The following is a 60,948-nucleotide window of genomic DNA, read 5'->3' as shown; positions in this document are numbered from 1 at the left end:
CAAGCCATGAGGTCGAAGGAATTATCCATAGAGTTCAGAGACAGGATTGTGCCGAGGGAAGTGTACCAAAACATTTCTGCAGCGTTGAAGGTCCTCAAGAACACAGTGGCCTCCATCATTAAATGGAAGAAGTTTGGAACCACCAAGACTCTTCTTTGAGCTTTCCACACGGCCAAATTGAGCAATTAGGGGAAAAGGGCCAATGGTCACTGACCGAGCTCCAGAGTTCTTCTGGTGAGATGGGAGAACCTTCCAGAAGGACAACCATCTCTGCGGCACTCCACCAATCAGGCCTTTATGGTAGAGTGACCAGACGGAAGCCACTCCTCAGTAAAAGGCAGGCTGCCCCCAGGTGGTAGGGTAGGTAGCAACACATCTGCCAAGTTCCTTGGTGTCCACATCACTAACAAACTATCATGGTCCAGACACACCAAGACAGTTGTGAAGAGGGCATGACAATGCCTATTTCTCCCCCAGGAGACTGAAAATATTTGTCATGGGTCCCCAGATCCTCAAACTTCTACAGCTGCACCGTCGAGATCATCCTGGCTACCCGGACTTTTGCATTTGCATTGACCCCTTCCCCAGCTGCTGCTACTTGCTGTTTGTCTTTGCAGAGTCACTTTACCCCTAACAACATGTACATATTACCTTAACATTAACCTGTACCCCCGCACATTTCCTCGGTACCCCCTGTATATAGTCTCATTACTAACCTGTACCCCCGCACATTGCCTCGGTACCCCCTGTATATAGTCTCATTACTAACCTGTACCCCCGCACATTGCCTCGGTACCCCCTGTATATAGTCTCATTACTAACCTGTACCCCCGCACATTTCCTCGGTACCCCCTGTATATAGTCTCATTACTAACCTGTACCCCCGCACATTGCCTCGGTACCCCCTGTATATAGTCTCATTACTAACCTGTACCCCCGCACATTGCCTCGGTACCCCCTGTATATAGTCTCATTACTAACCTGTACCCCCGCACATTGCCTCGGTACCCCCTGTATATAGTCTCATTACTAACCTGTACCCCCGCACATTGCCTCGGTACCCCCTGTATATAGTCTCATTACTAACCTGTACCCCCGCACATTGCCTCGGTACCCCCTGTATATAGTCTCATTACTAACCTGTACCCCCGCACATTGCCTCGGTACCCCCTGTATATAGTCTCATTACTAACCTGTACCCCCGCACATTGCCTCGGTACCCCCTGTATATAGTCTCATTACTAACCTGTACCCCCGCACATTGCCTCGGTACCCCCTGTATATAGTCTCATTACTAACCTGTACCCCCGCACATTGCCTCGGTACCCCCTGTATATAGTCTCATTACTAACCTGTACCCCCGCACATTGCCTCGGTACCCCCTGTATATAGCCTCGTTACTAACCTGTACCCCCGCACATTGCCTCGGTACCCCCTGTATATAGTCTCATTACACCTGTTGTATTCAGCATTTCACTGTAAGGTCTACTACACCTGTTGTATTCAGCATTTCACTGTGAGGTCTACTACACCTGTTGTATTCAGCATTTCACTGTAAGGTCTACTACACCTGTTGTATTCAGCATTTCACTGTGAGGTCTACTACACCTGTTGTATTCAGCATTTCACTGTAAGGTCTACTACACCTGTTGTATTCAGCATTTCACTGTAAGGTCTACTACACCTGTTGTATTCAGCATTTCACTGTAAGGTCTACTACACCTGTTGTATTCAGCATTTCACTGTGAAGTCTACTACACCTGTTGTATTCAGCATTTCACTGTGAGGTCTACTACACCTGTTGTATTCAGCATTTCACTGTAAGGTCTACTACACCTGTTGCATTCGGTGCATGTGACAAATAACATTTAATTTCAGCAAGTATTCACACCCCAAAATGTGAAAATGGAATTGATTTGGAAAAAATATATACATAAATAAAAACTGATGTCTTGAGTCGATAGGTATTCAACCCTGTAAGTTCAGCAGTGAAAAAAAAAATGATTTAATTCAGGCTGTAACACAAATAAAATGTGGAATCAGTCAAGAGGTGTGAATACTTTCTGAAGGCTCTGTATCAGTCAAGGGGTGTGAATACTTTCTGAAGGCTCTGTATCAGTCAAGGGGTGTGAATACTTTCTGAAGGCTCTGTATCAGTCAAGGGGTGTGAATACTTTCTGAAGGCTCTGTATCAGTCAAGGGGTGTGAATACTTTCTGAAGGCTCTGTATCAGTCAAGGGGTGTGAATACTTTCTGAAGGCTCTGTATCAGTCAAGGGGTGTGAATACTTTCTGAAGGCATTCTATAGGTAATTGAAATGTGTTTGTTTTTTAAGTTCTGTAGACCATTTATGCATAGCACCTTTAAACAATCCCTGGAGTGAGGTTTGAGTCAACGAGTGTTTTTGAAAACTTACAACATTTCTAAAGTATTGTTCCTGTCCCCCTGCTAGGTGGTTAACCTGTTCCTGTCTCCTGCTAGGTGGTTAAGCTGTTCCTGTCTCCTGCTAGGTGGTTAACCTGTTCCTGTCTCCTGCTAGGTGGTTAACCTGTTCCTGTCTCCTGCTAGGTGGTTAACCTGTTCCTGTCTCCTGCTAGGTGGTTAACCTGTTCCTGTCTCCTGCTAGGTGGTTAACCTGTTCCTGTCCCCTGCTAGGTGGTTAACCTGTTCCTGTCTCCTGCTAGGTGGTTAAGCTGTTCCTGTCTCCTGCTAGGTGGTTAACCTGTCTCCTGCTAGGTGGTGAACCTGTTCCTGTCTCCTGCTAGGTGGTTAACCTGTTCCTGTCTCCTGCTAGGTGGTTAACCTGTTCCTGTCTCCTGCTAGGTGGTTAACCTGTTCCTGTCTCCTGCTAGGTGGTTAAGCTGTTCCTGTCTCCTGCTAGGTGGTTAACCTGTTCCTGTCTCCTGCTAGGTGGTTAACCTGTTCCTGTCTCCTGCTAGGTGGTTAACCTGTTCCTGTCTCCTGCTAGGTGGTTAACCTGTTCCTGTCTCCTGCTAGGTGGTTAACCTGTTCCTGTCTCCTGCTAGGTGGTTAACCTGTTCCTGTCTCCTGCTAGGTGGTTAACCTGTTCCTGTCTCCTGCTAGGTGGTTAACCTGTTCCTGTCTCCTGCTAGGTGGTTAACCTGTCTCCTGCTAGGTGGTTATCCTGTTCCTGTGTCCTGCTAGGTGGTTAACCTGTTCCTGTTCCTGTCTCTTGCTAGGTGGTTAACCTGTTCCTGTTCCTGTTCCTGTCTCCTGCTAGGTGGTTAACCTGTTCCTGTCTCCTGCTAGGTGGTTAACCTGTTCCTGTCTCCTGCTAGGTGGTTAAGCTGTTCCTGTCTCCTGCTAGGTGGTTAACCTGTTCCTGTCCCCTGCTAGGTGGTTATCCTGTTCCTGTCTCCTGCTAGGTGGTTAACCTGTTCCTGTCTCCTGCTAGGTGGTTAACCTGCTCTGTCCCCTGCTAGGTGGTTAACCTGTTCCTGTCTCCTGCTAGGTGGTTAACCTGTTCCTGTCTCCTGCTAGGTGGTTAACTTGTTCCTGTCTCCTGCTAGGTGGTTAACCTGTTCCTGTCTCCTGCTAGGTGGTTAACCTGTTCCTGTCTCCTGCTAGGTGGTTAACCTGTTCTGTCCCCTGCTAGGTGGTTAACTTGTTCCTGTCTCCTGCTAGGTGGTTAACCTGTTCCTGTCTCCTGCTAGGTGGTTAACATGTTCCTGTCTCCTGCTAGGTGGTTAACCTGTTCTGTCTCCTGATAGGTGGTTAATCTGTTCGTGTTCCTGTCTCCTGCTAGGTGGTTAACCTGTTCCTGTTCCTGTCTCCTGCTAGGTGGTTAACCTGTTTCTGTCTCCTGCTAGGTGGTTAAACTGTTCCTGTCTCCTGCTAGGTGGTTAACCTGTTCCTGTTCCTGTCTCCTGCTAGGTGGTTAACCTGTTCCTGTCTCCTGCTAGGTGGTTAACCTGTTCCTGTCTCCTGCTAGGTGGTTAACCTGTTCCTGTCTCCTGCTAGGTGGTTAACCTGTTCCTGTCTCCTGCTAGGTGGTTAACCTGTTCCTGTTCCTGTCTCCTGCTAGGTGGTTAACCTGTTCCTGTCTCCTGCTAGGTGGTTAACCTGTTCCTGTCTCCTGCTAGGTGGTTAACCTGTTCCTGTCTCCTGCTAGGTGGTTAACCTGTTCCTGTCTGCTGCTAGGTGGTTAAACTGTTCCTGTTCCTGTCTCCTGCTAGGTTGTTAGTCTGTTCCTGTCCCCTGCTAGGTGGTTAACTAGTTCCTGTCTCCTGCTAGGTGGTTAACTAGTTCCTGTCTCCTGCTAGGTGGTTAACCTGTTCCTGTCCCCTGCTAGGTGGTTAACCTGCTCTGTCTCCTGCTAGGTGGTTAACCTGTTCTGTCTCCTGCTAGGTGGTTAACCTGTTCCTGTCTCCTGCTAGGTGGTTAAACTGTTCCTGTCCCCTGCTAGGTGGTTAACCTGCTCTGTCTCCTGCTAGGTGGTTAACCTGTTCTGTCTCCTGCTAGGTGGTTAACCTGTTCCTGTCCCCTGCTAGGTGGTTAACCTGTTCCTGTCTCCTGCTAGGTGGTTAACCTGTTCTGTCTCCTGCTAGGTGGTTAACCTGTTCTGTCTCCTGCTAGGTGGTTAACCTGTTCTGTCTCCTGCTAGGTGGTTAACCTGTTCCTGTCCCCTGCTAGGTGGTTAACCTGTTCCTGTCTCCTGCTAGGTGGTTAACCTGTTCTGTCTCCTGCTAGGTGGTTAACCTGTTCTGTCTCCTGCTAGGTGGTTAACCTGTTCTGTCTCCTGCTAGGTGGTTAACCTGTTCCTGTCCCCTGCTAGGTGGTTAACCTGTTCCTGTCTCCTGCTAGGTGGTTAACCTGTTCCTGTCTCCTGCTAGGTGGTTAACCTGTTCCTGTCTCCTGCTAGGTGGTTAACCTGTTCCTGTCTCCTGCTAGGTGGTTAACCTGTTCCTGTCTCCTGCTAGGTGGTTAACCTGTTCCTGTCTCCCGCTAGGTGGTTAACCTGCTCTGTCCCCTGCTAGGTGGTTAACCTGTTCCTGTCTCCTGCTAGGTGGTTAACCTGTTCCTGTCTCCTGCTAGGTGGTTAACCTGTTCCTGTCTCCTGCTAGGTGGTTAACCTGTTCCTGTCTCCTGCTAGGTGGTTAACCTGTTCCTGTCTCCCGCTAGGTGGTTAACCTGCTCTGTCCCCTGCTAGGTGGTTAACCTGTTCCTGTCTCCTGCTAGGTGGTTAACCTGTTCCTGTCCCCTGCTAGGTGGTTAACCTGTTCCTGTCTCCTGCTAGGTGGTTAACCTGTTCCTGTCTCCTGCTAGGTGGTTAATCTGTTCCTGTCTCCTGCTAGGTGGTTAACCTGTTCCTGTCTCCTGCTAAGTGGTTAATCTGTCTCCTGCTAGGTGGTTAACCTGTTCCTGTCTCCTGCTAGGTGGTTAATCTGTTCCTGTCTCCTGCTAGGTGGTTAACCTGTTCCTGTCTCCTGCTAGGTGGTTAACCTGTCTCCTGCTAGGTGGTTAACCTGTCTCCTGCTAGGTGGTTAACCTGTTCCTGTCTCCTGCTAGGTGGTTAACCTGTTCCTGTCTCCTGCTAGGTGGTTAACCTGTTCCTGTCTCCTGCTAGGTGGTTAACCTGTTCCTGTCTCCTGCTAGGTGGTTAATCTGTTCCTGTCTCCTGCTAGGTGGTTAACCTGTTCCTGTCTCCTGCTATGTGGTTATCTGTTCCTGTCTCCTGCTAGGTGGTTAACCTGTTCTGTCTCCTGCTAGGTGGTTAACCTGTTCTGTCCCCTGCTAGGTGGTTAACCTGCTCTGTCTCCTGCTAGGTGGTTAACCTGTTCCTGTCTCCCGCTAGGTGGTTAACCTGCTCTGTCTCCTGCTAGGTGGTTAACCTGTTCTGTCTCCTGCTAGGTGGTTAACCTGTTCTGTCTCCTGCTAGGTGGTTAACCTGTTCCTGTCTCCTGCTAGGTGGTTAACCTGTTCCTGTCTCCCGCTAGGTGGTTAACCTGTTCCTGTCTCCTGCTAGGTGGTTAACCTGTTCCTGTCTCCTGCTAGGTGGTTAACCTGTTCTGTCCCCTGCTAGGTGGTTAACCTGTTCCTGTCTCCTGCTAGGTGGTTAACCTGTTCCTGTCTCCTGCTAGGTGGTTAACCTGTTCCTGTCTGCTGCTAGGTGGTTAACCTGCTCTGTCCCCCGCTAGGTGGTTAACCTGTTCCTGTCTCCTGCTAGGTGGTTAACCTGTTCCTGTCTCCTGCTAGGTGGTTAACCTGTTCCTGTCTCCTGCTAGGTGGTTAACCTGTTCCTGTCTCCTGCTAGGTGGTTAACCTGTTCCTGTCTCCTGCTAGGTGGTTAACCTGTTCCTGTCTCCTGCTAGGTGGTTAACCTGTTCCTGTCTCCCGCTAGGTGGTTAACCTGTTCCTGTCTCCTGCTAGGTGGTTAACCTGTTCCTGTCTCCTGCTAGGTGGTTAACCTGTTCCTGTCTCCTGCTAGGTGGTTAACCTGTTCCTGTCTCCTGCTAGGTGGTTAACCTGTTCCTGTCTCCTGCTAGGTGGTTAACCTGTTCCTGTCTCCTGCTAGGTGGTTAACCTGTTCCTGTCTCCTGCTAGGTGGTTAACCTGTTCCTGTCTCCTGCTAGGTGGTTAACCTGTTCCTGTCTCCTGCTAGGTGGTTAAACTGTTCCTGTCTCCTGCTAGGTGGTTAACCTGTTCCTGTCTCCTGCTAGGTGGTTAACCTGTTCCTGTCTCCTGCTAGGTGGTTAACCTGTTCCTGTCCCCTGCTAGGTGGTTAACCTGTTCCTGTCTCCTGCTAGGTGGTTAACCTGTTCCTGTCTCCTGCTAGGTGGTTAACCTGTTCCTGTCTCCTGCTAGGTGGTTAACCTGTTCCTGTCTCCTGCTAGGTGGTTAACCTGTTCCTGTCCCCTGCTAGGTGGTTAATCTGTTCCTGTCTCCTGCTAGGTGGTTAACCTGTTCCTGTCTCCTGCTAGGTGGTTAACCTGTTCCTGTCTCCTGCTAGGTGGTTAACCTGTTCCTGTCTCCCGCTAGGTGGTTAACCTGTTCCTGTCTCCTGCTAGGTGGTTAACCTGTTCCTGTCTCCTGCTAGGTGGTTAACCTGTTCCTGTCTCCTGCTAGGTGGTTAACCTGTTCCTGTCTCCTGCTAGGTGGTTAACCTGTTCCTGTCTCCTGCTAGGTGGTTAACCTGTTCCTGTCTCCTGCTAGGTGGTTAACCTGTTCCTGTCTCCTGCTAGGTGGTTAACCTGTTCCTGTCTCCTGCTAGGTGGTTAACCTGTTCCTGTCTCCTGCTAGGTGGTTAATCTGTTCGTGTTCCTGTCTCCTGCTAGGTGGTTAACCTGTTCCTGTTCCTGTCTCCTGCTAGGTGGTTAACCTGTTCCTGTCTCCTGCTAGGTGGTTAACCTGTTCCTGTTCCTGTCTCCTGCTAGGTGGTTAACCTGTTCCTGTCTCCTGCTAGGTGGTTAACCTGTTCCTGTCTCCTGCTAGGTGGTTAACCTGTTCCTGTCTCCTGCTAGGTGGTTAACCTGTTCCTGTCTCCTGCTAGGTGGTTAACCTGCTCTGTCTCCTGCTAGGTGGTTAACCTGTTCCTGTCTCCTGCTAGGTGGTTAACCTGTTCCTGTCTCCTGCTAGGTGGTTAACCTGTTCCTGTCTCCTGCTAGGTGGTTAACCTGTTCCTGTCTCCTGCTAGGTGGTTAATCTGTTCCTGTCTCCTGCTAGGTGGTTAACCTGTTCCTGTCTCCTGCTATGTGGTTATCTGTTCCTGTCTCCTGCTAGGTGGTTAACCTGTTCTGTCTCCTGCTAGGTGGTTAACCTGTTCTGTCCCCTGCTAGGTGGTTAACCTGCTCTGTCTCCTGCTAGGTGGTTAACCTGTTCCTGTCTCCCGCTAGGTGGTTAACCTGCTCTGTCTCCTGCTAGGTGGTTAACCTGTTCTGTCTCCTGCTAGGTGGTTAACCTGTTCTGTCTCCTGCTAGGTGGTTAACCTGTTCCTGTCTCCTGCTAGGTGGTTAACCTGTTCCTGTCTCCCGCTAGGTGGTTAACCTGTTCCTGTCTCCTGCTAGGTGGTTAACCTGTTCCTGTCTCCTGCTAGGTGGTTAACCTGTTCTGTCCCCTGCTAGGTGGTTAACCTGTTCCTGTCTCCTGCTAGGTGGTTAACCTGTTCCTGTCTCCTGCTAGGTGGTTAACCTGTTCCTGTCTGCTGCTAGGTGGTTAACCTGCTCTGTCCCCCGCTAGGTGGTTAACCTGTTCCTGTCTCCTGCTAGGTGGTTAACCTGTTCCTGTCTCCTGCTAGGTGGTTAACCTGTTCCTGTCTCCTGCTAGGTGGTTAACCTGTTCCTGTCTCCTGCTAGGTGGTTAACCTGTTCCTGTCTCCTGCTAGGTGGTTAACCTGTTCCTGTCTCCTGCTAGGTGGTTAACCTGTTCCTGTCTCCCGCTAGGTGGTTAACCTGTTCCTGTCTCCTGCTAGGTGGTTAACCTGTTCCTGTCTCCTGCTAGGTGGTTAACCTGTTCCTGTCTCCTGCTAGGTGGTTAACCTGTTCCTGTCTCCTGCTAGGTGGTTAACCTGTTCCTGTCTCCTGCTAGGTGGTTAACCTGTTCCTGTCTCCTGCTAGGTGGTTAACCTGTTCCTGTCTCCTGCTAGGTGGTTAACCTGTTCCTGTCTCCTGCTAGGTGGTTAACCTGTTCCTGTCTCCTGCTAGGTGGTTAAACTGTTCCTGTCTCCTGCTAGGTGGTTAACCTGTTCCTGTCTCCTGCTAGGTGGTTAACCTGTTCCTGTCTCCTGCTAGGTGGTTAACCTGTTCCTGTCCCCTGCTAGGTGGTTAACCTGTTCCTGTCTCCTGCTAGGTGGTTAACCTGTTCCTGTCTCCTGCTAGGTGGTTAACCTGTTCCTGTCTCCTGCTAGGTGGTTAACCTGTTCCTGTCTCCTGCTAGGTGGTTAACCTGTTCCTGTCCCCTGCTAGGTGGTTAATCTGTTCCTGTCTCCTGCTAGGTGGTTAACCTGTTCCTGTCTCCTGCTAGGTGGTTAACCTGTTCCTGTCTCCTGCTAGGTGGTTAACCTGTTCCTGTCTCCCGCTAGGTGGTTAACCTGTTCCTGTCTCCTGCTAGGTGGTTAACCTGTTCCTGTCTCCTGCTAGGTGGTTAACCTGTTCCTGTCTCCTGCTAGGTGGTTAACCTGTTCCTGTCTCCTGCTAGGTGGTTAACCTGTTCCTGTCTCCTGCTAGGTGGTTAACCTGTTCCTGTCTCCTGCTAGGTGGTTAACCTGTTCCTGTCTCCTGCTAGGTGGTTAACCTGTTCCTGTCTCCTGCTAGGTGGTTAACCTGTTCCTGTCTCCTGCTAGGTGGTTAATCTGTTCGTGTTCCTGTCTCCTGCTAGGTGGTTAACCTGTTCCTGTTCCTGTCTCCTGCTAGGTGGTTAACCTGTTCCTGTCTCCTGCTAGGTGGTTAACCTGTTCCTGTTCCTGTCTCCTGCTAGGTGGTTAACCTGTTCCTGTCTCCTGCTAGGTGGTTAACCTGTTCCTGTCTCCTGCTAGGTGGTTAACCTGTTCCTGTCTCCTGCTAGGTGGTTAACCTGTTCCTGTCTCCTGCTAGGTGGTTAACCTGCTCTGTCTCCTGCTAGGTGGTTAACCTGTTCCTGTCTCCCGCTAGGTGGTTAACCTGCTCTGTCTCCCGCTAGGTGGTTAACCTGTTCCTGTCTCCCGCTAGGTGGTTAACCTGTTCCTGTCTCCCGCTAGGTGGTTAACCTGTTCCTGTCTCCTGCTAGGTGGTTAACCTGCTCTGTCTCCTGCTAGGTGGTTAACCTGTTCCTGTCTCCCGCTAGGTGGTTAACCTGTTCCTGTCTCCTGCTAGGTGGTTAACCTGCTCTGTCTCCTGCTAGGTGGTTAACATGTTCCTGTCTCCTGCTAGGTGGTTAACCTGTCTCCCGCTAGGTGGTTAACCTGTTCCTGTCTCCTGCTAGGTGGTTAACCTGTTCCTGTCTCCTGCTAGGTGGTTAACCTGTTCCTGTCTCCTGCTAGGTGGTTAACCTGCTCTGTCCCCCGCTAGGTGGTTAACCTGTTCCTGTCTCCTGCTAGGTGGTTAACCTGTTCCTGTCTCCTGCTAGGTGGTTAACCTGTTCCTGTCTCCTGCTAGGTGGTTAATCTGTTCCTGTCTCCTGCTAGGTTGTTAATCTGTTCCTGTCCCCTGCTAGGTGGTTAACCTGTTCCTGTCTCCTGCTAGGTTGTTAGTCTGTTCCTGTCCCCTGCTAGGTGGTTAACTAGTTCCTGTCTCCTGCTAGGTGGTTAACCTGCTCTGTCTCCTGCTAGGTGGTTAACCTGTTCTGTCTCCTGCTAGGTGGTTAACCTGTTCCTGTCCCCTGCTAGGTGGTTAACCTGTTCCTGTCCCCTGCTAGGTGGTTAACCTGTTCCTGTCCCCCGCTAGGTGGTTAACCTGTTCCTGTCTCCTGCTAGGTGGTTAACCTGTTCCTGTCTCCTGCTAGGTGGTTAACCTGTTCCTGTCTCCTGCTAGGTGGTTAACCTGTTCCTGTCTCCTGCTAGGTGGTTAACCTGTTCCTGTCTCCCGCTAGGTGGTTAACCTGCTCTGTCCCCTGCTAGGTGGTTAACCTGTTCCTGTCTCCTGCTAGGTGGTTAACCTGTTCCTGTCCCCTGCTAGGTGGTTAACCTGTTCCTGTCTCCTGCTAGGTGGTTAACCTGTTCCTGTCTCCTGCTAGGTGGTTAATCTGTTCCTGTCTCCTGCTAGGTGGTTAACCTGTTCCTGTCTCCTGCTAAGTGGTTAATCTGTCTCCTGCTAGGTGGTTAACCTGTTCCTGTCTCCTGCTAGGTGGTTAATCTGTTCCTGTCTCCTGCTAGGTGGTTAACCTGTTCCTGTCTCCTGCTAGGTGGTTAATCTGTTCCTGTCTCCTGCTAGGTGGTTAACCTGTTCCTGTCTCCTGCTAGGTGGTTAACCTGTCTCCTGCTAGGTGGTTAACCTGTTCCTGTCCCCTGCTAGGTGGTTAACCTGTCTCCTGCTAGGTGGTTAACCTGTTCCTGTCTCCTGCTAGGTGGTTAACCTGTTCCTGTCTCCTGCTAGGTGGTTAACATGTTCCTGTCTCCTGCTAGGTGGTTAACCTGTTCCTGTCTCCTGCTAGGTGGTTAACCTGTTCCTGTCTCCCGCTAGGTGGTTAACCTGCTCTGTCCCCTGCTAGGTGGTTAACCTGTTCCTGTCTCCTGCTAGGTGGTTAACCTGTTCCTGTCTCCTGCTAGGTGGTTAACATGTTCCTGTCTCCTGCTAGGTGGTTAACCTGTTCCTGTCCCCTGCTAGGTGGTTAACCTGTTCCTGTCTCCTGCTAGGTGGTTAACCTGTTCCTGTCTCCCGCTAGGTGGTTAACCTGCTCTGTCCCCTGCTAGGTGGTTAACCTGTTCCTGTCTCCTGCTAGGTGGTTAACCTGTTCCTGTCTCCTGCTAGGTGGTTAACCTGTTCCTGTCTCCTGCTAGGTGGTTAACCTGTTCCTGTCTCCTGCTAGGTGGTTAACCTGTTCCTGTCCCCTGCTAGGTGGTTAACCTGTTCCTGTCTCCTGCTAGGTGGTTAACCTGTTCCTGTCTCCTGCTAGGTGGTTAATCTGTTCCTGTCTCCTGCTAGGTGGTTAACCTGTTCCTGTCTCCTGCTAAGTGGTTAATCTGTCTCCTGCTAGGTGGTTAACCTGTTCCTGTCTCCTGCTAGGTGGTTAATCTGTTCCTGTCTCCTGCTAGGTGGTTATCCTGTTCCTGTCTCCTGCTAGGTGGTTAACCTGTCTCCTGCTAGGTGGTTAACCTGTCTCCTGCTAGGTGGTTAACCTGTTCCTGTCTCCTGCTAGGTGGTTAACCTGTTCCTGTCTCCTGCTAGGTGGTTAACCTGTTCCTGTCTCCTGCTAGGTGGTTAACCTGTTCCTGTCTCCTGCTAGGTGGTTAATCTGTTCCTGTCTCCTGCTAGGTGGTTAACCTGTTCCTGTCTCCTGCTATGTGGTTATCTGTTCCTGTCTCCTGCTAGGTGGTTAACCTGTTCCTGTCTCCTGCTAGGTGGTTAACCTGTTCCTGTCTCCTGCTAGGTGGTTAACCTGTTCCTGTCTCCTGCTAGGTGGTTAACCTGTTCCTGTCTCCTGCTAGGTGGTTAACCTGTTCCTGTCTCCTGCTAGGTGGTTAAACTGTTCCTGTCTCCTGCTAGGTGGTTAATCTGTTCCTGTCTCCTGCTAGGTGGTTAACCTGTTCCTGTCTCCTGCTAGGTGGTTAACCTGTTCCTGTCTCCTGCTAGGTGGTTAACCTGTTCCTGTCTCCTGCTAGGTGGTTAACCTGTTCCTGTCTCCTGCTAGGTGGTTAACCTGTTCCTGTCTCCTGCTAGGTGGTTAACCTGTTCATGTCTCCTGCTAGGTGGTTAACCTGTTCCTGTCTCCTGCTAGGTGGTTAACCTGTTCCTGTCTCCTGCTAGGTTGTAGGGCTCTTGTGTTGAGGATCAGTGAAGTGGAGATGTTGTTTCCTGCCTTCACCACCTGAGGTTGGCCCGTCAGGAAGTCCAGGATCCAGTTGCACGGGGGGTAGGGTTCAGACCTAGGGCCCCCGAGCGTAATGATGAGCTTGGAGGGTACTATGGTTTTGAAGGCTGCGCTATAGTCAATGAACAGCATTCTTACGTAGGTATTCCTCTTGTCCAGATGGAATGCTGCCATCTATCCACGGTTTCTGAGTTGGGTAGGTTTTAATAGTCACTGTGGGAAAAACATCCCCTTATACCGTTCTTGATGAACTCAGTCAGTTGCGGAGGGCCAGTACGGGGTTCAATCCCAGTAACCTGGTTACTGGGATTTACCGCCTAAAACCACTCCCCTTTCCCAGGATAAATAACTGAGAGAAACTGGTAAATTATAAATTATTTATATGAACAGCATGGCGTGAAATGGAACTGTTAAATTATATGTGATGTTTTAATCTGGCTTCTCTACGGCCTCTGAATGATGAATCATTAATGCTCAGGGTCGGGCCAGAAGAGATTTCAGTATGAAAACATTCCGTTGTACAACTGACTAGGTCTCCCCTTCATCTTCCCTTGTGCTCCGCTGGCCTGTCTCCTTAAACCGCTCATTAGCTCTTGGAGTCCCATGCAGGAAAAGCTAGACTAGAATAGCTTGCTGGACATTATTTTTGTTAGCGTTTCTAATACCAGTGGACTATTCGAAGAGGGATGCACGCTCTTGTTTGCTGGTTAAATACAGCAGCCAATAGAACTCCAGCTCTTGTTTGCTGGTTAAATACAGCAGCCAATAGAACTCCCGGGTAGTTTGAAAAAAGAGAGAACGGGCTAGGCTATATCAGTTATTTAGTGTGTTCAGAAAGTGTTCAGACCTTGACTTTTTTAAAAACATTATAACCTTATTCTAAAATGTATTGTTTTTTTCCCTCATCAATCTACAGACATTACCCCAAAATTACAAAGCAAAAACTTTTTTTTTTAAATAGATTTTTGCAATGTGTTTAAAAATAAACTGAAATCACATTCTGTAGATTGATGAGGGAAGAAAATGATTTAATCCATTTTAGAATAAGGCTGTAACGTAGCAAAATGTGGAGAAAGGTTAGGGGTCTAGAAACTTCCAGAAGGACAACCATCTCTGCAGTACTCCACCAATCAGGCCTTTATGGTAGAGTGGCTAGATGGAAAAGGCACATGACAGCCCACTTGGAGTTTGCCAAAAGGCACCTAAAGGACTCTTAGACCATGAGAAACAAGATTCTCTGGTCTGATGAAACCAAGATTGATCTCTTTGGCCTGAATGCCAAGCGTCACGTCTGGAGGAAACCTGGCACCATCCCTACGGTGAAGCATGGTGGTGGCAGCATCATGCTGTTGGGATGTTTTCAGTGACAGGTACTGGTAGACTGATCAGGATCGAGGGAAAGATGAACGGAGCAAAGTACAGAGATCCTTGATGAAAACCTGCTCAGGACCTCAGACTGGGGCGAAGGTTCACCTTCCAACAGGACAACGACCCTAAGTTCACAGCCAAGACCATGCAGGAGTGGCTTCGGGACAAGTCTCTGAATGTCAATGAGTGGCCCAGCCAGAGCCCAGACTTGAACCCGATCTAACATCTCTGGAGATACCTGAAAAATAGCTGTGCAGCGACGCTCCCCATCCAACCTGACAGAGCTTGAGAGGATCTGCAGAGAAGAATGGGAGAAACTCCCCAAATACAGGTGTGCCAAGCTTGTAGCGTCATACCCAAGAAGACTTGAGGCTGTAATCGCGGCCAAAGGTGCTTCAACAAAGTACTGAGTAAAGGGTCTGAATACTTATGTAAATGTGATATTTATTTTTTGCAAACAATTCTACAAAACTGTTTTTGCGTTGTCATTATGGGGTATTGTGATGTCATTATGGGGTATTGTGATGTCATTATGGGGTATTGTGATGTCATTATGGGGTATTGTGATGTCATTATGGGGTATTGTGATGTTATTATTGGGTATTGTGTGTCGATTTGAGGGGGAAAAAATTATTTAATACATTTTTTGAATAAGGTTGTAATGTAACAAAATGTGGAAAAAGTCAATGGGTCTGAATACTTTCTGAATGCATTGTATGTGGATGGGTTGACTTATGTCATTGCCTTCAAACCTAGTGATAAGAGCTTTATGTGCATTTTTCCCAGATTACTTCTGCACACTAGGCTTCATCTGTGGACTAGTAGGCTTCATCTGTGGACTAGTAGGCTTCATCTGTGGACTAGTAGGCTCGTAGGCTTCATCTGTGGACTAGTAGGCTAGTAGGCTTCATCTGTGGACTAGTAGGCTTCATCTGTGGACTAGTAAGCTTCAACTGTGGACTAGTAGGCTTCATCTGTGGACTAGTAGGCTTCATCTGTGGACTAGTAGGCTTCATCTGTGGACTAGTAGGCTTCGTCTGTGGACTAGTAGGCTTCATCTGTGGACTAGTAGGCTTCATCTGTGGACTAGTAGGCTTCATCTGTGGACTAGTAGGCTTCATCTGTGGACTAGTAGGCTTCATCTGTGGACTAGTAGGTTTAATATGTATCTGGGAAAACAGCCCTATAAGCAAGCTGAAGTTTATTATGCCAATTGTAGGAATACATACATGGGTGTGTGTTCTGAGAGTTATGACTGTTAAAAAACACACAAGCCATTCTCAGGGTCTATGTTATAAAATGATCTGTCCTGTTTCCAGGCCCAGCCTTCAACTACCTGGATGCCCCTGCAGTCCGCGTGACCGGTGTAGACATCCCCATGCCCTACGCTAAGATCCTGGAGGATCACAGTGTACCTCAGATCAAAGACATCATCTTCTCAGTCAAGAAGGTCTTGAATATGTAAACATACCAAATGTCTCCTTCTCACCCCTCCGTTCCTTGCAGACCAAACTTATTTACCTTCTAAGTATTGACTTCTACAATAGTAAGTACTGCAGGAAGTACTTATTCCCCCCCATCCTCCCATGTCAATTTACCAGTAAATATACACACGCATCACTACAGGAACATCACGTGGCGACAGGAACATTGTCCTTATTCAGATACATTAATACCTACAATTACTTGCTCTTCTGTTTCCTGATTGGATGGTGGACAGATAAGACAGTGATGTCAAGTAAACCAACTCATCAAGTCTTGTCTAGTAGGGATCTGTCATTGATCCATTGATGAAAAGAAACTCTCGAAGAAGAAGAATACATTGTGGTTTGTAAGGAAGTGTATTTCTTGTTGTAACATCTTCAGACTGTATTTTATTGCTGTAAATTGTTCTGTTACAGAAATAAAACTCCCATTTTATCAGTCTTGAAATATTGCTGTTTTTATCCCCAAGTAGCAGCTAAATGACAAATGTACATGTTGATTACATTGATCAACTAGGGGGACAAATGGATTTTCACTTACAAGCTAATCCAGCCCAGGATCTAGCTGTAGTTCTAATATCTTTGTAGACGAGGTGTTACATGTTTGACAGTGCGGAAGGGGAGGTGTCATGTAAACGCACGTGACGCCCTTGACAAAAGCTACTAAATGCCGTAATGAGTAAGGACCTAGGAAGAATAAGACCTTGACCTCGACAATTTCCCTTAAGTAAAAGTCCCGCAATGAAGATGGTCAATTATACAAATGGTCAAAATTTGTAAAATGTTATTTAGAAACTGTTAGGTGACTTAGAATTTTGTTTAACCATAACAAAAAAAAATGACTAGCACAAGTATTATAGCATTGACTATTAACCGCATTAAAAGGAATGATTACTAGATAGTTCAACAGTAACACCAATAAAATAAACCTGTATCATTCTACTGTTAATATTGATAATTATAAAATACACTTTAGGAAACATTGTAATCCCATTCGTACTGCAGGATGTTCAGTAGTTTTTTTTCTTTATTTTGGACATGCATATTGCTGTCATTGTAAATAAGAATTTGTTCTTTACTTTACTTGCCTAGTTAAATAAAGGTAAAATAGTAAAAGGGGGAAGGGATCCATGACCAGAGTAGCCAAGGTAGGTGGGAATGAGCAGGACCCACGGTTGGAGAAAAACAATTATTCAATTGATTTCAGATGAAGAATTTCAGGATACATGGCTTGTCTTGAAAAACACTTGTCCATTGCAGTCAGTAACACTCAGGACACAAAAATGGCCATTTAGGCTTGAACATTTTTTAAATAAACCAATATCTTATAGAAATACTTTTATGATAAGAAGTATAATATATTTCCATAATTATTAATTTACATGGTATAAGAACAGGATTTATTCTGAACCGTTCCAAAAAGCTGTGACCCGGAAGTACTTTGTTATTCTTGCCTGCTTCGCAATTGCGTATATCAGCAATGATTGCCTATTATATTGACAAGCTATTCGAGTGACTGCTGTAACAATGGAAATACATGTCCTCAAACATGGATGGCAGGCGGGAGGAGCCGAGATCAGGTGGGACCATTCTATCCAATGAAACGGCAGATACGCTGTGAACAACAGACCATAGAGATACATAAACTGATCTTTGTGTCTTTGCTATTTTAACGTCTGTGACAACATTTTTTAAGTAGTTAATTTTCTTCACTGGCTGATTGCTCCCAACGCATGAAAACCCACCCAGTTTACTACTTTAAAAATAAGGAAGCGATCAATGGCAATGTCCATGCTAAAACAGGCTATATCCATGATTATCCCTTATATCTCTATGACAACAGACACAACTCCAATATAACGTTAATTGTTTTTCTCCAAAGTTGCCGGAAGGCCACAGTGTCCACTATTTACAGTGCATTCGTAACAACTTAATCATTATGAAACTTTAATTCGATCAAATAAGCCTCACGTAACAAATTAGCGATGACATTTTTCCCCCCTCACTTCGTGGCCTTATATTCGTGGACATATTTTTTGTCGGAGTAAAAGCTCTCGCTTCGCCTCTCCTTCTCTGATAGCATACAGACTCAGGCTAACTCGCCACAGAACTAGGAACCATCCAGCTGGAAGTTCTTGGTTAGCTACAATGTTGTTGATGGTTGGTTGGTTGTCTAGTCACAATTTTTGTGGCACAGGTAGCGGAGCCAAACTGAACCATATTTGTCGAAGCATCTTCTTTGATGTTGGTGCCATGGTTTAAATGTCCGACTAACCAACTCACTGCTTCAGCATGGATCCCATCTTATCTAACTACAGAGGAACAAATGCAACATCGAAAACAGGTTGGGTAAATTAATCTCAAACCTAGTTCATGATCAAATGTTCTTTAGAAAGGGCGATCGCACAGTTAGCTAGTGTGCAACTAACGAGTATTTGTTTGTTAGCTAACTAATGTTAACTGGCTAACATCCCCTGCTGTTTGTATCCCAGCTTCAAATCATGGATGTAACTAGCTAGTTAACGGTACTATTAAGAGCTTAAAACATCACTTACTATTGTCTGTAAATGTACTCGTTTTTGCTATTTTTGTTATTGGGAGTTTAGCTAGCTAACTAGTTACCTGTGATAATTAGCACGGCTGGCTAGCTATTATCCCTATAATGGACTAAATGAGTCGGCATGCTTCAGTTCGGCTAGCGCCTAGCTGACCAGAACGAATGTTCTCGCACACTCCCTTAAAAGACTGATGTTGCATTACAAACACTTTAACGACGCACCCTATCCCCTCAGCCCTCAAATTAAGTGGACACGTCTGACGAGTATACACTTGAAATTCGTCCCGCGATTATTTTGTTTTCAGCCACCGGTAGATTGTGGGTGCTTTATATGCGCTACAGTCAATTATGATTGCATGTCTACTTATATTAAATATAGCATTATTAATATACGCCTACTGTATGATAGCTAGCAAATGAATTAGCTAACTAACTTTAGCCTGCCTATCTGGAACTTCTCAAGAAGGAACATGTTTTATTTCTACAATTTCCAAAAACTAACTAAACAAAAACATAATTACTTTTACAAGACGTGTTTCTGCCATAATGTGCATTAGTAGCACAATTTCCAATTTATTTACATTTGTTTGTACTTAGACTTGTATGTTAACTTCTCCATATTGACATTGATGTTTTAAATTTTGGCGGACTTTTCTTAGCGGATGTACAATCATCGCGAAAGAAATATGGGGCATTTCAGGCCCCGAAGTTAAAATAATGTTAAACTCGCAAACTCGATCAAAAACGAGGGCTGAGTGGCTTACATTGCGAACACCCCTTGCTTGGCTAAATGTTGGACCAACGACAAATATGGCCGCGGTGTTTCCCCCAAGGGCATAAGGTGAGGTGAGTTTGAAACAAAGCCATTTGCTTGAAATACTAGGGGGAAAGCGTCAATGGTACCGTTTGTCTATTTTGAGACGCCGTAGCCAATATTCACTTTATTAAAAATAGTCTGAATTAAGGTAACTCAAGAAATATGTCATTCATTTGGACGTTTCTGCCGAAAAGATGTTAGTCGCGCAATTTGACATCTAACTAAGATGTTTGGTGACAGTATTTCTATCAATGAAAAATATTGCATGAGAACAAGTTCTCTCGTTGAAAGACAACAAAGATTTTATTGAAGAATCTCTCCTCTTGACCAATCACCTGACGAAGGGGCGTAGACTTCGGCTCCATAACAAATAGTTGTGCCCGGGCAGCGGAAGAAATGTTTGCTAACGGGTTGTCTGTTTGAGCCAGTAAAGGGGGCTTTACTATTCTTGGGTGGCGGAATGACTAACTGCACTCCAGGCCTGAGGGCACACGCTTTCTAGTCGGCTTAAATTGAAGATGTGACAAATAGGAGTGTCGATATCGTCTGCTATTATCCATCCATATTGTCAGACCCAGGTGGCTTGTCATTGTTAATAGACAGTACTTTTTTTCACCTCTTCCACACTGACTTTACGGAATTCAAAAGTACAATTCTACTCTTTCATAATTTGGCCAGATATACTTGGATGTGTAGTGTCAGCGTTTGTTGCTGGCATATCATCGGTAAGTTTGCTTATCTTGCCAATGAAAAAGTAATTAAAGTAGTTGGCAATATCAGTGGGCTTTGTGATGAATGAGCCATCTGATTAAATGAAGGAGGCAGCCGAGGTAGCTTTTTTTCCCCTAAATGTCATTTATCAATTTTGAGACACCGTAGCCAGTATACACTTCCTCAAGAAATCATATATATTTGGACGTTTTTGTCGTATATCTTAGTCGCGTAATTTTAGTCCTAAGATGTTTGGTGCAGTATTTCTCAAGTTAAAAAAAATGTGCATGAAAACGATCTAAGCTAACTTGTGGAATTGTTTTAAGATGGTCATACCAAGGAACATTTAGCTATTTAAATTTTAGGACCCCTTTTAGTTAGAAAACAAATACTTGATAAAACATTGAATTTGGCCTTACTGCTATTAGCCCATAGAAACGCATTGAAAAACAGATTCATACATCGATTTTTTGACTATTTTTCCATCTAAAGGAAGTGTCAGGCCTATATCTTGAGAGATATAAGAAGATCAGAATATTATCACCCCATATTTACCCCAAAAAATGTGGCACTAAACTACACACATATATATATATATATATATATATATACACTGCTCAAAAAAATAAAGGGAACACTTAAACAACACAATGTAACTCCAAGTCAATCACACTTCTGTGAAATCAAACTGTCCACTTAGGAAGCAACACTGATTGACAATAAATTTCACATGCTGTTGTGCAAATGGAATAGACAAAAGGTGGAAATTATAGGCAATTAGCAAGACACCCCCAAAAAAGGAGTGATTCTGCAGGTGGTGACCACAGACCACTTCTCAGTTCCTATGCTTCCTGGCTGATGTTTGGTCACTTTTGAATGCTGGCGGTGCTTTAAATAAATTCATTAGGTCCTAATCTATGGATTTCATATGACTGGGCAGGGGTGCAGCCATGGGTGTGCCTGGGAGGGCATAGTCCCACCCACTGGGGAGCCAGGCCCAGCCAATCCAAATGAGTTTTTCCCCACAAAAAGACTTACAGACAGAAATACTCATCCCCCTCGCGCCCTTCAGACAATCCCGCAGTTGAAGAAGCCGGATGTAGAGGTCCTGAGCTGGCGTGGTTACACGTGGTCTGCGGTTGTGAGGATGGTTGGACATACTGCCAAATCCCTAAAAGTGGCTTATGGTAGAGAAATTCTCTGGCAACAGCTCTGATGGACATTCTTCCAGTCAGCATGCTAATTGCACACTCCCTCAACTTGAGACATCCGTGGCATAGTGTTGCGTGACATTGTCCCCAGCACAAGGTGCACCTGTGTAATGTTCATGCTGTTTAATCAGCTTCTTGATATGCCACACCCATCAGGTGGATGGATTATCTTGACAAAGGAGAAATGCTCACTAACAGGGATGTAAAATTTACATTAAAATAAAACATTACAAAACGGCAGTAGTACTGTTTGTCCATCTTGAGACGCCATAGCCTCTTGTGCCAAACAGCTGAAAAAACGCTTGCCGAAAACCAAAAACGTCACAATGTCATTATGATCTATGCACAACCTGTTCTGAACTATTTCGGATACTCAGTCGATATTCACGTAATAATAAGGAGTTCTCCTTGATTAGGAAAACAAACATTCTTTCTCATTGTAAAAGAGACAACTTCCTCGTAGATTTTTTTGTTATACAGAAAAAACCAAACATGCTGAAAAGCTGTTGTGTTGTTCAATGTCAAAATTCCCGACCTATGGATTGCAATGCTCCCATGTAGGGAAGTGGAGCCTGCGAGAAGAGCCCTGTGGCTTCAGGCTATTCGGCATTGGGCGGCAGGGTAGCCTAATGGTTAGAGCGGTGGGCTAGTAACCAGCAGGTAGCCTAGTGGTTAGAGCGGTGGGCCAGTAACCAGCAGGTAGCCTAGTGGTTAGAGCGGTGGGCTGGTAACCAGCAGGTAGCCTAGTGGTTAGAGCGTTGGGCCAGTAACCAGCAGGTAGCCAAGTGGTTAGAGCGTTGGACTAGTAACCAGCAGGTAGCCTAGTGGTTAGAGCGTTGGGCCAGTAACCAGCAGGTAGCCTAGTGGTTAGAGCGTTGGACTAGTAACCAGCAGGTAGCCTAATGGTTAGAGCGTTGGACTAGTAACCAGCAGGTAGCCTAGTGGTTAGAGCTTTGGACCAGTAACCAGCAGGTAGCCTAATGGTTAGAGCGTTGGGCCAGTAACCAGCAGGTAGCCTAGTGGTTAGAGTGTTGGGCTAGTAACCAGCAGGTAGCCTAGTGGTTAGAGCGTTGGACTAGTAACCAGCAGGTAGCCTAGTGGTTAGAGCGTTGGACTAGTAACCAGCAGGTAGCCTAATGGTTAGAGCGTTGGACTAGTAACCAGCAGGTAGCCTAGTGGTTAGAGCTTTGGACCAGTAACCAGCAGGTAGCCTAATGGTTAGAGCGTTGGACTAGTAACCAGCAGGTAGCCTAGTGGTTAGAGCGTTGGGCCAGTAACCAGCAGGTAGCCTAGTGGTTAGAGCGTTGGACTAGTAACCAGCAGGTAGCCTAGTGGTTAGAGCGTTGGGACTAGTAACCAGCAGGTAGCCTAGTGGTTAGAGTGTTGGACTAGTAACCAGCAGGTAGTCTAGTGGTTAGAGTGTTGGACCAGTAACCAGCAGGTAGCCTAGTGGTTAGAGCTTTGGACTAGTAACCAGCAGGTAGCCTAGTGGTTAGAGCTTTGGGACAGTAACCAGCAGGTAGCCTAGTGGTTAGAGCTTTGGACTAGTAACCAGCAGGTAGCCTAGTGGTTAGAGCTTTGGACTAGTAACCAGCAGGTAGCCTAGTGGTTAGAGCTTTGGACTAGTAACCAGCAGGTAGCCTAGTGGTTAGAGCTTTGGACTAGTAACCAGCAGGTAGCCTAGTGGTTAGAGCTTTGGGACAGTAACCAGCAGGTAGCCTAGTGGTTAGAGCTTTGGACTAGTAACCAGCAGGTGGCCTAGTGGTTAGAGCTTTGGACTAGTAACCAGCAGGTATCCTAGTGGTTAGAGCATTGGACTTGTAACCGAAAGGTTGCAAGATTGAATCCCTGAGCTGACAAGGTACAAATCCGTCGTTCTGCCCCTGAACAAGGCAGTTAACCCACTGTTCCTAGGCCGTCATTGAAAATAAGAATTTATTCTTAACTGACTTGCCTAGTTGAATAAAGGTTAAATTGGAAATTAATTCACATTTTAGCAGGACAATAACCTTAAACAGAAGGCCAAATCTATATTGTAATTGCTTACCAAGAAGACAGTGAATTATTCCTGAGTGGCGAGTTACAGTTTGGACTTAAATCTATGGCAAGACCCGAAAATGGTTGTCTAGGAATGATCAACAACCAATTTGACAGAGCTTGAAGAATGTTGAAAAGAATAATGGGCAAATATTGCACAATCCAGGTGTGTAAAGCTCTTAGAGACTTACCCAGAAAGACTCACAGCTGTAATCGCTGCCTAAGGTGCTTCTACAAAGTATTGACTCAGGGGTGTGAAAACTTATGTAAATTAGATTTCTGTATTTAATTTTCAATACATTTGCAAACATTTCTAAAAAAAAACATGTTAACTTTATCATTATTGTGTGTCGTCTATTGTGTGTAGACGGGTAAGAAACATTATCCATTTAATCCATTTTGAATTCAGGCTGTAACAACTAAATGTGGAATAAGTCAAAGGGGTGTGAATACTTTCTGAAGGCTCTGTATCAGTCAAGGGGTGTGAATACTTTCTGAAGGCTCTGTATCAGTCAAGGGGTGTGAATACTTTCTGAAGGCTCTGTATCAGTCAAGGGGTGTGAATACTTTCTGAAGGCTCTGTATCAGTCAAGGGGTGTGAATACTTTCTGAAGGCTCTCTATCAGTCAAGGGGTGTGAATACTTTCTGAAGGCTCTGTGTGTGGATCGTTTCTAGCCACCACTTTTGATCTAGCCCAAATTAAATAATATACAAAGTGAAATAATGAACCGTAAACATTACACTCACAGAAGTTGAAAAGGAATAAAGACATTATAAATGTCATATTGTCTAGATACAGTGTTGTAATGATGTACAAAAGGGTATTCTGCCATTGTGTACTCTCTGTTTAGGGCCAAATAGCATTCTAGTTTGCTTTGTTATTTGTTGTTAATTCTTTCCAATGTGTCAAGTAATTATCTTTTTGTTTTCTCTTGATTTGGTTGGGTCTAGTTGTGTTGCTGTCCTGGGGGTCTGTTGTGTTGCTGTCCTGGGGGTCCTGGGGCTCTGTGAGGTGTGTTTGTGAACAGAGCCCCAGGACCAGCTTGGTTAGGGGACTCTTCTCCAGGTTCATCTCTCTGTAGGTGATGGCTTTGTTTGGGAATCGCTTCCTTTCAGGTGGTTGTAGAATTTAGCGGCTCTTTTCTGTGTTTTGATAATTAGCGGGTATCGGCCTAATTCTGCTCTGCGTGCATTATTTGGTGTTTTACGTTGTACACGGAGGATATGTTTGCAGAACTCTGCATGCAGAGTCTCAATTTGATGTTTGGCCCATTTTTGTTGTTGTGAATTCTTGGTTGGTGAGCGGACCCCAGACCTCAATACCAGAAAGGGAAATGGGTTCTATAAATGATTCAAGTATTTTTAGCCAGATCCTAATTGGTATGTTGAATTTTATGTTCCTTTTGATGGCGTAGATGGTCCTTCTTGCCTTGTCTCTCAGATCGTTCACAGCTTTGTGGAAGTTACCTGTGGCGCTGATGTTTAGGCCGAGGTATATATCGTGTTTTTGTGTGCTCTAGGGAAACGCTGTCTAGATGGAATTTGTATTTGTGGTCCTGGAAACTGGACCTTTTTTGGAACACCATTATTTTGGTTTTACTGAGATTTACTGTCAGGGCCCAGGTCTGACAGAATCTGTGCAGAAGATCTAGGTGCTGCTGTAGGCCCTCCTTGGTTGGGGACAGAAGCACCAGATCATCAGCAAACAGTAGACATTTGACTTCAGATTCTAGTAGGGTGAGGCCGGGTGCTGCAGACTGTTCTAGTGCCCTCGACAATACGTTGATATATATGTTGAAGAGGGTGGGGCTTAAGCTGGATCCCTGTTTCACCCCACAGGAAGACATTTTTGTTTTTTGCCAATTTTAACCAAACACTTGTTGTTTTTACATGGATTTTATAATGTATGTTTTACCCCCAACACCACTTTCCATCCATTTGTATAGCAGACCCTCATGCAAAATTGAGTCTAAGGCTTTTTTGAAATCAACAAAGCATGAGAAGACTTTGCTTTTGTTTAGTTTTTTTTGTCAGTTAGGGTGTGCAGGGTGAATACGTGGTCTGTTGTATGATAATTTGGTAAAAAGCCAATTTGACTTTTGCTCAGGACATTGTTTTCACTGAGGAAATGTACGAGTCTGCTGTTAATGATAACGCAGAGGATTTCCCCAAGACTAGGTACATACCCAGCATGCAACAGCTGCAGGAGTTGTGACCTGTTTTTGTTGGTTATGTTGTCATAGTTGTGTCTAGGGGGGCATATGGGGGAGGGAATGCTGTCACCTCCAGGCAGGTGTTTGTCCCTGTGTGCTGAGGGTGTCAGGTTCTTGTCCAGTTCTGGTATTTAGGTCACCACAGACTAGTACATGTCCCTGGGCCTGGAAATGATTGATTTCCCCCTCCAGGATGGAGAAGCTGTCTTCATTAAAGTATGGGGATTCTAGTGGGGGGATATAGGTAGCACACAGGAGGACATTTTTCTCTGTTGAGATCATTTCCTTTTGAATTTCTAGCCAAATGTAAAATGTTCCTGTTTTGATTAATTTAATGATGTGAGTTAGCTATACCAAATTAGCATAATGTGAGTCTCTTCCCTGTTTCACACCTGGTAGTTTGGTGGATGGGACTACCAGCTCTCTGTAACCTAGAGGGCAACCAGTGGGTCTGTCTCCTCTATACCACCCACCTGGTAGTTTGGTGGATGGGACTACCAGCTCTCTGTAACCTAGAGGACAACCAGTGGGTCTGTCTCCTCTATACCACCCACCTGGCAGTGTGGTGGATGGGACTACCAGCTCTCTGTAACCTAGAGGGCAACCAGTGGGTCTGTCTCCTCTATACCACCCACCTGGTAGTGTGGTGGATGGGACTACCAGCTCTCCGTAACCTAGAGGACAACCAGTGGGTCCGTCTCCTCTATACCACCCACCTGGTAGTTTGGTGGATGGGACTACCAGCTCTCTGTAACCTAGAGGGCAACCAGTGGGTCCATCTCCTCTATACCATGTTTCTTGTAGGATGACAATGTCTGTATTTCTGATTTCTTTGGTGAAGTCCAGGTTCCTGCTCTTCAGGCCAAAGACAGATGACCTCAGGCCCGGGATATTCCAGGATGAGATGGTGAAGGCTTTGTGTTCCATAAAGACAGATGACCTCAGGCCCTGGATATTCCAGGATGAGATGGTGAAGGCTTTGTGTTCCATAAAGGCAGATGACCTCAGGCCTGGGATATTCCATTGGCTTGGGCTAGTGTAAAGAGTGGGGGTTGGGGCCTGTTTGCCTGCTCACGGCCTGGGTGTATGTGTGACTTCCATGTTGAGGCCCTCTTTGTGGGAGTGGGGGGCATGGGAGGGTCATAGGTCTGATCTGAGGGGTCCTAAATGGGGTGTGGGCATGGTTGACTTGGGGGGGCGGTGTTTGGTGGGGGTGTGGATGTGGCTGGTGGTGGTGTTGTGGTCTGGATGTATGGATGGATCCTCTCGGCGTGGGTTCTCTAAAATGGAGGTCTGGGAGTGTCTCGCTGGTCTGGGCGGCGTGTCTATTGATTTGTTGCTCCGGTGTGAAGTGTTGGGGCTGAGTTTGAGAGCGATGTCCTTTAGAGTCCGGGCGAAGGTGGGCACTGCTGCCTTGTAGAGGTGGACCTGGTTGTAAAGGCTGTTCAAGTCCAGGGTGGAGTGGTGGGCCAGGAAAACATTTGGTTTTGAGGCACAGTGACGGGAAATGCTTGCGTTTACCTGCTGTATGGTAGCAGGGTGGAGAAAACCACTTGTGCGCTGGGGAACGTAGAAGAAGCTTTTTCAATCCCTCACTTTCCTGCTGGGGCCTATGGTCATTTGTGCCTGTGTGTATTATTATGTGGCTGGGTGACCTTTGTTGGTCCTCAGACAGAAGGTCTAGGGCGCTGGGTGTTTGGACACCAGAGTTTAGAACCTCTTGTATATATTTCCAGTTTGAGTCCATAAGGAGTACAATCTGTGTCTTGTGTATGGCCTCAGTGGGTGTGGGGTGGTTTTTAGGAGGGGGGGTGCTCAGGGGGGGGGGTGCTCAGAAGGGTCTGTCCCTCTGTGATTTTGACGCTATGGTCAGGGGTGGACTTCTGCTATGGTGTCTAGACTTTTGTCTGGAGCTGAGGTGGGCTGTTCTGCTGGCTTCTCTGGGGGTGGCCACCTCTCTAGTGGGTTGTTCTCTGTCACACGCCATCCCCCTCACCCTCTCCTCCATCCCCCTCACCCTCTCCTCCAGCAGTCTGATCCTCTCCTCCATCCCCCTCATCCTCTCCTCCAGCAGTCTGATCCTCTCCTCCATCCCCCTCATCCTCTCCTCCAGCAGTCTGATCCTCTCCTCCATCCCCCTCATCCTCTCCTCCAGCAGTCTGATCCTCTCCTCCATCCCCCTCATCCTCTCCTCCAGCAGTCTGATCCTCTCCTCCATCCCCCTCACCCTCTCCTCCAGCAGTCTGATCCTCTCCTCCATCCCCCTCACCCTCTCCTCCAGCAGTCTGATCCTCTCCTCCATCCCCCTCACCCTCTCCTCCAGCAGTCTGGTCCTCTCCTCCATCCCCCTCACCCTCTCCTCCAGCAGTCTGATTCTCTCCCTCCATCCCCCTCACCCTCTCTCCTCCAGCAGTCTGATCCTCTCCTCCATCCCCCTCACCCTCTCCTCCAGCAGTCTGATTCTCTCCCTCCATCCCCCTCACCCTCTCCTCCAGCAGTCTGATTCTCTCCTCCATCCCCCTCACCCTCTCCTCCAGCAGTCTGATTCTCTCCCTCCATCCCCCCCACCCTCTCCCTCCATCCCCCTCACCCTCTCTCCTCCAGCAGTCTGATCCTCTCCTCCAGCAGTCTGATCCTCTCCTCCAGCGGTCTGATTCTCTAGTGCTCTGTTCTTCTCTTTCTCCTGTAGATGTTGTCTCACTACAGTCCAGAGGTCTGATATGTCTCTCTCCACCTCCAGCTCTCTGGGTCTGGTTAAGGGGGAGGTGTTGGGCCAACATTATATTTTCATGATTCCAAAAGTTCACCCAAGTGTTCCGATGTAAATCTCTATTGCAACATTTGGTTTAAAATAAGGCCTAGTATTATTGCCTGTATTGTGGCAGTGTGGTAATGATCTCAAATGAGTGCAGGAAATGATTGTTGAATTGAACAGTATAAAACAATCAGAGTGGAGAAAGTCCCATTTTGAAATAATGTAGTATATATGTGTTGCCACCCTAGCACTACTCATGAAGCAAATTTAGAACTTTTATTAATCAAAAACATAAAATACCATTAAAAAAATGTGACAAATACCATTATATGATATTTTGGCCATATCGCCCAGCCCTACTCGCTATATTGAATTTTTGATAAGGGCCAAATCAGACGAATCTATTAATGTCTTGTTGACAGTTCTTCATCCCTGACTCTTTTTCTCTCTCTGACTTCTGCAGGGTCCGCTTGTTTTGTTGAACAGGTCCCAGGTGTGACAAGAAAAGACAGTGGAATGACAGACGGAACAGCCCTTCGTTCCACCCTGCCTCTGTTCACCCGGGGACGAGGGTGGCGGTGCGGGCCGTATGGTTGTGAATAGGAATATTCACTACAACACAGTGGTGCAGATGGAGACTGGGGATAAATGGTGAGCGTCTATAAGAGTACGTGACAATCCATGTGTTGTGAAATGGGCTACAACAGTTAGAATAGGTCAGTGGCAGCCTGGTCCCAGATCTGTTTGTGCTGTTATGTGACGATGAATAGGTCTAACAGTTGGCTACCATTAACATATATGATCCAGTTGGCGAGACGGCACAAACGGGCCTTGGGCCAGACGAGACGGCACAAACGGGCCTTGGGCCAGACGAGACGGCACAAACGGGCCTTTGGGCCAGGCGAGACGGCACAAACGGGCCTTTGGGCCAGGCGAGACGGCACAAACGGGCCTTGGGCCAGGCGAGACGGCACAAACGGGCCTTGGGCCAGGCGAGACGGCACAAACGGGCCTTGGGCCAGGCGAGACGGCACAAACGGGCCTTGGGCCAGGCGAGACGGCACAAACGGGCCTTGGGCCAGGCGAGACGGCACAAACGGGCCTTGGGCCAGGCGAGACGGCACAAACGGGCCTTGGGCCAGGCGAGACGGCACAAACGGGCCTTGGGCCAGGCGAGACGGCACAAACGGGCCTTTGGGCCAGGCGAGACGGCACAAACGGGCCTTTGGGCCAGGCGAGACGGCACAAACGGGCCTTGGGCCAGGCGAGACATTTGACCCAGGATTTACACTGCCAGTTTGTTTCTCTTTCTGTCTCCTGTAGATGGCTGTCTTTACAGAGCCTTCATAAAGTATTCACACCTCTTGACTGATTCAGAGCCTTCAGAAAGTATTCATACCCCTTGACTGATACAGAGCCTTCAGAAAGTATTCACACCCCTTGACTGATACAGAGCCTTCAGAAAGTATTCACACCCCTTGACTGATACAGAGCCTTCAGAAAGTATTCACACCCCTTGACTGATACAGAGCCTTCAGAAAGTATTCACACCCCTTGACTGATACAGAGCCTTCAGAAAGTATTCACACCCCTTGACTGATACAGAGCCTTCAGAAAGTATTCACACCCCTTGACTGATACAGAGCTTTCAGAAAGTATTCACACCCCTTGACTGATACAGAGCTTTCAGAAAGTATTCATACCCCTTGACTGATACAGAGCTTTCAGAAAGTATTCATACCCCTTGACTGATACAGAGCTTTCAGAAAGTATTCACACCCCTTGACTGATACAGAGCCTTCAGAAAGTATTCACACCCCTTGACTGATACAGAGCCTTCAGAAAGTATTCACACCCCTTGACTGATACAGAGCCTTCAGAAAGTATTCACACCCCTTGACTGATACAGAGCCTTCAGAAAGTATTCACACCCCTTGACTGATACAGAGCCTTCAGAAAGTATTCACACCCCTTGACTGATTCCACATTTAGTTGTTACAGCCTGAATATTTTATTTTTCTCACCCATCAACAAACAATAACTCATAATGACGAAATGAAAACATGTTTGCAAATGAATTACAGAAATGTCTCATTTCCATTCACACCCCTGAGTCAATACTTTGTAGAAAAAGCTGCAATTACTGCTGTTTTTCTGGTAAGTCTGTAAGAGCTTTCCACACATAGATTGTACATTTGCCCATTTATTGTTTTTAAAATTCATTTTTTTGAAATGTCAAATATTTTGTTGATTATTGCTAGACAACAATTTTCAGATCTTGCCATAGATTTTCAACTAGATTTAAGTCCAAACTGTAACTCGCCCACTCAGGAACATTCACTGTCTTCTTGATAAGCAACTCCAGTGTAGATTTGGCCTTGTGGTTTAAATTATTGTCTTGCTGAATAGTGAATTAATCTCCCAGTGTCAGGTAGAAAGCAGACAACCAGGTCTTCCTCTAGGATTGTTCCTGTGCTTAGCTCCGTTCAGTTTATTTTTTTATCCTGAAAAACTCTCCACTCCTTAACGATTACAAGCATACCCATAACATGATGCAGCCACCACTATGCTTGAAAATATGGAGAGTGGTACTCAGTAATATGTTGTATTGGATTTACCCCAAACATAACACTTTGTATTCAGGCCAAAAAAGTTAATTGCTCTACCAAATTTTTTGCAGTATTACTTTAGTGTCTTGTTTCAAACAGGATGCATGTTTTGGAATATTTGTATTCTGTACAGGCTTCCTTCTTTTCACTCTGTCAATTAGGTTAGTATTGTGGAGTAACTACAATGTTGTTGATCCATCCTCAGTTTTCTCCTATCACAGCCATTAAACTCTGTAACTGTTTTAAAGTCACCATTGGCCTCATGGTAAAATCCCTGAGCGGTTTCCTTCCTCTCTGGCAACTGAGTTATGAAGAACGCCTGTATCTTTGTAGTGACTGGGTGTATTGATACACCATCCAAAGTGTAATTTAATAATAGTGTTCAGTATTCCGGCTGTGACACCAAAATGTGGATTAAGTCCATGGATGCTTTCTGTAGGCACTGTAATGTGTTTTGTCTCTGTCTATATAGATGACTGACCCGGTGACCCTCAACGTGGGTGGCTGTCTGTACACCACGTCCCAGGCCACCCTGCAGCGCTACCCTGACTCCATGCTAGGGGTCCATGTTCCACGGAGACTTCCCCACCACACGCAACGCTCAGGTACTTTGTCACGGTTCTGTAGGTATACAGTGCATTTGGAAAATGTTCCACATTTTTGTTACGTTACAGCCTTATTCTAAAATGGATGAAATAGTTTTTTCCCCCCTAATTAATCTACACACAATACCCCATAATGACAAAGCAAAAACTGTTTTAGTTTTTTAGAAAATTGTGCAAATGTATAAAAAATAAATAACTGATATCACATTTGCATAAGTATTCAGACCCTTTAATCAGTACTTTGTTGAAGCACCTTTGGCCGCGATTACAGCCTCGAGTCTTCTTGGGTATGACACTACAAACTTGGCACACCTGTATTTGGGGAGTTTCTCCCATTCTTCTCTGCAGATCCTCTCAAGCTCTGTCAGGTTGGATGGGGAGCGTCGCTGCACAGCTATTTTCAGGTCTCTCCAGAGATGTTAGATCGGATTTAAGTCCGGAGTCTGGCTGGGCCACTCGTGGACATTCAGAGACTTGTCCCGAAGCCACTCCTGCGTTGTCTTGGCTGTGAGCTTTGGGTCGTTGACCTGTAGAAAGGTGAACCTTCTCCCCAGTCTTAACCTGCTCCAGAGTGCTTTTCATCAAGGATCTCTCTGTACTTTGTTCCGTTTATCTTTCCCACGATCCTGACTAGTCTCCCAGAACCTGCCGTTGAAAAAACCTCCCCACAGCATGATTGATGAGGGGGAAAAAATGATTTAATCCATTTTATAATAAGGCTGTAACGTAACAAAATGTGGGAAAAGTCAAGGGGTCTGAATACTTTCTGAATGCACTGCACACACCTGTATGTCTGCGTGAAATGGGAATATGACAATCTTTGATGTGACAGGGACACTAACTACTTCGACAGAGATGGGCCCCTCTTCCACTACGTCCTCAACTTCCTGGACTAGTAACCAGCAGGTAGCCTAGTGGTTAGAGTGTTGGACTAGTAACCAGCAGGTAGCCTAGTGGTTAGAGTGGTGGGCTAGTAACCAGCAGGTAGCCTAGTGGTTAGAGTGTTGGACTAGTAACCAGCAGGTAGCCTAGTGGTTAGAGTGGTGGGCTAGTAACCAGCAGGTAGCCTAGTGGTTAGAGTGTTGGACCAGTAACCAGCAGGTAGCCTAGTGGTTAGAGTGTTGGACTAGTAACCAGCAGGTAGCCTAGTGGTTAGAGTGTTGGACTAGTAACCAGCAGGTAGCCTAGTGGTTAGAGTGTTGGACTAGTAACCAGCAGGTAGCCTAGTGGTTAGAGTGTTGGACTAGTAACCAGCAGGTAGCCTAGTGGTTAGAGCGCTGGACTAGTAACCAGCAGGTAGCCTAGTGGTTAGAGTGTTGGACTAGTAACCAGCAGGTAGCCTAGTGGTTAGAGCGTTGGACTAGTAACCAGCAGGTAGCCTAGTGGTTAGAGTGTTGGACTAGTAACCAGCAGGTAGCCTAGTGGTTAGAGTGGTGGGCTAGTAACCAGCAGGTAGCCTAGTGGTTAGAGTGTTGGACTAGTAACCAGCAGGTAGCCTAGTGGTTAGAGTGGTGGGCTAGTAACCAGCAGGTAGCCTAGTGGTTAGAGTGTTGGACCAGTAACCAGCAGGTAGCCTAGTGGTTAGAGTGTTGGACTAGTAACCAGCAGGTAGCCTAGTGGTTAGAGTGTTGGACTAGTAACCAGCAGGTAGCCTAGTGGTTAGAGTGTTGGACTAGTAACCAGCAGGTAGCCTAGTGGTTAGAGCATTGGACTAGTAACCAGCAGGTAGCCTAGTGGTTAGTGTTGGACTAGTAACCAGCAGGTAGCCTAGTGGTTAGAGTGTTGGACCAGTAACCAGCAGGTAGCCTAGTGGTTAGAGTGTTGGACTAGTAACCAGCAGGTAGCCTAGTGGTTAGAGTGTTGGACTAGTAACCAGCAGGTAGCCTAGTGGTTAGAGCGCTGGACTAGTAACCAGCAGGTAGCCTAGTGGTTAGAGCGGTGGGCTAGTAACCAGCAGGTAGCCTAGTGGTTAGAGTGTTGGACTAGTAACCAGCAGGTAGCCTAGTGGTTAGAGTGTTGGACTAGTAACCAGCAGGTAGCCTAGTGGTTAGAGCGTTGGACTAGTAACCAGCAGGTAGCCTAGTGGTTAGAGTGTTGGACTAGTAACCAGCAGGTAGCCTAGTGGTTAGAGTGTTGGACTAGTAACCAGCAGGTAGCCTAGGGGTTAGAGTGTTGGACTAGTAACCAGCAGGTAGCCTAGGGGTTAGAGCGGTGGACTAGTAACCAGCAGGTAGCCTAGTGGTTAGAGCGGTGGGCTAGTAACCAGCAGGTAGCCTAGGGGTTAGAGTGTTGGGCTAGTAACCAGCAGGTAGCCTAGGGGTTAGAGTGTTGGACTAGTAACCAGCAGGTAGCCTAGGGGTTGGAGCGGTGGGCCAGTAACCAGCAGGTAGCCTAGGGGTTGGAGCGGTGGGCCAGTAACCAGCAGGTAGCCTAGGGGTTGGAGCGGTGGGCCAGTAACCAGCAGGTAGCCTAGGGGTTGGAGCGGTGGGCCAGTAACCAGCAGGTAGCCTAGGGGTTGGAGCGGTGGGCCAGTAACCAGCAGGTAGCCTAGGGGTTGGAGCGGTGGGCCAGTAACCAGCAGGTAGCCTAGGGGTTAGAGCGGTGGGCCAGCAGCTGGAGGGTTGCCGGTTCGAATCTGAGCCAGCAGGGATTATCCTCTTAGTGTGTTTCTCGTGGATGTTAAGATAAAATAAACATTTCAGTGTCTTTGTCTTGACATTTTAAAGTAATATCCTTCTTCTTCGGAGGCAGACTTCTACCAGATCGAGCCGTTGATGCAGTCTCTCACCGACACTAAACCCCTCTACCCCCTGGACACATTTTGAGGAGGTGGTGGAGCTCTCGTCAACCAGGAAGCTCTCGTCAACCAGGAAGCTCTCGTCAACCAGGAAGCTCTCGTCAACCAGGAAGCTCTCGTCAACCAGGAAGCTCTCGTCAACCAGGAAGCGCTCGTCACCCAGGAAGCGCTCGTCACCCAGGAAGCGCTCGTCACCCAGGAAGCGCTCGTCACCCAGGAAGCGCTCGTCACCCAGGAAGCGCTCGTCACCCAGGAAGCGCTCGTCAACCAGGAAGCGCTCGTCAACCAGGAAGCGCTCGTCAACCAGGAAGCTGTCCATGTACTCCAACCTTGTTGCCGTCATCACCACCAAAGTCCACTCGCTACTGGAGAGGGTGTCTTAACAGCGTGGATCAAACACATGATTGATTCCAGTGACTTCCAGGTGTCCTTCACCTATTGGTCCGTGTGACTATCACCAGGAGGTGTCTCTGAGAGTGCAACTGTTGGACTATATCACCAAACAGGGCTTCAGGAACACCAGGGTCCACCAGATGAGTGAGAGGGCCAACGAGAACACAGTGGAACACCACTGGACTTTCTGCCCGGCTGGCTCGCAAGGTCGACGACTGACGAGGATGATTTGGGGTTAATTTATTGCTGAGTGGAAATCAACTCCTAGTACTTACTGTAACCCTGGTCATAATCACCCTGGCTGTAACCCTGGTCATAATCACCCTGGCTGTAACCCTGGTCATAATCACCCTGGCTGTAACCCTGGTCATAATCACCCTGGCTGTAAGCCTGATCATAATCAACCCTGGCTATAACCTTGGTCATAATCACCCTGGCTGTAACCCTGGTCATAATTACCCTAGTCATAAGCACCCTGGCTGTAACCCTGGTCATAATCACCCTGGTCATAATCAACCTATGTCATAATCAACCTGGTCATAATCACCCTGGCTGTAAGCCTGGTCATAATCAACCTGGTCATAATCAACCCTGGTCATAATCACTGGCTGTAACCCTGGTCATAATCACCCAGACTGTAACCCTGGTCATAATCACCCAGGATGTAACCCTGGTCATAATCACCCAGGCTGTAACCCTGGTCATAATCAACCTGTTTGTAACCCTGGTCATAATCAACCTGTTTGTAACCCTGGTTGTAACCCTGGTCATAATCACCCTGGTTGTAACCCTGGTTATAATCACCCTGGTCATAATCACCCTCACTGTAACCCTGGTCATAATCACCCTGGTTGTAACCCTGGTCATAATCACCCTGACTGTAACCCTGGTCATAATCACCCTGACTGTAACCCTGGTCATAATCACCCTGACTGTAACCCTGGTCATAATCACCCTGACTGTAACCCTGGTCATAATCACCCTGACTGTAACCCTGGTCATAATCACCCTGACTGTAACCCTGGTCATAATCACCCTGGCTGTGTAACCCTGGTCATAATCACCCTGGCTGTGTAACCCTGGTCATAATCAACCCTGGTCATAATCACCCCTGGTTGTAACCCAGGTCATAATCACCCTGGCTGTAAGCCTGGTCATAATCACCCTGGTCATAATCCCCCTGGCTGTAACCCTGGTCATAATTACCCTGGCTGTAACCCTGGTCATAATCAACCTGGCTGTAACCCTGGTCATAATCACCCAGGCTGTAACCCTGGTCATAATCACCCAGGCTGTAACCCTGGTCATAATCACCCAGGCTGTAACCCTGGTCATAATCACCCAGGATGTAACCCTGGTCATAATCACCCAGGCTGTAACCCTGGTCATAATCAACCTGTTTGTAACCCTGGTCATAATCAACCTGTTTGTAACCCAGGCTGTAACCCTGGTCATAATCACCCTGGCTGTAACCCTGGTCATAATCACCCTGACTATAACCCTGGTCATAATCACCCTGACTGTAACCCTGGTCATAATCACCCTGGTTGTAACCCTGGTCATAATCACCCTGGTCATAATCACCCTGGTTGTAACCCTGGTCATAATCACCCTGGTTGTAACCCTGGTCATAATCACCCTGACTGTAACCCTGGTCATAATCACCCTGACTGTAACCCTGGTCATAATCACCCTGACTAACCCTGGTCATAATCAACCCTGGTCATAATCACCCTGGTTGTAACCCTGGTCATAATCTCCCTGGCTGTAACCCTGGTCATAATCAACCCTGGTCATAATCACCCTGGCTGTAACCCTGGTCATAATCTCCCTGGCTGTAACCCTGGTCATAATCAACCCTGGTCATAATCACCCTGACTGTAACCCTGGTCATAATCACCCTGGTTGTAACCCTGGTCATAATCACACCTGGTTGTAACCCTGGTCATAATCACCCTGGTTGTAACCCTGGTCATAATCACCCTGGTTGTAATCAACCCTGGTCATAATCTCCCTGGTCATAATCTCCCTGGCTGTAACCCTGGTCATAATCAACCCTGGTCATAATCACCCTGGCTATAACCCTGGTCATAATCACCCTGGTTGTAACCCTGGTCATAATCAACCCTGGTCATAATCACCCTGGCTGTAACCCTGGTCATAATCACCCTGACTGTAACCCTGGTCATAATCACCCTGACTGTAACCCTGGTCATAATCACCCTGACTGTAACCCTGGTCATAATCACCCTGGCTGGAACCCTGGTCATAATCAACCCTGGTCATAATCACCCTGGCTGTAACCCTGGTCATAATCACCCTGACTGTAACCCTGGTCATAATCACCCTGACTGTAACCCTGGTCATAATCAACCCTGGTCAGAATCACCCTGGCTGTAACCCTGGTCATAATCACCCTGGCTACAACCCTGGTCATAATCACCCTGGCTATAACCCTGGTCATAATCACCCTGGCTATAACCCTGGTCATAATCACCCTGGCTGTAACCCTGGTCATAATCACCCTGGCTGTAACCCTGGTCATAATCACCTTGGCTGTAACCCTGGTCATAATCACCCTGGCTGTAACCCTGGTCATAATCAACCCTGGCTGTAACCCTGGTCATAATCAACCCTGGTTGTAACCCTGGTCATAATCAACCCTGGTTGTAACCCTGGTCATAATCAACCCTGGTTGTAACCCTGGTCATAATCAACCCTGGTTGTAACCCTGGTCATAATCAACCCTGGTTGTAACCCTGGTCATAATCAACCCTGGTTGTAACCCTGGTCATAATCAACCCTGGTTGTAACCCTGGTCATAATCAACCCTGGTTGTAACCCTGGTCATAATCAACCCTGGTTGTAACCCTGGTCATAATCAACCCTGGTTGTAACCCTGGTCATAATCACCCTGGTCATAATCACCCTGGTCATAATCACCCTGGTCATAATCACCCTGGCTGTAACCCGAATGTTATTATTCATGTTGCTTTTTGAGGTTTTGATAGGTGGAAGTTTGGCCGTATTACTTTGGGTTGACTTGGGATTCAACATCAGTTTCTGTGTTATTGATTTGAAGACGGTCCTCGAAGGTGCAGGTGAAATGATGGGGTACAACGGCACGTTGTGAAATGATGGGGTAAAAACGGCACATTGTGAAATGATGGGGTACAAACGGCACGCTGTGAAGTGATGGGGTACAAACGGCACGCTGTGAAATGATGGGGTACAAACGGCACGCTGTGAAGTGATGGGGTACAAACGGCACGCTGTGAAATGATGGGGTACAAACGGCACGCTGTGAAATGATGGGGTACAAACGGCACGCTGTGAAATGATGGGGTACAAACGGCACGCTGTGAAGTGATGGGGTACAAACGGCACGTTGTGAAATGATGGGGTACAAACGGCACGCTGTGAAATGATGGGGTACAAACGGCACGTTGTGAAATGATGGGGTACAAACGGCACGCTGTGAAATGATGGGGTACAAACGGCACGCTGTGAAGTGATGGGGTACAAACGGCACGCTGTGAAGTGATGGGGTACAAACGGCACGCTGTGAAGTGATGGGGTACAAACGGCACGCTGTGAAGTGATGGGGTACAAACGGCACGCTGTGAAATGATGGGGTACAAACGGCACGCTGTGAAATGATGGGGTACAAACGGCACGCTGTGAAGTGATGGGGTACAAACGGCACGCTGTGAAATGATGGGGTACAAACGGCACGCTGTGAAGTGATGGGGTACAAACGGCACGCTGTGAAGTGATGGGGTACAAACGGCACGCTGTGAAGTGATGGGGTACAAACGGCACGCTGTGAAATGATGGGGTACAAACGGCACGCTGTGAAATGATGGGGTACAAACGGCACGCTGTGAAGTGATGGGGTACAAACGGCACGCTGTGAAGTGATGGGGTACAAACGGCACGTTGTGAAATGATGGGGTACAAACGGCACGTTGTGAAATGATGGGGTACAAACGGCACGCTGTGAAATGATGGGGTACAAACGGCACGCTGTGAAGTGATGGGGTACAAACGGCACGCTGTGAAATGATGGGGTACAAACGGCACGCTGTGAAATGATGGGGTACAAACGGCACGCTGTGAAATGATGGGGTACAAACGGCACGCTGTGAAGTGATGGGGTACAAACGGCACGCTGTGAAGTGATGGGGTACAAACGGCACGTTGTGAAATGATGGGGTACAAACGGCACGCTGTGAAATGATGGGGTACAAACGGCACGCTGTGAAATGATGGGGTACAAACGGCACGCTGTGAAATGATGGGGTACAAACGGCACGCTGTGAAGTGATGGGGTACAAACGGCACGCTGTGAAATGATGGGGTACAAACGGCACGCTGTGAAATGATGGGGTACAAACGGCACGCTGTGAAATGATGGGGTACAAACGGCACGCTGTGAAATGATGGGGTACAAACGGCACGTTGTGAAATGATGGGGTACAAACGGCACGCTGTGAAGTGATGGGGTACAAACGGCACGCTGTGAAGTGATGGGGTACAAACGGCACGCTGTGAAATGATGGGGTACAAACGGCACGCTGTGAAATGATGGGGTACAAACGGCACGCTGTGAAGTGATGGGGTACAAACGGCACGCTGTGAAATGATGGGGTACAAACGGCACGCTGTGAAATGATGGGGTACAAACGGCACGCTGTGAAATGATGGGGTACAAACGGCACGCTGTGAAATGATGGGGTACAAACGGCACGCTGTGAAATGATGGGGTACAAACGGCACGCTGTGAAATGATGGGGTACAAACGGCACGCTGTGAAATGATGGGGTACAAACGGCACGCTGTGAAATGATGGGGTACAAACGGCACGTTGTGAAATGATGGGGTACAAACGGCACGCTGTGAAATGATGGGGTACAAACGGCACGCTGTGAAGTGATGGGGTACAAACGGCACGCTGTGAAATCTTCCACCCTCCTTTAATTTAACTAAACAACGTTTTCAAAGTTTTGGTCGGTTTTAAATCCAAGACGCATTATAGCGTAGGTCACTACAGCCTTTTTAAAGGCATCTTCCACCCTTCACTGAGAACGCTTTCAGCGCTCTGCATGGCGGTTTCAAATGCAAATGGCTTTATAAAAGTGCGTTGCGCTATAACGCACCTTGGACTGAGTCCACGATTTGGTACCTGCCTTTTTATAAATTGAAGTTGATCACTTAACACAGTATTTCTTGAGTTTACACCCCCCCTTTGCCCTCAGAACAGCCTCAATTCGTCGGGTCATGGACTCTACAAGGTGTCGAGCGTTCCACAGGGATGCTGGCCCGTGTTGCCTCCAATGCTTCCCACAGTTGTGTCAAGTTGGTTGGATGTCCTTTGGGTGGAGGACCATTCTTGATACACACAGGGAAACCGTGAAAAGCAAGAGAGCATTGCAGTTTTTGACACAAACCGGTGCGTCTGGCCAGGGCTGTGGCAGTCATGATATTCTGTCAGCTGATTATTGGCAAGCAAAAGACTGCAGGTCTCACGGTAATTGACATTAACATGTTGATTTTCTCCAGGCCTCCATTCAAGCTGATTCACCTTTGGATCATCTACATTTTAAAGGGTAATAAATCACCTGATTAAACACCATCACAATAAACTCATTTCTTTTAGGTCTAACGAAACACTATATGAAGAAAATGTATTTCAGAAGAACAGAATATGAGTTGGCCTACTATGTTATCTGGCTATGCTCCATGCTATAGTCTGTAGGCTTGTTCATTTAGCAGACAAGATATGTTTATAAATCCTGTACCATTATTTTATATTGTAAGTGTTTTACATGATCAACTTTTTGTGCCATTGGTATGCGGACAGCAGGAATGTCCACCAGAGCTGTTGCCAGAGAATTGAATGTTAATTTCTTTGCCATAAGCTGCCTCCATCGTTTTAGAGAATTAGGCAGTACGTCCAACCGGCCTTACAACCGCGGACCAGCCCAGGACCTCCACATGCAGGATCGTCTGAGAACAGCCACCCAGACAGCTGATGAAACAGAGACCAGCCACCCAGACAACTGAAACAATTTCTGCCTGTAATAAAGCCCTTTTGTGAGGAAAAACTCATTCTGATTGACTGGGCCTTGTTCCCAAGTGGATTGGCCTATGCCCTCCCAGGCCCACCCATGGCTGCACCCCTGCCCAGTCATGTAAAATCCATAGACAAGGGTCTACATTTTTTATTTCAGTTGACTGATTTCCTGATATGAACTGTAAATCAGTCAAATTGTTGAGTGTATATTACGGAACATCTTTCTGCCCATCCACTTAGCATATCCAATGAACCGTATCCAATGTACTGACGTTAGAAGCGAGAGAAGATAAGGAAAGAGGTTTTTAATTAGCTAGAGTACATCGAATTAACTTTTTCAAAACTTTTGAAGGTTACTATAAGCCTAGTTATCCCGTTTCACTATGGATTTATTAATTACACTAAGGTAAGATGTGTTTTTAATTCGGATGCGGCTCTACACACTCAAGCCTGTTAGCTAGCTAGTGTAAGAGACGTCGCCCTGTTGCTTAGCAACTTCCTCCCGGTTCGGCCCAAACATATCCGCCGGTGCCTCACGATCAGCGAGCTATTCGCTGGCGCAAGTGGGGACATTTCAGGCTGAGGAGTAAGTAAGTGCTACGGTCACTACTCCGATGTACTCAACAGTGCCCCCCCAGCTGTAGATCCAGGTCACTGCGACACCGTGAAGGACTTCAAATCAAACCTTATTAGTCATGTGCGCTGAATACAACAGGTGTAGTAGACCTTACAGTGAAATGCTGAATACAACAGGTGTAGTAGACCTTACCGTGAAATGCTGAATACAACAGGTGTAGTAGACCTCACAGTGAAATGCTGAATACAACAGGTGTAGTAGACCTTACCGTGAAATGCTGAATACAACAGGTGTAGTAGACCTCACAGTGAAATGCTGAATTCAACAGGTGTAGTAGACCTTACCGTGAAATGCTGAATACAACAGGTGTAGTAGACCTCACAGTGAAATGCTGAATTCAACAGGTGTAGTAGACCTCACAGTGAAATGCTGAATACAACAGGTGTAGTAGACCTTACAGTGAAATGCTGAATACAACAGGTGTAGTAGACCTCACAGTGAAATGCTGAATACAACAGGTGTAGTAGACCTCACAGTGAAATGCTGAATACAACAGGTGTAGTAGACCCTACAGTGAAATGCTGAATACAACAGGTGTAGTAGACCTCACAGTGAAATGCTGAATACAACAGGTGTAGTAGACCTTACCGTGAAATGCTGAATACAACAGGTGTAGTAGACCTCACAGTGAAATGCTGAATACAACAGGTGTAGTAGACCTCACAGTGAAATGCTGAATACAACAGGTGTAGTAGACCTTACAGTGAAATGCTGAATTCAACAGGTGTAGTAGACCTCACAGTGAAATGCTGAATACAACAGGTGTAGTAGACCTTACAGTGAAATGCTGAATACAACAGGTGTAGTAGACCTCACAGTGAAATGCTGAATACAACAGGTGTAGTAGACCTCACAGTGAAATGCTGAATACAACAGGTGTAGTAGACCCTACAGTGAAATGCTGAATACAACAGGTGTAGTAGACCTCACAGTGAAATGCCGAATACAACAGGTGTAGTAGACCTTACAGTGAAATGCTGAATACAACAGGTGTAGTAGACCTCACAGTGAAATGCTGAATACAACAGGTGTAGTAGACCTCACGGTGAAATGCTGAATACAACAGGTGTAGTAGACCTCAGAGTGGAATGCTGAATACAACAGGTGTAGTAGACCTTACAGTGAAATGCTGAATACAACAGGTGTAGTAGACCTTACAGTGAAATGCTGAATACAACAGGTGTAGTAGACCTCAGTGAAATGCTGAATACAACAGGTGTAGTAGACCTTACAGTGAAATGCTGAATACAACAGGTGTAGTAGACCTCACAGTGAAATGCTGAATAAAACAGGTGTAGTAGACCTCACAGTGAAATGCTGAATACAACAGGTGTAGTAGACCTCACAGTGAAATGCTGAATACAACAGGTGTAGTAGACCTCACAGTGAAATGCTGAATACAACAGGTGTAGTAGACCTTACAGTGAAATGCTGAATACAACAGGTGTAGTAGACCTTACAGTGAAATGCTGAATACAACAGGTGTAGTAGACCTTACAGTGAAATGCTGAATACAACAGGTGTAGTAGACCTCAGTGAAATGCTGAATACAACAGGTGTAGTAGACCTTACAGTGAAATGCTGAATACAACAGGTGTAGTAGACCTCACAGTGAAATGCTGAATAAAACAGGTGTAGTAGACCTCACAGTGAAATGCTGAATACAACAGGTGTAGTAGACCTCACAGTGAAATGCTGAATACAACAGGTGTAGTAGACCTCACAGTGAAATGCTGAATACAACAGGTGTAGTAGACCTTACAGTGAAATGCAGAATACAACAGGTGTAGTAGACCTCACAGTGAAATGCTGAATACAACAGGTGTAGTAGACCTTACTGTGAAATGCTGAATACAACAGGTGTAGTAGACCTCACAGTGAAATGCTGAATACAACAGGTGTAGACCTCACAGTGAAATGCTGAATACAACAGGTGTAGTAGACCTCACAGTGAAATGCTGAATACAACAGGTGTAGTAGACCTCAAAGTGAAATGCTGAATACAACAGGTGTAGTAGACCTCACAGTGAAATGCTGAATACAACAGGTGTAGTAGACCTTACAGTGAAATGCTGAATACAACAGGTGTAGTAGACCTTACAGTGAAATGCTGAATACAACAGGTGTAGTAGACCTTACAGTGAAATGCTGAATACAACAGGTGTAGACCTCACAGTGAAATGCTGAATAAAACAGGTGTAGTAGACCTCACAGTGAAATGCTGAATAGAACAGGTGTAGTAGACCTCACAGTGAAATGCTGAATACAACAGGTGTAGTAGACCTCACAGTGAAATGCTGAATACAACAGGTGTAGTAGACCTTACAGTGAAATGCTGAATACTACAGGTGTAGTAGACCTCCAAGTGAAATGCTGAATACAACAGGTGTAGTAGACCTCACAGTGAAATGCTGAATACAACAGGTGTAGACCTCACAGTGAAATGCTGAATACAACAGGTGTAGTAGACCTCACAGTGAAATGCTGAATACAACAGGTGTAGTAGACCTTACTGTGAAATGCTGAATACAACAGATGTAGTAGACCTCACAGTGAAATGCTGAATACAACAGGTGTAGTAGACCTTACAGTGAAATGCTGAATACAACAGGTGTAGTAGACCTTACCGTGAAATGCTGAATACAACAGGTGTAGTAGACCTCACAGTGAAATGCTGAATACAACAGGTGTAGTAGACCTCACAGTGTAATGCTGAATACAACAGGTGTAGTAGACCTTACCGTGAAATGCTGAATACAACAGGTGTAGTAGACCTTACCGTGAAATGCTGAATACAACAGGTGTAGTAGACCTTACCGTGAAATGCTGAATACAACAGGTGTAGTAGACCTCACAGTGAAATGCTGAATACAACAGGTGTAGTAGACCTCACAGTGAAATGCTGAATACAACAGGTGTAGTAGACCTTACAGTGAAATGCTGAATACAACAGGTGTAGTAGACCTTACAGTGAAATGCTGAATACAACAGGTGTAGTAGACCTTACAGTGAAATGCTGAATAAAACAGGTGTAGTAGACCTCACAGTGAAATGCTGAATACAACAGGTGTAGTAGACCTCAAAGTGAAATGCTGAATACAACAGGTGTAGTAGACCTCACAGTGAAATGCTGAATACAACAGGTGTAGTAGACCTTACAGTGAAATGCTGAATACAACAGGTGTAGTAGACCTTACAGTGAAATGCTGAATACAACAGGTGTAGTAGACCTTACAGTGAAATGCTGAATACAACAGGTGTAGACCTCACAGTGAAATGCTGAATAAAACAGGTGTAGTAGACCTCACAGTGAAATGCTGAATAGAACAGGTGTAGTAGACCTCACAGTGAAATGCTGAATACAACAGGTGTAGTAGACCTTACAGTGAAATGCTGAATACAACAGGTGTAGAAGACCTCAGTGAAATGCTGAATACAACAGGTGTAGTAGACCTCACAGTGAAATGCTGAATACAACAGGTGTAGTAGACCTCACAGTGAAATGCTGAATAAAACAGGTGTAGTAGACCTTATAGTGAAATGCTGAATACAACAGGTGTAGTAGACCTCACAGTGAAATGCTGAATACAACAGGTGTAGTAGACCTTACTGTGAAATGCTGAATACAACAGATGTAGTAGACCTCACAGTGAAATGCTGAATACAACAGGTGTAGTAGACCTTACAGTGAAATGCTGAATACAACAGGTGTAGTAGACCTTACCGTGAAATGCTGAATACAACAGGTGTAGTAGACCTCACAGTGAAATGCTGAATACAACAGGTGTAGTAGACCTCACAGTGTAATGCTGAATACAACAGGTGTAGTAGACCTTACCGTGAAATGCTGAATACAACAGGTGTAGTAGACCTTACCGTGAAATGCTGAATACAACAGGTGTAGTAGACCTTACCGTGAAATGCTGAATACAACAGGTGTAGTAGACCTCACAGTGAAATGCTGAATACAACATGTGTAGTAGACCTCACAGTGAAATGCTGAATACAACAGGTGTAGTAGACCTTACAGTGAAATGCTGAATACAACAGGTGTAGTAGACCTTACAGTGAAATGCTGAATACAACAGGTGTAGTAGACCTTACAGTGAAATGCTGAATAAAACAGGTGTAGTAGACCTCACAGTGAAATGCTGAATACAACAGGTGTAGTAGACCTTACAGTGAAATGCTGAATACAACAGGTGTAGACCTTACAGTGAAATGCTGAATACAACAGGTGTAGTAGACCTTACAGTGAAATGCTGAATACAACAGGTGTAGTAGACCTCACAGTGAAATGCTGAATACAACAGGTGTAGTAGACCTTACAGTGAAATGCTGAATACAACAGGTGTAGACCTTACAGTGAAATGCTGAATACAACAGGTGTAGTAGACCTTACAGTGAAATGCTGAATACAACAGGTGTAGTAGACCTTACAGTGAAATGCTGAATACAACAGGTGTAGACCTCACAGTGAAATGCTGAATACAACAGGTGTAGTAGACCTCACAGTGAAATGCTGAATACAACAGGTGTAGTAGACCTTACAGTGAAATGCTGAATACAACAGGTGTAGTAGACCTCACAGTGAAATGCTGAATACAACAGGTGTAGTAGACCTCACAGTGAAATGCTGAATACAACAGGTGTAGTAGACCTCACAGTGAAATGCTGAATACAACAGGTGTAGTAGACCTTACAGTGAAATGCTGAATACAACAGGTGTAGACCTTACAGTGAAATGCTGAATACAACAGGTGTAGTAGACCTTACAGTGAAATGCTGAATACAACAGGTGTAGTAGACCTTACAGTGAAATGCTGAATACAACAGGTGTAGACCTCACAGTGAAATGCTGAATACAACAGGTGTAGTAGACCTCACAGTGAAATGCTGAATACAACAGGTGTAGTAGACCTTACAGTGAAATGCTGAATACAACAGGTGTAGTAGACCTCACAGTGAAATGCTGAATACAACAGGTGTAGTAGACCTCACAGTGAAATGCTGAATACAACAGGTGTAGTAGACCTCACAGTGAAATGCTGAATACAACAGGTGTAGTAGACCCTACAGTGAAATGCTGAATACAACAGGTGTAGTAGACCTCACAGTGAAATGCTGAATACAACAGGTGTAGTAGACCTTACCGTGAAATGCTGAATACAACAGGTGTAGTAGACCTCACAGTGAAATGCTGAATACAACAGGTGTAGTAGACCTCACAGTGAAATGCTGAATACAACAGGTGTAGTAGACCTTACAGTGAAATGCTGAATTCAACAGGTGTAGTAGACCTCACAGTGAAATGCTGAATACAACAGGTGTAGTAGACCTTACAGTGAAATGCTGAATACAACAGGTGTAGTAGACCTCACAGTGAAATGCTGAATACAACAGGTGTAGTAGACCTCACAGTGAAATGCTGAATACAACAGGTGTAGTAGACCCTACAGTGAAATGCTGAATACAACAGGTGTAGTAGACCTCACAGTGAAATGCCGAATACAACAGGTGTAGTAGACCTTACAGTGAAATGCTGAATACAACAGGTGTAGTAGACCTCACAGTGAAATGCTGAATACAACAGGTGTAGTAGACCTCACGGTGAAATGCTGAATACAACAGGTGTAGTAGACCTCACAGTGGAATGCTGAATACAACAGGTGTAGTAGACCTTACAGTGAAATGCTGAATACAACAGGTGTAGTAGACCTTACAGTGAAATGCTGAATACAACAGGTGTAGTAGACCTCAGTGAAATGCTGAATACAACAGGTGTAGTAGACCTTACAGTGAAATGCTGAATACAACAGGTGTAGTAGACCTCACAGTGAAATGCTGAATAAAACAGGTGTAGTAGACCTCACAGTGAAATGCTGAATACAACAGGTGTAGTAGACCTCACAGTGAAATGCTGAATACAACAGGTGTAGTAGACCTCACAGTGAAATGCTGAATACAACAGGTGTAGTAGACCTTACAGTGAAATGCTGAATACAACAGGTGTAGTAGACCTTACAGTGAAATGCTGAATACAACAGGTGTAGTAGACCTTACAGTGAAATGCTGAATACAACAGGTGTAGTAGACCTCAGTGAAATGCTGAATACAACAGGTGTAGTAGACCTTACAGTGAAATGCTGAATACAACAGGTGTAGTAGACCTCACAGTGAAATGCTGAATAAAACAGGTGTAGTAGACCTCACAGTGAAATGCTGAATACAACAGGTGTAGTAGACCTCACAGTGAAATGCTGAATACAACAGGTGTAGTAGACCTCACAGTGAAATGCTGAATACAACAGGTGTAGTAGACCTTACAGTGAAATGCAGAATACAACAGGTGTAGTAGACCTCACAGTGAAATGCAGAATACAACAGGTGTAGTAGACCTCACAGTGAAATGCTGAATACAACAGGTGTAGTAGACCTTACTGTGAAATGCTGAATACAACAGGTGTAGTAGACCTCACAGTGAAATGCTGAATACCACAGGTGTAGACCTCACAGTGAAATGCTGAATACAACAGGTGTAGTAGACCTCACAGTGAAATGCTGAATACAACAGGTGTAGTAGACCTCAAAGTGAAATGCTGAATACAACAGGTGTAGTAGACCTCACAGTGAAATGCTGAATACAACAGGTGTAGTAGACCTTACAGTGAAATGCTGAATACAACAGGTGTAGTAGACCTTACAGTGAAATGCTGAATACAACAGGTGTAGTAGACCTTACAGTGAAATGCTGAATACAACAGGTGTAGACCTCACAGTGAAATGCTGAATAAAACAGGTGTAGTAGACCTCACAGTGAAATGCTGAATAGAACAGGTGTAGTAGACCTCACAGTGAAATGCTGAATACAACAGGTGTAGTAGACCTCACAGTGAAATGCTGAATACAACAGGTGTAGTAGACCTTACAGTGAAATGCTGAATACTACAGGTGTAGTAGACCTCCAAGTGAAATGCTGAATACAACAGGTGTAGTAGACCTCACAGTGAAATGCTGAATACAACAGGTGTAGACCTCACAGTGAAATGCTGAATACAACAGGTGTAGTAGACCTCACAGTGAAATGCTGAATACAACAGGTGTAGTAGACCTTACTGTGAAATGCTGAATACAACAGATGTAGTAGACCTCACAGTGAAATGCTGAATACAACAGGTGTAGTAGACCTTACAGTGAAATGCTGAATACAACAGGTGTAGTAGACCTTACCGTGAAATGCTGAATACAACAGGTGTAGTAGACCTCACAGTGAAATGCTGAATACAACAGGTGTAGTAGACCTCACAGTGTAATGCTGAATACAACAGGTGTAGTAGACCTTACCGTGAAATGCTGAATACAACAGGTGTAGTAGACCTTACCGTGAAATGCTGAATACAACAGGTGTAGTAGACCTTACCGTGAAATGCTGAATACAACAGGTGTAGTAGACCTCACAGTGAAATGCTGAATACAACAGGTGTAGTAGACCTCACAGTGAAATGCTGAATACAACAGGTGTAGTAGACCTTACAGTGAAATGCTGAATACAACAGGTGTAGTAGACCTTACAGTGAAATGCTGAATACAACAGGTGTAGTAGACCTTACAGTGAAATGCTGAATAAAACAGGTGTAGTAGACCTCACAGTGAAATGCTGAATACAACAGGTGTAGTAGACCTCAAAGTGAAATGCTGAATACAACAGGTGTAGTAGACCTCACAGTGAAATGCTGAATACAACAGGTGTAGTAGACCTTACAGTGAAATGCTGAATACAACAGGTGTAGTAGACCTTACAGTGAAATGCTGAATACAACAGGTGTAGTAGACCTTACAGTGAAATGCTGAATACAACAGGTGTAGACCTCACAGTGAAATGCTGAATAAAACAGGTGTAGTAGACCTCACAGTGAAATGCTGAATAGAACAGGTGTAGTAGACCTCACAGTGAAATGCTGAATACAACAGGTGTAGTAGACCTCACAGTGAAATGCTGAATACAACAGGTGTAGTAGACCTTACAGTGAAATGCTGAATACTACAGGTGTAGTAGACCTCACAGTGAAATGCTGAATACAACAGGTGTAGTAGACCTCACAGTGAAATGCTGAATACAACAGGTGTAGACCTCACAGTGAAATGCTGAATACAACAGGTGTAGTAGACCTCACAGTGAAATGCTGAATACAACAGGTGTAGTAGACCTTACTGTGAAATGCTGAATACAACAGATGTAGTAGACCTCACAGTGAAATGCTGAATACAACAGGTGTAGTAGACCTTACAGTGAAATGCTGAATACAACAGGTGTAGTAGACCTTACCGTGAAATGCTGAATACAACAGGTGTAGTAGACCTCACAGTGAAATGCTGAATACAACAGGTGTAGTAGACCTCACAGTGTAATGCTGAATACAACAGGTGTAGTAGACCTTACCGTGAAATGCTGAATACAACAGGTGTAGTAGACCTTACCGTGAAATGCTGAATACAACAGGTGTAGTAGACCTTACCGTGAAATGCTGAATACAACAGGTGTAGTAGACCTCACAGTGAAATGCTGAATACAACAGGTGTAGTAGACCTCACAGTGAAATGCTGAATACAACAGGTGTAGTAGACCTTACAGTGAAATGCTGAATACAACAGGTGTAGTAGACCTTACAGTGAAATGCTGAATACAACAGGTGTAGTAGACCTTACAGTGAAATGCTGAATAAAACAGGTGTAGTAGACCTCACAGTGAAATGCTGAATACAACAGGTGTAGTAGACCTTACAGTGAAATGCTGAATACAACAGGTGTAGAAGACCTCAGTGAAATGCTGAATACAACAGGTGTAGTAGACCTCACAGTGAAATGCTGAATACAACAGGTGTAGTAGACCTCACAGTGAAATGCTGAATAAAACAGGTGTAGTAGACCTTATAGTGAAATGCTGAATACAACAGGTGTAGTAGACCTCACAGTGAAATGCTGAATACAACAGGTGTAGTAGACCTTACTGTGAAATGCTGAATACAACAGATGTAGTAGACCTCACAGTGAAATGCTGAATACAACAGGTGTAGTAGACCTTACAGTGAAATGCTGAATACAACAGGTGTAGTAGACCTTACCGTGAAATGCTGAATACAACAGGTGTAGTAGACCTCACAGTGAAATGCTGAATACAACAGGTGTAGTAGACCTCACAGTGTAATGCTGAATACAACAGGTGTAGTAGACCTCACAGTGAAATGCTGAATACAACAGGTGTAGTAGACCTTACCGTGAAATGCTGAATACAACAGGTGTAGTAGACCTTACCGTGAAATGCTGAATACAACAGGTGTAGTAGACCTCACAGTGAAATGCTGAATACAACATGTGTAGTAGACCTCACAGTGAAATGCTGAATACAACAGGTGTAGTAGACCTTACAGTGAAATGCTGAATACAACAGGTGTAGTAGACCTTACAGTGAAATGCTGAATACAACAGGTGTAGTAGACCTTACAGTGAAATGCTGAATAAAACAGGTGTAGTAGACCTCACAGTGAAATGCTGAATACAACAGGTGTAGTAGACCTTACAGTGAAATGCTGAATACAACAGGTGTAGTAGACCTCACAGTGAAATGCTGAATACAACAGGTGTAGTAGACCTTACAGTGAAATGCTGAATACAACAGGTGTAGACCTTACAGTGAAATGCTGAATACAACAGGTGTAGTAGACCTTACAGTGAAATGCTGAATACAACAGGTGTAGTAGACCTTACAGTGAAATGCTGAATACAACAGGTGTAGACCTTACAGTGAAATGCTGAATACAACAGGTGTAGTAGACCTTACAGTGAAATGCTGAATACACCAGGTGTAGTAGACCTCACAGTGAAATGCTGAATACAACAGGTGTAGACCTTACAGTGAAATGCTGAATAAAACAGGTGTAGTAGACCTCACAGTGAAATGCTGAATACAACAGGTGTAGTAGACCTTACAGTGAAATGCTGAATACAACAGGTGTAGACCTTACAGTGAAATGCTGAATACAACAGGTGTAGTAAACCTTACAGTGAAATGCTGAATACAACAGGTGTAGTAGACCTTACAGTGAAATGCTGAATACAACAGGTGTAGTAGACCTTACAGTGAAATGCTGAATACAACAGGTGTAGACCTTACAGTGAAATGCTGAATACAACAGGTGTAGTAGACCTTACAGTGAAATGCTGAATACACCAGGTGTAGTAGACCTCACAGTGAAATGCTGAATACAACAGGTGTAGTAGACCTTACAGTGAAATGCTGAATACAACAGGTGTAGTAGACCTCACAGTGAAATGCTGAATACAACAGGTGTAGTAGACCTCACAGTGAAATGCTGAATACAACAGGTGTAGTAGACCTCACAGTGAAATGCTGAATACAACAGGTGTAGTAGACCTTACAGTGAAATGCTGAATACAACAGGTGTAGTAGACCTCACAGTGAAATGCTGAATACAACAGGTGTAGTAGACCTTACAGTGAAATGCTGAATACAACAGGTGTAGTAGACCTTACAGTGAAATGCTGAATACAACAGGTGTAGTAGACCTCACAGTGAAATGCTGAATACAACAGGTGTAGTAGACCTCACAGTGAAATGCTGAATACAACAGGTGTAGTAGACCTTACAGTGAAATGCTGAATACAACAGGTGTAGTAGACCTTACAGTGAAATGTTGAATTACAAGCCCTTAACCAAAAATGCAGTTCAAGAAATACATTGAAGAAAATATTTACCAAATAACGTAAAGCAAAAAAAAAATATATATAAAATAAAGTAACACAAGAAAATGGCATAATAATAATGAGGCTATATGCAGGGGGTATCGGTACCGAGCCAATGTGCGGCGGTACAGGTTAGTCGAGGTCTTTTGTAAAGTGACTGCATAGATAATATACAGTGAGTAGCAGTGTGGGGGGTGTCAATGTAAGTAGTCCAGGTGGCCATTTTATTAATTGTTCAGAAGTCTTATGGCTTCGGGGTAGAGGTTGTTAAGGAGCCTTTTGTTCCTAGACTTGGTGCTCCGGTACCGTGCGGTAGCAGAGAGAACATTCTATGACCATTTTTTGGGTCTTCCTCTGACACCGCCTAGTATAGATGTCCTGGATGTCAGGAAGCTTGGACCCAGTGATGTACTGCTCAGCATCTGACGCACTACCCTGTGTATCGCCTTACAGTCAGATGCAGAGCTAGTGCCATACCAGGCGGTGATGCAACCACTGCTTGCATCACGATTTGGCCCAGACCTGGCACAATCCTGGGACCTCTGCTTTGCTAGCACACATGACTGCCCTTCTGAAACGTCTAACCAGTTGGTGTATTTCGAAAAGCTAGCTATACACTGGCGCAAGTGGGGACATTTCAGGCTGAGGAGTAAGTTTCACACATCCCCATGTGCAACACTAGCTCAAAGGATATTGAACGTTCCTTCATAGAAGCCTCTCCTCCTAGGTATAATTCTGTGGACCTAATTCAGATAATGCTTGTAATAAAATGCTTAACGCTTCAAGCCTGCTCCTCAACCCTCTCTCGCTCTCTACCCACCTGTAAAATTTCTGTCACATCTTGCACCATTAGCTACACTTCTCTGTCCATCATGCATGTAAACAACTAGCTTGCCTGCTCCAACCGCACTGATTGGTGAAGTCATATAATGAATTAACCTGTGAAATCAACCAAGTTTTACCTTAAGAAAGGAACAATATAAACCGTTACTTTTTGGGGGATTAGATCCGGTTCATGACTTTATTTTGCTGGTCAGAAACACTGGAACAGAACAAACAAATAGTGGTTCTGTTCAAAATGAAACGATTGGGAAATAATTTCGGTTCCAACTCCTGCGCTGCCCATGTTGTCACAGACGCTATAATGGCACAGATACAAAGATTAGTCCTCTATCTATCTCTATGGCCTGTTGTGCACTCGCGTATCTGCCGTCTCATTGGCTAGAATAATCCCACCTGATCTCGCCTCCTCCCGCCTGCCTTACATCTTTGTGTGTTGCCATTGTTAGAGTGGTCACTCGAATATCTTGTCAATATAATAGACAATCTTTGACCGAACTAAAAAAGCGGACTTTTACGGAACGGGTGAACGTTCATTAAACGCCCTTTCTTCCTTATATGGGTGTTCATTCCACCCTGTTTCCTTTTTTTTTTTTTATCCCCGCCTCTTTTCACTGAGTCAATTCGCACCATTGCAGCCATTTTAATCTAGACATCAGTTGCCACTGGACCGAATGATGCTTGCTTAAAACCGTTGAAAGGTAAGGTTTTATTTAGATTAGAATGTTTGCGTCTCTTGGTCGCTGTCATGTTTCATCTAATGACATTTCCCTCCAATTCTGGGCTCAAATTTAGCGTTGAACGCAGAGAAAACGTAAGGAAACCCAAAATCTCATAGCAAACTGTGTTGCTTGAAAACTGAGAGGGAAGTGAGTGTGTGGTAACGTTATTCTACTAGTGACCCGGCTGTCGCTAGCTAGTTTTGTGTGAAGTCTAATTTACGTCGTATTACTGAGATTTAATTTTAAAATACATTTGATTTTCTTTGTTTGTAGGTTATTGTAAACCCCTTTCTGTTCTTACTAAGTTTATATGGTCATATTTACATTTAATATAAAACGAGATAGTTTTGGGATGGCAGTTACTAAAGGTTTTCATATCCACTCATGGGGTGGGGGGGGGTTCCTCCATACCACAAGGGGCGCTACCACCAGTGTTGGGGTTGCTATGTGTAACGCAAAACTAAACAAACTACATACAAAAAGTAACATTTCGCTACGCAAAATGGCAATAATCCAGTGTAGTTGTTTAGCAAAAATACAGAAATGTGAGCAACTTCTCAATTCGTAACTCGCACAGAATTACGAAAGATCACCAATTTGCGTAGATTGTGTTCTTGCGTATGGTATAAATAACACTTTAGGACTACTTTCCATCAAAAGTAACTTGTTATATCACTGAAAAATGATCAATATTTAGATCTCACTGTTCAACTGTTGTGGGTGTGAGCTACAACTGCATCACCATAGAGGCTAAATGTGTAGTTGGTGTTTCGTAGTCTCTGTTTAGCACTAGTGTGCTCACATTATAGCCTACTACCTTTGTAACAAGGCATCGCCTAGATCTCTACGGAACAGCATGCGAAACAGTTGGTTGGCAGCCTATTCAGCACAGTGGAGATGTTCCCTCCCTTGATTGAATATTGCGTAGTCAAGATGCTATTTGAAGACCATGTTATTGACCAAAGTGATACGGTAGCTAGTAAAAAATAGTTTAGGAGTGGCTGCTAACTGTTAATAAATATAGCTAACTAGCCTAATTTTGGATTGTCATTTGAGAGGTCTGTTTTCATATACTCATGAAAATGTAGTTCTCTCATATTTTAAGCCTTTTTAAAGTAAAACTAGACTGAAGGCCAATTATTAACTGAGAAGGGAATTTACCGTAACACATTTTCACTGCACTTGACATTCGGGCTGTCAGGTAAATTTATATTTGTATACCCAATGATTATTGATGAAGACCATCATTAAAATAACCCCAAAAATAAATGTATATTTTTAAATTATCTTCAAGTCCACAAACTTGACCCAAAAGCAGCATATAAAAGTAAGCCTGGTCAACATCAGGAGAGATGGGAGGAAGAGGAAGTACAGTTTTAGTATTTTGTGTTGTGGAACAAATGTAACAGTATAACTTTAAACCGTCCCCTCGCCCCGACCTCGGGCGCGAACCAGGGACCCTCTGCCACACATCAACAACAGTCACCCACGAAGCATCGTTACCCATCGCTCCACAAATGCCGCGGCCCTTGCAGAGCAAGGGGAAACCCTACTTCAGGTCTCAGAGCAAGTGACGTAACCGATTGAAATGCTATTAGCGCGTACCCGCTAACTAGCTAGCCATTTCACATCCGTTACACAAACAGCTGATTGAAGGCTTGGCATTTTTATTTTATTTTTTCATATAAAAACGTAATAACTTTGTTGCTCCTTATTTCAGCTTGTTGTACTGACTCTTCGGTTGCCTAGGCAAAGTTCCCCCTACTCCCTGCAGCACATGCAATCAGGAGCGGAGGTGAGGAGAATTAGTCTTTAAAAAATATATATACGAATGTTTAGTCTGTTTTGCTATTGGAATGATTGTAATGGGCGGCCGTGTTCATTTGGATAACCAATGAAGTCAACAAAAATTCCAAAGACCGTCACAGCCCCACTTTGCGGTATACCATATTTTACTACACCGAGTGCCTTGAGAAAGTATTCATCCCCCTTGGCATGTTTCCTATGTTGTTGCCTTACAACTTGGAATTAAAATAGGTTTTTGGGGGGTTTGTATCATTTGATTTACACAACATGCCTATCACTTTGAAGATGCACAGTATTTTTTTGTGTGTGTGAAACAAACAAGAAATAAGACACAAAAACAGAGCTTGAGTGTGCATAACTATTCACCCCCCCCCAAAGTCAATACTTTGTCGAGCCACCTTTTGCAGCAATTACAGCTGCAAGTCTCTTGGGGTATGTGTCTCTAAGCTTGGCACATCTAGCCACTGGGATTTTTGCCCATTCTTTAAGGCAAAACTGCTCCAGCTCCTTCAAGTTGGATGGGTTCCGCTGGTGTACAGCAATCTTTAAGTCATACCACAGATTATCAATTGGATTGAGGTCTGTGCTTTGACTCGGTCATTCCAAGACAGTTAAATGTTTCCCCTTAAACCACTCGAGTGTTGCTTTAGCAGTAAGCTTAGGGTCATTGTCTTGCTGGAAGGTGAACCTCTGTCCCAGTCTCAAATCTCTGGAAGACTGACAGGTTTCCCTCAAGAATTTCCCTGTATATAGCGCCATCCATCATTCCTTCAATTCTGACCAGTTTCTCAGTCCCTGCCTATGAAAAACATCCCCACAACATGATGCTGCCACCACCATGCTTCACTGTTGGGATGGTGTTCTCGGCATAATGAGAGGAGTTGGGTCTGTGCCAGACATAGTGTTTTCCTTGATGGCCAAAAAGCTAAATTTTAGTCTCATCTGACCAGAGTACCTTCTTCCATATGTTTGGGGAGATTCCCACATGCCTTTTGGCGAACACCAAAACACGTTTGCTTATTTTTTTCTTTAATCAATGGCTTTTTTTCTGGCCACTCTTCTGTAAAGCCCGGCTCTGTGGCGTGTACAGCTTAAAGTGGTCCTATGGACAGATACTCCAATCTCCGCTGTGGAGCTTTGCAGCTCCTTCAGGGTTATCTTTGGTGTCTTTGTTGCCTCTTTGATTAATGCCCTCCTTGCTGGTCCGTGAGTTTTGGTGGGCGGCCCTCTCTTGGCAGGTTTGTTGTGGTGCCATATTCTTTCCATTTTTTAATAATGGGTTTAATGGTGCTCTGTGGGATGTTCAAAGTTTCTGATATTTTTGTATAACCCAACCCTGATCTGTACTTCTCCACAACTTTGTCCCTGACCTGTTTGGAGAGGTCATTGGTCTTCATGGTGCTGCTTGCTTGGTGGTGCCCCTTGCTTGGTGGTGCCCCTTGCTTGGTGGTGCCCCTTGCTTGGTGGTGCCCCTTGCTTGGTGGTGCCCCTTGCTTGGTGGTGCCCCTTGCTTGGTGGTGCCCCTTGCTTGGTGGTGCCCCTTGCTTGGTGGTGCCCCTTGCTTAGTGGTGTTGCAGACCCTGGGGCCTTTCAGAACAGGTGTATATATACTGAGATCATGTGACACTTAGATTGCATACAGGTGGACTTTATTTAACTAATTATGTAACTTCTGAAGGTAATTGGTTGCACCAGATCTTATTTAGGGGCTTCATAGCAAAGGGGCTGAATACATATGCATGCACCATTTTTCCATTTGTAATATTTTGGAATTGTTTGAAACAAGTTTTTTCATTTCACCAATTTGGACTATTTTATGTATGTCCATTACATGAAATCCAAATAAAAATCAATTTAAATTACAGGTTATAATGCAACAAAAATAGAAAAAATGCCAAGGGGGATGAATACTTTTGCAAGGCACTGTACCAAACATTAGGAACACCTTGAGTTGCCCCCCCCCCCCCCCCCCCCCTTTTCCCCTCAGAACAGCCTTAATTCGTCAGGGCATGGACTCGACAAGGTGTCAAGCGTTCGACAGGGATGTTAGGCCATGTTGACTCCAATTCTTCACACAGTTGTCTAGTTGGCTGGGAGGGCGCCGTAATGATATAACTCATTTAGCCAACTGAAAACAGTCCTTTTACCAGATGATCTAATGACAGGAGCAGTTGATTGTTATTAAAGAGAGTCCAGACATGTTAGTTTAAAACACTTTCTGAATGGCCGTATAAAACAGACAACCCCCCCCCCCCCCCCGCCCCCCCAAGAGCAAATATTTATCCTTGTTGTTTCTACTGAGCTCGACGGGTCCGACACTTGAGTTAGGGCTGGGTAGGGATTCTTTTCTCATCATTAACTAGGGTAGGGATCGGGGATCACTGAATTTAACACATTTAGGGTTAGCAGTATCCAGATTGTCATACTTTTTTTTTTTTTTTTATACCGACCTCGTGCCGTACTGAGGTATTTGGTAATACCGGCACTGAACACAAGGGGAGACATTTTCTAACCCCATGTACATGTAAAATCCCATAGAGAATGCTAACAATAGCTAACAAACACATTGCAAACATTCTTATACAGTCTGACCGAAGCTATTTGCAGAACAGACATCCCAGCTCAAAGTTATACAAGTAACTAAAAAATGCTACACAGTTTGCCTCATAAATATTAGACAGCAAGACTCTGGATCCAGGAGGGGATTTTCTCTACTTTTAACCTTTCATTGCTACCCATCCCGGATCCGGGAGCATCCTCATCAAAAAAGCTGACTAGCATAGCCTAGCCTAACGTGACAGGGATATCATATAATATAATTTTCATGAAATCACAAGTCCAATACAGCAAATGAAAGATAAACATCTTATGAATCCAGCCATCATTTCCGATTTTAAAAAAAAATGTTTTACAGCAAAAACACTTTTTATTAGCTAACCACAATAGCAAAAGACTCAACTGCATATTTTCACCATTTTGTCTTATAACATCAGGTTATACAATACACTTATGTTTTGTTCGAAAATGTGCATATTTAGAGCTGCAAACCGTGGTTATACATTGTGAATATGTAGCATCGATTCACCAAAATCTCCGGAGACATTTTGGACACTCACCTAATCTGACCAAAGAACTCATCATAAACTTTACTAAAAAATACATGTTGGACAGCAAATGAAAGATACACTAGTTCTTAATGCAACCGCCGTGTTAGATTTAAAAAAAATAACTTTACCATAACAAACAGCTTACGTTATAGCGAGACAGCGCCCGCAAAAAGGGTGGATAATAGGACTCAACATTTTCCACAGAAATACGAAATAACATCAAATTGTTCTTTTGCTGAGCTTCCATCAGAATCTTGTACAAGGAGTCCTAGGTCCAGAATAAATCGTTGTTTGGTTTTAGAATGTCCTTCTCTCCTGTCGAATTCGCGCCACAAGGCTAGCCAATGTTGATGACGTTCCCAATTTCTCTCGACGCAGAGAACGGAAAACTCCAGAAGTCCCATTAAACGTTAAATAAACTGATGAAACTCGGTTGAAAAAACCTACTTTATGATGTTTTTCTAATATGTATCAAATAAAAACAGAGCCGGAGATATTAGCCGTGTTTACCGAACGCTTATCAGAAGACAATATGGAGGAGCTTCCCGCACTTAGGTAGAGAAAGGAAATTCTGGACACGTCATTCCAAGAGCTCTTGTTCGACCTCAGATCAAGCTAGACACCCCATTCCACCTTCCACTGCCTGTTGACATCTAGTGGAAGGCGTATGCAGTGCATGCATATCCATAAATATAAGGCAATTCAATAGGCAGGCCCTGGAACAGAGCATCGTTTTCAGATTTTTCACTTCCTGTCTGGAAGTTTGCTGTAAAATGAGTTCTGTTTTACTCACAGATATAATTCAAACAGTTTTAGAAACTTGAGTGTTTTCTATCCAATAGTAATAATAATATGCATATTGTACGATCTAGAATAGAGTACAAGGCAGTTCAATTTGGGCACGATTTTTTCCAAAGTGGAAACAGCGCCCCCATATTGACAAGAAGTTAAATAGTTTATTCCATTATCTACACACAATACCCCATAATGACAAAGTAAAAACAGGTTTGTAGAAATGGTTGCTAATTTCAACAACAAAAAATAGCACATTTACATAGGTATTCAGACCCTTTAATCAGTACTTTGTTGAAGCACCTTTGGCAGCGATTACAGCCTCAAGTCTTCTTGGGTATGACGCTACAATCTTGGCACACCTGTATTTGGGGAGTTTCTCCCATTCTTCTCTGCAGATCCTCTCAAGCTCTGTCAGGTTGGATGGGGAGCGTCACTGCACAGCTATTTTCGGGTCTCTCCAGAGATGTTCGATCGGGTTCAAGTCCGTGGTCTGGCTGGCCCACTGATTGACATTCAGAGACTTGTCCCGAAGCCACTCCTGCGTTGTCTTGGCTGTGAGCTTAGGGTCGTTGTTCTGTTGGAAGGTGAACCTTCGCCCCAGTCTGAGGTCCTGAGTACTCTGGAGAAGGTTTTAATCAAGGATCTCTCTGTGCTTTGCTCCGTTCATCTTACCCTCGATCCTGAGTAGCCTCCCAGTCCCTGCCGCTGAAAACATCCCCGCAGCATGATGCTGCCACCACCATGCCTCACCGTAGGGATGGTGGCAGGTTTCCTCCAGATGTGACGCTTGGCATTCAGGCCAAAGAGGTCAATCTTGGTTTCATCAGACCAGAGAATCTTGTTTCTCATGGTCTGAGAGTCTTCAGGTGCCTTTTGGCAAACTCCAAGCTGGCTGTCATGTGCCTTTTTTACTGAGGAATGGCTTTCGTCTGGTCACTCTGCCATAAAGGCCTGATTGGTGGAGTGCTGCAGAGATGGTTGTCCTTCTGGAAGTTTCTCCCATCTCCACAAACCATCGGATTCTTGGTCACCTCCCTGACCAAGGCCCTTCTCTTCCGGTTGCTCAGTTTGGCCGGGCAGCTCTAGGAAGAGTCTTGGTGTTTCCAAACTACTAACATTTCAGAATGATGGCGGTCACTGTTTACTTGGAGACCTTGAATGCTGCAGAAATGTTTTGGTACCCTTCCCCAGATCTGTGCCTCGACACAATCCTGTCTCGGGGGTCTACAGACAATTCTTTGACCTCATGGCTTTGTTTTTGCTTTGCTATCTTTTTTAAAAATCTTTTTTTTTAAACAATTGTGGAAATTTCTTCAGCTGTTTTGGCTTGGTCATTATGGGGTGTTGTGTGTTGATTTGAATTTTTAAAGATCCTCAGCAATCATTTTTAGAACAAAATGTGGAAAAAGTCAAGGGGTTCTGAATACTTTCTGAAGGCACTGTGTATCTGTATTTATAGTACCAGTCAACATTTTGGACACCTACTCATTCAAGGGTTTTTCTTTATGAAGACATCAAAACTATGAAATAACACATATGGAATCATGTAGTAACAAAAAGTGTTAAACAAATAAAAAAATTATTTGAGGTTCTTCAAAGTAGCCACCCTTTGTCTTGTTGACAGCTTTGCACACTCTTGGTATTCTCTCAACCTGCTTCACCTGGAATGCTTTTCCAAAAGTCTTGAAGGAGTTCCCATATATCCGGAGCACTTGTTGGCTGCTTTTCCCTTCACTCTGCAGTCCAACTCATCCCAAACCATCTCAATTGGGTTGAGGTCGGGTGTTTGTGGAGGCCAGGTCATCTGATGCAGCACTCCATCACTCTCCTTCTTGGTCTACTTCACTCCATCACTCTGTCTTGGTCATATAGCCCTTACACGGCTTGGAGGTGTGTTGGGTCATTGTCCTGTTGGAAAAATAAATGGTAGTCCCACTCGCTCCAGAATGCTGTGGTAGTGATGCTTGTTAAGTGTGCCTTGAATTCTAATTAATTAACTGACAGTGTCACCAGCAAAGCACCATCACACCACCACCTCCATGCTTCATGGTGGGAACCACACATGCGGAGATCATCTGTTCACCTACTCCGCGTCTCACAAAGACATGGCCAAAAATCTCCAATTTTAGAATCATCACAAAGGACAGATTTCCACCGGTCTAATGTCCATTGCTCGTGTTTCTTGGC

General features: G+C 45.3%; 2 protein-coding genes and 1 pseudogene across 3 annotated transcripts in view; all 3 read left to right on the top strand.

Moving 5' to 3' along the window:
• Window positions 1-15,056: 15,056 nt before the first annotated feature.
• On the top strand, window positions 15,057-34,608 carry LOC129851583 (uncharacterized; annotated as a pseudogene).
• On the top strand, window positions 34,606-40,128 carry LOC129851582 (circumsporozoite protein-like; the record flags this gene model as incomplete). The annotated part of the gene is given in 2 exon segments (XM_055918192.1): window positions 34,606-35,716; window positions 36,291-40,128. Coding segments are annotated over 2 exon segments (1,455 nt in total), but the record flags the coding sequence as incomplete, so codon positions are not given.
• A 12,635-nt stretch (window positions 40,129-52,763) lies between these two features.
• LOC129851347 (uncharacterized) overlaps window positions 52,764-60,948 on the top strand; it is a 13,774-nt gene continuing 5,589 nt past the window's right edge. The window contains exons 1-2 of one of the 2 annotated variants that reach the window (XM_055917815.1): window positions 52,764-53,032; window positions 54,774-54,848. The gene's annotated coding sequence lies outside the window, so the exon portion shown is untranslated. The remainder of the gene's footprint in view (window positions 53,033-54,773; window positions 54,849-60,948) is intronic. The other variant, XM_055917816.1, reaches the window with a different exon arrangement.

This window comes from Salvelinus fontinalis, chromosome 3 (genome assembly GCF_029448725.1).
Source record: "Salvelinus fontinalis isolate EN_2023a chromosome 3, ASM2944872v1, whole genome shotgun sequence".
NCBI lineage: Eukaryota > Metazoa > Chordata > Actinopteri > Salmoniformes > Salmonidae > Salvelinus > Salvelinus fontinalis.
This window is presented reverse-complemented; position numbering and strand designations above follow the sequence as displayed.